This window comes from Oreochromis aureus, linkage group 4, assembly GCF_013358895.1.
Source record: "Oreochromis aureus strain Israel breed Guangdong linkage group 4, ZZ_aureus, whole genome shotgun sequence".
NCBI lineage: Eukaryota > Metazoa > Chordata > Actinopteri > Cichliformes > Cichlidae > Oreochromis > Oreochromis aureus.
The window spans coordinates 17913232-17983462 of NC_052945.1; the positions used below are offsets into that span (position 1 = coordinate 17913232).

Here is a 70231-nt window from a genome sequence, read left to right on the forward strand (position 1 = left end):
TGCTGTGTGGTACGCATCACATTTTCTTTTAACAAGACCACGAGAAACTACGATGACCAGCTGCTGCAGTTTTTTGTTTCATAGTTTGCCAAATGTATTTTCCGTAGGTGACAGGTCTCAAAACTGCAGGCAAGCCACATTAGCAACCAGACTACTTTACTATGCTGTTAATATATCTAGGATGTAATTCCTGCTGAAATAATCAAGGCCTGCTATGAAAAACACATTTATCAAGAGATCGCAGCATCTCTTGCTCCAAATCCAGATGCACTAATGTACCACAACACCATCAGAGATGCTAACTTTTAAACTATGCGCTGGTAAGCATCAAAATCCAGGATTTCCAAAAAGACTGCTTTGAGGTTTTGAACCATAAAAAAAATCTAAAACCTAAAATTAGCTTTTGCTTAGAGAAGGCAATTAGAAGCGTGCTAGACTTTTACCTTGCATTGTGGATGCAGTGACAACTTTATTCACCGACTGTGGTTTCAGTGTTCCCGTTCAGGGATTTCTTTTATGGAATTGTGTACATTTTTAATGTAGCGCTGCCTGAAGGACTGGAGATCACGGCTCTACATTCAGTCTTGCGTCTTCCACACAAAAAATAGGCTGAGAAATTAGCGTCTCCCAGTCTTTCCAAGTGAAAGACTGATGCTCTTTTTCTATCCAGTAACGTTACTGTATGGGAGATGTTTGACCAGGCGAGATGTTTCACTAGTCTTTTGTTGTCCTTTTTTTGGGAAATGCAGCTGCAGAAAACATCAGCACAGCTAAAACGAGCAAAGAAGTCTATGCTTTAAATACTTTAACATCACAATCTATGGATGTTTGCACTTCCGTTCTTAATCCTCTGTCTGACAGTGAAGCTTTCATCTCCCCCTTAGATCTACCAGCCTTTGAAAATCAGCAGCTTCACACCTGCTCATCCTAGACACTTAAACAGCATGAGAGCTGTTGAATATACACCCACATGTTCACTTTGTTTAAAATTCCACCACTCCACCAGCCAAGAACTGCTGCTTACTGAGATATTTAGAAAACTTTACCAAGTGGAAAAAAAGCCAACACACAACCCCCTAACGTCTGTAACAGAGTATTACTGCTCAGCGCCCCATGACTGCAGGATCTAGATCGGGAAACAAGCTGCTGGCTTGAAAGGGAGACAGCACGGTGCAGTGGAGACATGATGTCCAGATATACACAGCACTCTCAATCAGTGGATCTTAGAAACAAACTCACCTAAATTCCATTAGAAAAAAAATCAGGCCTTATTTGTGTAGAAGCGTCTTACTTTTTACTACAATTACTTAAAGTGAATGAACAACATCTGTGAAAAGTTGCTGATAAGTTCAGCATTGCTTTGTTGTTGCTGGCTACAGAGAATGAGGATAATTTGAGTGCAGAGAGCTGATAGAGAGTTTCTTCTCTATTTACTCCAGTCATTCAGTTCACACTAACCAAGGTCATGCACTCACTGGACACTTTATTAGGTACATCAGTTCAACCTCTTGTTAAAGCAAATATCTCACCAGCCAATCGGTTTAGGCATGTAGACGTGGTGAAGAGGATCTGTTAAAGTTCAAACTGAGCTTCAGAATGAGGAAGAAAGGTAATTTAAGAGATTTTGAATGTGGTATGGTGGTTGGTGCCAGACAGACTTGAGTATTTCAGAAACTGCTGATCTACTGGGATTTTCCCACACACGTAGAAAAAATGTCAATCGAGCAGCAGGTCTCTGGGTGAAAATGCCTTGTTAATGTCAGACAGTACAGAAGCATGGTCAGACTGCTTGAAGCTGATAACAGTTGCAGGCAACAGTGAGTCAGATAAGTGGCGATTACAACCAAGGTATGCAGAAAAGCATCTCCGAATATGCAACATCTTAAATTTCTACTCAGATGGGCTACAGCAGCAGAAGACCACACAGAGCCCCACTCCTGTCAGCTAAGAATAGGAAACTGAGGCTTTCAACAAAACTCCACAACAGAAGACGGGAAAAACGTCGCCTGGTCTGATCAGTCTCAACATTTAGTCAGAATTTAATGTAAACAACATGAAAGCATTGATCCATCCCTTCTTGTGTCGCCGCTTCAGGCTTGTGATGGGGTGTAACAGGATGGGGTATATTTTCTTGGCACACTTTGGGACCTTTAGTACCAAATGAGCATCTTTCAAACTCCAGTTACCCAACTATCGTTGCTGACTATGTCCATCCCTTTATGACCACAGTGGAACAACCTTCTATTGGTTGCTTCCAGCAGGATAACAAACAATGCCACAAAGCTCAAATCATCATCCCAAACTGTTTATTTGAATAGGACACTTTACACAGATGACCTCCACAGTCAGCTGATCTCAGTCCAATAGACTATCATTGGGATCTGGTGGAACAGGATTCTCATAAATGATGTGCAGCTGAGAAATCTGCTAAGAACAGGAAAGTAAGGCTACAGTTCCCACAGACTCATCAAAATTGGACAATAGAAGGCTGAAAAAAATTAGCATGAAAGCACAAATCCATTCTTCTCTGTACCAACAGTTCACGCTGTGACATGACAGTGAGTTCACTGTACTCAAATGGCCTCTGCAGTCAGCTGATCTCAGTCCAATAGAGCATCTTTGGGATCTGGCGGACAGGATTCTCATCATGGATGTGCAGCCAACAATTCTGGAGCAATCGTGTGATCCTATCATGTCAAAATGGACTAAAATCTCTGAGGAACATTACCAGCACTTTATTAAGAGAGTTCTGAAGATCCTACACAGTATTAGCACTGTTTACCTAAGAAAGTAGCCAATAAATATATATTGAACTGATGTACAATGTGATACCTTCATACAACCATAAGGTAAATTAACAATTAATATGACTTCAAATCAGTATCAATGCTCCAAGCTAGATTGGGGCAGTGTTTTAGGTACTTGGCAGGTACTATGGTATTACATGTAGGGCTCACTCCTTGAGCGCAGTGTGAATGAAGATAGTTCCTTATGATTCTGACTGTATGATTCCAGTCATGAAACTCTGAGAGCTTTAGAAGTTGGGACCAATCAAACCAAAAGTTTTTGGGGGTTTTTTGTATTTTTTTACAGATAACAAAGACAGAGTAGCATCATAGGGTGTCTAATAATGCAGAAAAACAAAGATTATTTAGGCTATATAGCACCATCAGCTGGTGGAATCACAAATTAGACTTTGGTACACAGTCATCAACACTTTTTCCCAGACGTGGGTTAATTTAAACTGAGACTGTAGCTGATAAACATTTGACACTCTTTGCCCAGGGGAGAAGTTAAGCAAAAAAGTGTAAAGTTCAAACAATGCATCTGAATTTGAGCTATTTTTTGTGTTGTATGCTCACAGTTGAACGATCTGTTTAGACCAGTCCTTTCCTCCTAGTATCCACTTTCTCATCAGTGCCCAGGAGATCCATTAAACCTTATCCTGAGTACTTCATTTGCTGTGAACACATCAGCAGGAGGGAAAATTCTTGTCTTTCACTGCTCACTTTTCTGTCCATCAGCATTTTCTGTTTAGAGAGAAGAAGAAACAACAGCTGGTTGCAGGTGGACAGCGGGGGTGTAACGTATGAAACCAGCTTTGCAATGTAGGAAACCCTTGATAGTCACCTTTAGGGATAAACATAAGTGAGCTGCTGAAGATTCAGAAGCGCGACAGCCCTTCTCTTGGTCCGTCATACAAGAACTCATGACCCAGTCCATTGCCACACTTCCCACAACAGACCTAAGTATTTTAATCCAGATGGTGCAGGCCAAACCTTATACCTGATTGGTTACAGTGTTAAATCACATCTAGCCCAGCTTATTATATGAAGCTTCCTAACAAATGTTGTTTACTACCTTTATTGGTCCCCAAGCTTCAGGGTGTTTTGAGACACTGTCGTCACGGATAGTCTGTGAAAACGCCGGCCACGGAGAAGAGTGCTCGAACTTCGACATGCTTGAAAATAACTCGTGGCCACATTCGGAGCACACATATATACCTGAGAACGAGGAAAGAGGCAGTCGTCCATATTTTCACAGCAGAGTGTCTTGTTACACAGTCACAAGCAGCCTCGCACTTTCTTTCACTCACCAGGCTGGAAGTGATTTTTATATTCTTCACCACCAGAAAAAGAGCAGTAAGACATTTTATCCACTTCAGTCAAAAGTCAAAGTCGTCAGAGCCAAAGCAGTTTATCTCTACAGTCGCCCAGCTTAGGCCTGAAAAACCTTCGCGCACAGATCAAGTGTCAGCAGCTCCGTGACTCTTGTGTAATGCCCGATCCTTCTCTCATTGCTTCCACCTAGTGGCAATTTTCTGAAAAACTAAAATGCATACCTACTTACCTTCGATCACAAATACTGGAACAAAAAATTAATCCACCAAATGAATATAAAAATATAATCATTAACATATAGTCTATTTATAATTTTAAATATATTTTTTATTGCTGTGTATTCAAGTTATTGTGACCTATTACATAAAGACTCTCTAGAGAGAGTGGTATATTGCATTAGAATCATTTCATTCAATGAAAAAAGTTTGTGTAGCCCCTGATTTTCAACACCAAGCACCTTAAACAAAAGAGTTTAAGGCAAATAGGTTTTTTTTAAAAAAAATGAGTAATCTTTGGAAAAGATTCATGGGACGACTGTGATGTGTACTGCACTGTTAATCAAAATAAAACCAAGGAGACATTGAGGGTGTGATCAATAAGTTGCAAAGTCTGTGATGATTGCATAGCAGATGTGTTGAGAGCTGTCCTCTGTTCTTGCTTTCTAGTGAGGCCACCATCCATCAGAGCTCTGGTGCTCCCACGCTGGGCTTTGTCCAAGAGCACTTCATTGACTGTCCACACCTTTACCAATGCAAAGAGACATCCATCCAGCAGCACTTACTCCTGAAATCTCACCTTACAGTCCATCAACTTTATCTGTGGACAAGGGACGAAGAAAAGGAGATGAAATATGTAAATCTTGATGAGCACAGTTAACTGTGAAACTCCTCTGAAGAAATGTTTAAACTGTGGTTTGATTTTAACTAGTACCTTTGAGGACTGTATCACAGCAGTAACACATCCTTAGGCTCCTCTACACTACACACATGAACGAGGCCATAACATTCTGGTTTTAAACCACATTTAAAGATGAAAAAATAACATGGGAGCTGGTTAACAACACTAGAACTTTGAGCTCACTGCAAATCGCGATTCCTAGGCTCATAATACAAATTATAACTTGACAGGTACACTAGTCTCAACCTCGTGTGGTGAAATAGCCTGACTGTTCGTACCTTTAGGGATGAACTTCAGTGAGCTGCTGAATATTCAGAAGCGAGAGACTCCTTTGGACGGCCCATCATTCACAAACTCATGACCAAGTCCATTCTTACACTTCCCACACCGCACCTTGAACAAGACAAAAGTGACAGATAGAAGTGAAAAAAGCGATAGAAATTAATCTTGCCAGCATTTAGAGCAGCCAAGAAAGTCCCTCACAGGAGTCCTCTGACTTGCAGCCAGCTAGTGCTTGACAGTAGGTTCAAGGTTCAAGGTGCTTTATTCGTCCCATGCATAGTTATACAAGTATAACACACAGTGAAATGTAACCTGACACGCTCCTCGACTTGTGCAAAAAGGGGGGGCAGAGAGGAAGAACATTATATATAATATATACATTAGGTGAATGTGCAGTAGTAGCATGTATGCAGCAAGCAGGTGAATTCTGTACATTAGGTGATATAAATCCTATTCAAACTGGTTCAAACTGATCATACACATGTGAAACTGCGCATGGGCAGTTGAAGAAGAACCTAGTCAATTAACAACTTAAAACTACTTTAATTATGGTACCTTGTATGCCCCAGGCCTCTCCTCATATTTGGACACACTGTTTTCATGGATGGTCTCTGTGAAAGCTGGCCAGGGTGAAGAGTGTTCGTACTTGGAGCGGCTGGAGAACAGCTGGTTATCACACTTGGTGCACACATAAATCCCTGAGGAATAAAAGACAGGAGACTGATATGCAACATGAAGCGATAGAGTGTCTCTACTGCAGTTTTAAAATAATATATACATTTATATATGTATACATTTAATACACACACACACACACACATACATACATACATACATACATACATACATAAAGATTTTTTTTTTACATCGTTTGAAACACTAATCTTTGAGGATATTGTTACCTTTTTAGATTTAGTTAAGGATATGTAAAAAAAATAAAATAAAATAATGACATCCTTGTATGTGAAGCTTAATCTAGTTTGGTAACCTGGTTGTTATGTAACTTGAACATGGTTACACAACAGGTTGAACGTTTTTCGCTATTTACATCACAATCACTAGCGACCATGGATATAAAAACAGTACTTCCTAAAAGGTTTTATAGCCTGAAACGGACAATGAGGACGAGTTAAACGAGCTAACCAGCAGTTTGAAAAGTTATTTGTGCTTTATTGCAAGCCAGTCTCCAAACCACCTAAGTTACATAGAAACATTGAATAAAATACAGTAAGTTTAAACAAAAAAAGCGGTACCTGGCTTAAAATGGTCTTTGAAGACCTCTCCACCAAAGAAAGAGCAAAAAGACATTGCTTCTTCTTTCCGTATGTTCAGTGTGAACCTACAATGAAGTTTGCAGCAGAACACCGGCTGCAAACAAAACAACTTCCGGTCCAATTTTTTGACCTTCAAACTAAAAGCATCCTGATACTTTTTTCTTCTTTTTTTTTCCTTTGTTTTTTTTTTTTTGGTAATGATCAATGACTGTATGGCACATTTCACCGTCATCCAGTGATTCCTTTTGTGAACATGCAAATATGAAAATACAGCAAAGCTTTTTTTTTTAAATTATTTCTAAATATGAACCATCAATGTTCCGCATATTGAAAGGCTTCATCAATGTGAAACCTAGAGTATTTAGAGCACGAATTAAGTTCAGCTTTTATATTAGATTTGTTTCTGGATTGTTTTAGCCTCGATGTAGTTTGTATTTTGCTGTTGTAACTCCCAAAAATGTGACTTCTACTTGCACATTCCGTGTACGCCCAAATTTTGAAAGGCCCAAATCGGAGGTAACATAGTGGCTTCTTAACTGTCCATAAGCTGTTGGGTTGATGCTCTCAATACGTCGGAGTTTGTCTTTTTTCTTTTCTTTTTGGTAATCGTTGCTGTTTTTGTTTCTTATCTCCCACCTGAGGCACGGACGCCACGATGTTTCAGCTCAGGTTGTTTGTTCACCAGCGCCTGTACGCTGCAGCTGAAGAGATCCTCGGGCAGATGGAGAAAACCATCACGTTAGTTTTGCACGAGGCAGACGTTCGAGCTAAAGAGGAGGCGGAAAGTCTGCGACACCAGCTGAAATCAGGTTTAGGACGATTCTTTAGATTTATTTATCATGTTTTTTGTAGTCGTAGCTTTAATAACAGCTTTGTGGCTATGAATGATGTTCACGCATGCGCAAATAGTCCACGCACGGAATACCAGAAAGCTGTGCTCCTGGATAATGAGAGATAGTTCAATACAATGCTAACAAATAGTAAGGTAGCACTTAATCATCACAGAATAAGATAAAGGTAGTTACTCCAAGGATATCAATTTGTTCAGTTGTGAAGTACAAACCATCGTAAATGCATTTCATCTGCTTTGGTGAATGAAAGTGACAAAAGTTGCACTGGTGAGGGAACGACAAGAAAACCCCCATAAAAGAAATGGATGGACTACCTGTGCAACCTGGCTGCAAGTATTGTTTCATGCTGACAGAAGTGACAAGGACACTAGCAAGAAACACAGCTGAAGAAAGATGGTCGGAAAGTATAAGGAGAGAGCAATCATCTGCAGCCACCACCTGCAAAACCAATACCGTTTTGTCTTATTGTTCTCCAGTGTACCTGCCATCACTTTCGTTTGTAACAAAAGAGCTGAATTTAATTTGCAATGGTTCCTGCTTCCTAACTGGGCAGATTGATATCCCTTAGGTCTGACTTTGTGGTATACTCTGATAATCAAGTGTTCCCTAGCTCCAGGTGCTCCAGGTAATAACTGATAATCACAAGTATGCTCAGTTACATAGTTATATAAATTATTTATATGTTAGATAAAGCATTTCTTGGCAAAAATGCAATGTGAACGTTGAAAATGTGAAAATTTTGCCTCAAATATTTAAAAAAAAAAAAAGATTTTTTTAAGACGCTCCACATGTTTACTCTCACGAGTGAGTTGTGCATGGTTATTACCTAACACTATTTAAAAATATATGCACACACACATTGATACACACCTGCCTTTGTGTTTCTCTTCCAATCAAGCAGTCTGAGTCAATGACTGTCTTTAATACAGTCATTGATCTGAATGTGCTGAATTTGTGTCCACCAATCAGGAGCAGCTTGTGTCTTTTTCCTTATTTTTCCTGCTGAAACACAGAAGAAATCAGTGCTGAGATAGCCAGAAACAAACGGTTGCCACACGAAAACCTTAGGTCCCACTGACCAACTTTTGATATTATAGTTTGTGATATTATTCATTACCCTTACCTAAATTTACTGATCTCGTATTAAAGACATTGGCCTTCACTCTTTGCATATGACTGGGTAACAATAGCAATTTATAGCTCGCAGCCTGTCTTATTTATGTTTTGTTTTTTAAAAAATACCATTTTCAAGCAAATATATTACTTTTTATTTTACTTTGATTAGAGTGAAGATTTAAGGTTGGGTGAACTCCATTGGATTTTTGGTTTTTGAGGGGGCCGCATTACTCTTGACTTTAAGGCTTGGCTGCCTTAATCCAGTCCAATCCAATTTTATTTATAAAGCACTTTAAAATACCCAGCACAGGACCAAAGTGCTGTACAGAAAACAAGTTAAAAACAATAGAATAACAGAAAACAGCAAAAATAAATAAATAAACCACATAATACATAAAAAATTAAAACAGCCCTATATTAAAAAACAAGATAAACAGCATAGAATCAACTAAAATAAAACTAAAAATAAAACCAACATCTCACATGTTGGTCTCTCTTAACTCTATTTAGAGGTGTGAAGAGCACTTTTCCAGAAACTCTCAGGACAGCATTTTCTAGCACTTACATTTATTTCCATTTAAAAGCAAAGAGGAAACCCTACAGGTGATTGGGTAACATTTGTGGATATTTTCCTTTGTAGCTGAAGAACTTCCAATGACCAACAGTGCCGTCCAACATGGAGATGAATGTGACTCCCCGCTGCTGCAGGAGTGCGAGGGACCCACAAACACAGAAGAGTCTGACTTCACACCGAGCCCTGAGAATCCAGGAACCCCAGAGCCCACTGCAGATCTAAGCAGTTACAGTGGGAAGTACTGCCTGGTGGAGAGTCCTGAGGTGAAGATGGAGCAGGAGGAGCATAGGAATGAGAGTTTTTTCTCTCCTCCAGGAACTGTGAAAAGTGAGGAAGAACAGTCGGACACGCAAATATATGAAACGCAGATGCTTTCTTCATACTTGTCTGCAGCTGTTAGTGAGGAGACGGAGAGAGGAGAACAGGCCATAACGGTGAAACAGAAAGCAAAGATGATGCAAGGAAAACGCATCAGTGACGGCAAGAAAGCCCAAGCAGCTTTGTCTTATAAGAACTGCTCGGTTAAAAGGAAAAAAGGTCGCAAGTTTTGCCATTTGTGCGGGAAGCGTTTTCACTACACCGCCTCTTTAATGAAGCACATAAAAACCCACGAGAATTGTACCAGTTGCGTTATTTGTGGGACGAAATACGGGTGTCCCAAAGAACTTGTTTTTCATTTGAAAAAGAAACACAGAGATGCATATTTTTGTGATGTTTGCGGTAAAACTTTTTTCAAAGTCCGCAGCCTCCAGACTCACGAAAGAAAACACACACTGACGAAAGAGTTTGTGTGTCAGGAATGTGGCAAAACTTACCGGTATAAACACTGTTTGATTACGCACATGAGTAGCCATTCTGGGGAGTAACCATACCCTTGCGATATTTGTGGTATGCGCTTTAGTCAAAATTCAAACATGAACAGACACAAGACCACCCATATGGGAGAGAAGCCTTAGCCCTGCTATATGTGTTGTTTGCACCTAATCTCAAGTCACATTTGCAAACACGTGAAACAAGCAGGGTGATGAGTGATCCCTTTTTTTCCCATCTAGTTGAAACTGGATAGCTTTTAATATCGTCCACTTAACACGACTGTGCCTGATGTGGTGTCAGATAACTGCAATTCGTAATGTTTGGTTTGCTTTAAAGACCATTGCATCATTTCTACAGCTATATGCTGCTGTTGGTTAACATGATTTTGCTGTTTTCTTTTGGGTTTTTTAAAATAAGCCTAGGGGGCTTTTATGAGTGTAGAGCAACACATCTGCAGCTCTTGTTGCCCTCTGTGATGTTGCGGTGTTGTGAGACTAATTTCCACGGTTGACACTAAGGTTTAACATCCTACTGTATAACATTACAGTGGTCTGCTTGTCTCTGGCTGCAGCCATGGCGTGCATACATTTATATGGTAAATGGTTTTAAATGTAATATTGGTATGTGTATTGTCTCAGATCTGTGGCTAATGTAGATACTGTATGTGGGTTTTTTTCAACATGTTATTACTTGATAAAACTTTGCATTTTGATGGATTAGAGTCTGGGAGTCTTTTGAATGAAGGGAAAGAAGCTTTTGATATATATATTTTTTTAACGATGTCTTTATGATGCCACAAAATTAGGAAGTTCAGTACATTTCATAGGGGCTTATTTGTTTCTTTGTGTTTCAATTTTCAACAGTTTTCCTGTTATTTTGAATTCCAGTAAAATTTCCGAGAAAATGCCTAAATCAGGATAAAGAAACTTCATTTGTTTTTTTGTATTTATCAACTACAATACTTCTTTGACTCAAAGTCATGATGTAATCACAATATTTGGTGAGATTTCGTAATGAAAAGGCCTTTGTAAATATATTTTTTTTAAAGTGTTATGAAGAAGACAACAATCAGAGACTCAGAAAGCCAACACACATGCAGTAAATTAATTAAACTCCTGCCATTGTGGCAAAATACCATTGAAAGTCATTCCGATTATTGCTGTTTCTTTTTTGGTGTGTTGGGAACTAGATCACCACCCTCCAAATGAGATTGTGCATGTGGTCTATCCTCATAATAAATAACTTTTCTTTACATTTTTATCTACTTTAGCAAATTTAATTTTGTGCTATTTTGCAACTGGCAGCATGCTGACATGCTAAAGTGAGATTGTGATGTCCTTACGTTTAAATGCTTGAATGTTTACTTTGCAGGATGAGAGATCAAAATAATAAGGAGCAGTTATGTGAGGCTGTGGATAGCATCAAGGAGAGCGCTCTCAGTGGTGCTTAATGGACTAGTTTTGAGGGAATTGCTGTTTAAAACTGGCCCCTGGGCTCAGAAGATTACACATGAAAGAGAGGGTCATTTTGATAATAGTTTTTTCAAAGCACTTCTTAACTGCAACAAGATCAAAAAAGCATGAACACTTTATAAGTGTAGAAGAGCTACTAAAAGCACACAACAGTCTAAACACATTCACAGTGTTAACTGAGTGTTGTATTTTGCCCTGGCTCATGTTTCTTATTAACTGCACCCACCTGGTTAAAACCCTGTTTGCCTTTAGAGCTGCTCAAAGTCACTTAAATCACCTTTCTTCATCTTCCTGATGCTCATTTAGAAACTCATGTTGCAGTTTGAACTGGATTAAATACCCTGATTATTAATTTTCAGTTGGATGAATGAAACACAGAACTTTGGCCCTGCAATCTCTCTCCATTTGGTCATCTCCAGTGAAGGTGAAAGATCAGAAGGGTTATGACGAAATAAACCTGACCTCTCAACTGGAGCAGCTTCTGACAGTGCACGGACTATGCTGTCTTTGCACCTTTGTTAAATGTAGCATTTAGATTACTTCTGAATCACTGAATGTTGTTTTTATATTACACCGTGGGTCTGTTCTCGTATGACAGGGGTAGGGAACTCCATGCGTCGAAAGCGGGTGTCCTACAGGTTTTAGATGTGTCCTTGATCCAACACAGCTGGTTTAAATGGCTTAATTACCTCCTCAACATGTCTTGAAGTTCTCCAAAGGCCTGGTAATGAACTAATCATTTGATTCAGGTGTGCTGACCCAGGGTGAGATCTAAAACCTGCAGGACACCTGCTCTCGAGGCCTGGAGTTCCCTACCCCTGTCCTATGAGCTCACAGGAGGGGCCGTAGGGCTTTGGTGCTTAGTGGATTGGGTGGCAGTCAGAGGCAGAGGTCTTGGCGCTCCAATCTCTGGCCTCCAAAATTGGCTTGTGGTGCATGGAATGTCACCTCACTGGTGGGGAAGGAGCCCAAGCCTGGTGTGTGAGGTTGGGAGTTAGCAACTATATATAGTCTGGCTCATCTCAATGCATAGCTCAGGCTCTGGAACCAGTGTTCAGGAGAGGGGTTAGACTCTGTTCCACTCTGGAATTCACTGGCTGTACATTGGGACACACATGCACACACAGTCGACGTACGTAGTACCAGAAAGCTACACCGCTGCTGTAACGAAGCAAATAAAAACATACAAGTAAAATATTCACAAAGCATTTTTGCGACGTTTGTGGTAAGACTTTTTGCAATATGCATGGACTCCAGACTCATAAAAAACACACACACACATTAGTGTGCCAGGAATGTGGCAAAACACTTCACCGCAGAGATAATCTCATTGTGCATGTGAGGACCCAATCTGGGGAGAAACCGTACCACTGTGGAGAGTGTGGCATACTTTTTTCCGCAAGCAGTCGCCTCAAAATATATATAAGGTACCATTCAGGAAAACAAATGGACCCCATTTTGTTGTTCATTTAAACATTCCCTTGCCAAAAATATATATCACTGTGAAGTACATCCCTACAAATACATATGCAGTAAGGCCAGCCAGCATGCTGCGTCCATGCTTTTCAGACCCAGAGCTGATGCTGCACCTCGTTACTAAATCCAATAATAGCCTTTTAATGATAAAAGAGGCTTTTTCTGCCTCGTGGACACACTGTATTTAGATTTCCCCTCAGACCCTGCAGGGGAGGTCTGCATACAAGATGCATGCAGACAATCATTTAGCTCTGTACCACCACAAATCATCATGTACTTTGTTTTCCTTCTTCTGTCAGACGTGCAAAATACAGTATCGAAATATCTGTCAGATGTCTGTCCAGTACTCTGAGCTGTCAGATATAGCTATAACTTTGACATGAAAAGCATAAGAATTCATAAGTTAAGGTGAGAGTGCATGCAACTATCCCTTAAGGGGGAAAAAGGAATAAGAGAGAGCTGATGAAGATTCTGTTTAGTTTTATTTATATAACCCCAAATCACAGCAACAGTCGTCCTCAAGGTGCTTTATATTGTAAAGACTCTATGGCCCTCTGTGAGCAAGTGCTTGGTGACAGTGGGAAGGACAAACACGCTTTTTGTGGAAAGAAAACTCCAGCAGAACCAGGCACAGGGAGGGTCAGCCATTTACTGAGACTGGTTCGAGGGTTTGATGAGGAAGGACAAAACACACAACGTGGAAGAGAGCCAGAAAAATTATAATAACTAATGATTAAATGCAGAATGGTGTATAAACATCAACTCAGAGAAAGTGAGTGAAGAAGAAATGATAAGTGCATCACTGGAAGCTCCCAGAGGCCTAGGCCTATTGCAGCACAACTGAGGGAAGATTCAAGGTCACCTAATCCAGCCATAACTATAAGCTTTATAAAAATGGAAAGTTTTAATCCTAATCTTTAAAGTAGAGAGTGCATCTGTCTCCCAAATACGAACTGGGAGTTGCTTCATAGAAGAGGAACCTGAAAGCTGAAGGCTCTGCCTCCCATTTTACTTGTGAATATCCTATAGAACCAGATGACTTTATGTTCCTAAAGTTAATCTGACATTTGATCATACTTGCTCAGTTGTAGCTGAATAACTTAAAGTTGACACTTCGGTGAAACGCCCTTGGAAACATATTACAACTCAAAGGATCCAAGAATCTGATCACAGATCTTTCACTCATTACATGAATGTGTAAATTATTAAAATGTGAAGACACATCTTGTAATTATGAACACAAAAGTTAAAGTGATAGGAGACTAAGAAAACAGTAAATGAGTTAAACTTTGCATTTTGACTTGACTGCCTGCTGCCAGCAAACAACAAGTTTTTAAATTTGCTGAAGTCAGGATAAGGTTCACTCAGGACCAGAACCTTACACTTCATTTAAAGACACAGATGAGTGACCCTATAAAGGCGTGGAATTTTCTTAGACACGATGTTCATTCAACAACGCTGCTTTAACCTCCTAGGACCTGGCGTCCACATATGTGGACATCACATTTTGGGTTATCCAGAGCAAAATACTAAATTTTGCTCTACAGGGGCCTGATATCCACACATGAGGACATTGTACTGCCACTGTCCTATCGAAATTTAAAGCAAATGTCCTCATATGTAAAAAATCAGGTAAAAGAAAAAAAAAATCACGTAATTCTTTGTTTTGACATTCATCAGGTCCTAATCAGCCCAAATAGAAATTAAAAATGCATGCCATTTAGGTGTTAGGAGGTTAAATACAGAGCAAATAATGAGTTCTGCTGTTTTCCCAACAGGTGGCAGCAGACACTAAATTTAGGACTGATGCACCATGTCGCAACACTGTTGTCTTTATAGGCGGTCTGTGCCTCAATACTCCAAGCCTTTAAGACCCCAGTTACTTATAGTTAATGATTGTCAGTGGATTACCCGAAAAGCTATATTAAGCTAGCATCCACCCTTGGTTTGTTTGCATGTTTCCGTACAGGACCCCAAAGTAACTGATATCTGAAGCACAAAAAATAATAATAATAAAAAAAAATAATACAACCGTCGAGCACAACTACAGCTGGCAGCCTAAAAGCAGTCGCAGGAAATCAGGTTATTGCCTCCCGGCTGCTCTCGGTTAAAATGAGCAGGAGTTTAATCCTAAACGGAAAGCTTCTCTTTCTAAATGTATATTCCTTTAAATCACACAAGCACAAACCCAATGATGCAAATCATTAATATGGAGCTTTAAAAAAATGTTAATGATGTGATCGACTCCGTAATTTAAGTCCATTAAGTAATTAGTAAATTAATTAGAAGGGAGTCATGAAAAGTTTCCTGTTTGCACGCACAGATGAGAGCGGGGCTTCAATATTAGCTGGATTGCCATAAAAACAGTCTTTTGAACATTAATCCCGGCGTGAGTTTTCCAGGTCGCGCAATTACATAAGTCTGCGTACAGCGGGGACTGCGGTGTGGAGCGGAGAGGAGGGTTGAGCTCAGGCTCTGTTTTGACGCTGTGGGGAAGAGCAGAGAGGAGGAGTCACTCCGCCAACTGTTGGCCTCTCAGATCTAATCTGGATTACAGTTTGCTCCACTCTGCAGCCAGGACACCAATAATCACATTATTCTGTTTCGGCCTGACGCCTCCCGAAGCGGGCGGAAGTGGCGATGTCAAGTCGTGGCACCGCCGCTGGCGCGCTTGTCTCTCAAAGCTGAACTGCGCGTTTAAACACCAGTCATTTGTTCTCGGGAGTTTGGATGGTTTCCCCAGCGAAGGTGATGTGAGTGAAGTTGGGTGAGCGTTCCTGCGGTAGGTGGTTGGCTGGGTGGCGTGCATCCCCGTGTGCAGAGCACGCATTCTGCAGCACATCCAGACCGATCACTGCAGCCTGAGCTGGAAGCGCAATAAATTACTCTGGACCTCACCCAACCTCTGCCACTGATATATTAGAGGGGCAGATGGTCAGTCATGGCACGTTTAGGTAAGTACTAACGCATTGCTGTTTTTCTTTTGTTTAGGAAAAAATCTCTCTGTCGGTGCAATAGAATAGATTCTTTTGCTACCAAAAAATCAGAGTTGTAGGATTTTGTCTTGAGACACTGATTTTCTCATCCTCATCATGCACTGGTGAATTTGCTGTCTTTTGAAATAGCTCTACTTATCAGGGGGGAACGGTTTAAAAGCTAAAAAACAAAAAAGTTTTGAGGGAGGATGTGCTGAACAGACTCTTTAAGCTCCTGAGGTATTATCTTAATAACCTGCTTCAGTTCAAGTCCACTGATACTTACCGTGTGATACCCAAACAAACACCACCCAGTGCCAAATGTGTCACCGTGGTCAACTGGTTGTTTGAGGGCAAGATTAAGAAGCACAGCGATGGCATGGAAATAAAGGTGTGTGATGCCAGCCTCTAGGGCCAGTCCTCAAATGATCCCAGGTAACAGTTCAATCTATTTTATTTTAATGAATTAAATCCTTCTCAGAAAAAAATAACATTTGAAATATTATTTTGTCTCCTCTTTATCCTATTCCCCCCACTTAATCCAGGATAAAAAGGCCAAGAGGAGGACAGAGCAGGGGAGACATGACACTTTGGCAGAATTCAAAACCGTTTTGACGTCAGGGATAAAAGTGGGACTCTCTGCTGGTGCCATCATTATTCCCTCTCCGCATTAATCCATTCTGACTCATATGTTGCTGTCTGCTGATTGGAAGAATATGCTGGAAGAATCTATCACATGCACAGCATTTGATATCGCTTTTAGTGTCAAACGTGAACTTTGTCATCTCAGCTGTATGCAAGTGTTCAGAGAGATGGAACTGCAAATCTCGGAGACCCCAGTGCATACACATAGTGCAAATAAAACAAAACATTTTGCTTCAACATGAAGAATAGTGCAAATACTAAATACACACAAGTAGACAATATGCCCCTAAATTTAAACTAAATGATGTGGTTAATATTTACAGAGAATATAGGACGATGGTTGCATTGACCAAACATGTTCTGAGTGTACGGGCAGGTCTAAATGACGTGTGCAATACAGAAGAAACAGAAGCTTAACCTGAAGATAGAGTCTGAACTTACAAACCTATGAAATACGACATGTGCATTCTTAGAGTTCAGTGTGTGACTTTTTTCCATCAGTGTCCTTGTGCACGAGTATAAGATCTTTTAGCTTGTGACATTTTTAAAAAACACATTTATAGAAAGTTTTCAGGTCTGATAGTTTGTCATGGTTTAGCCTTTATGCTGAAAGGCCGGGAGTCGCCCAGCTGTTGACAGCTTTTTAAAGAACTGCATTTTCAGTTATCAGTTCTCTATTATTTTCTTAACCAGCTACTAAACTGTTATAACAAAGGATTTATTGCTGTCTCAGTTTCTTTGCATTTTACTTTCTCTTACAAAATGAGCTTGTTTCCTTTGAACCGTGTTTTTAGTTCTTTTTTTCTGCTCATTATTTCTTTCCTGTGACAGAAAAAATTTTGGTGTGTAGAATCTAATTTTAGCTTCTAATCCTTCATATTTCTTTCCAGAGGAATATCTGCTCCACTTTCCACTCCCAAACGACAAACCAAGAACACGAGGTCTAGGCTTGCCCATACCTTTGTCTCCAGTCCTCTGAGGGTTACGCCTCCTCACTCTTACTTGTGCAAAATTTCATCCACAGTCCTGCCTGGAAAGCTGCCAACTCCCTGCTGACTCTATATTCCACTGAGCAGCGGAGGTTTTCCTCCTCCTGTCAGCACGAACTGATCCAAATTGACTTGCAAGTGGAAATTGATTAGGGTAATGCAGTACTGTCTAGGGCAGCTTAAGCACTCACAGAGCAGCACTTTTGGTTAATTAGATTTGACAAACAGCCCGGGAGCTTGGTGCTAAAATTAATATCTCGCCTTATGAGCGTCGTGCAGAAACACGGAAAGATTTGGTGGCACCCAAAGCAAGTTAACCGGTTTCTTTTTCAGGCCCTGAAAATTGGTTTCATCAAGATCATTTATAACACACAGGACCAATTACTATTCACGTTGTTCAAATATTGCTTCTTATTTTGCTTGCATGAGTGTATTTGCTCACTAATAGCCACATTTCTTAGTTTATTATGATGCAGATGAGCAGGATCACATTACATTGCTCATAAAGCTTGACTGATACTGCAGATCACACTGTGTTGTGTGTGTAAGCTAGTTTATTGATGCATTTGAAACTGACTGATTCATCAAATGCAACTTGTGCCCTGAGTGATTTAGTTCCCTGTTACAAAAGCTTCTTTAATCAGGAAGATTACAGCCGCTTGATGTGTTGACTCTCAGTGAATTAGACTGTACAGTCTGCCTGGCAATGATATATGCTCGTGATTGATTTAAAGGGTTTTTAAAGATTGTTGAGCATTTAAAGCTCTAGCTTATGGAAGGAGTGTTTTATTGTTGTGCTTTTAAGGCAAACTGGGCAGTGGTTGGAAAAAAATAGCTGTATTGTAGAAGACTGTTATTGCGTTGGGTATCTTTCAGAGCATCTTAAAAGCAGGACTGATGTCTCAGAGTGGAACACTGCATCTAATTTGGGATTAGCTGACACTCTGTGCTGATAACTCCTTTCCAGAAACGAACCGCTCGTCCACCCTCTCCACATTACTAGACTCAGACATTATGTGAACTGACAGCACAAAGTGAAGCCGAGTTCCCTTTATGCCCGCAGAGGAGTAGTTAAAGACGAAGGAGAAGGTGCAGAAAGGACTGAGAGAAAAAACAAGTGACAAGAGAAAGGGGACCTTTTAAAGGTTTTGAAGAGTGGAACAGAGAGAAAAGAAATAAAGGGCAGGTCAGAGCAGCAGATTTAAAAGTATATTTTCACTATTTTTTTCAGGTTCCAACACAATGAACTGCACCCACCCTGAGAAGGATTTTCCAGTTGTCCATGCAGTTACAGTCTCCAATGCATTCGTGTCTCGGAGGGCTACAACTCCATCTGTTTGACCACATCCTCATCTTCGCTCCTCATTAATAGCCATCATGGAGGACAGCAAGCTGATCTTCAGTCTGGACCGCCATGAGGAGGGTCCTTCTGTGACCTTTTCCAAAGACAAACCAGAAACCAGGGAGAGCCAGCCTGAACCCAGTTTGTGGATCAATCTGGACCTTAGCCAAGGGCAACGCTCCCAGCCTCTCTTCCTGCCTCACTCCCCCTCTTCCCCAGGCTCGTTAGCTGATCTATCAGAGTCATCAGCAGGCCTGCCTGTCACCACCAACCTAGTGAAATCTTCCTCCACGGATCTGGAGCCAAGGGAGAGCAGCTCTTTAAGAAGCAAGCCCCTCCTCAGTCTGGTCAAGTCTCTGAGCACAGAGATCTCCCGCCGTGTAGAGCCAGAGGTCAATCTCTCCAAGTCTGACTCCAAGCTACATTTGCATCCTTTTAAGCAGCTTACATATCCAAAGATCCTGGAGGCCAGACCTGAAACAGGAGGAATGGATGAGAACGACGCCTGGGTTTCACCTCCCTCCATGGGCAGCATGTCTCCCACGGAGCCACGGGGCAGTTCGCTTATCGCTGAGCTGGAGGACACACGGCGGAAGTTCTCGGAGGCCATGCAGGACCAACTGAGCATGCTGAGTAAGATTATGGGGGATGAAAGCTCTGGAAGCCCCAAGCAGGGGAGGACTTCTGGTGCAGGAGAATCACCAGCCTCCCACAGCACTGGTGGAAGAGATGGAAGCAGCGACGAAGGAGGCCTTAGGTGTCGGAGGAGAACTGACGGTGAGCACAAAGGGGTATGTGACACTGCCGTCAGACGACTCCAAAAGGATTCATTAATGAAATCCTCCATCTCCCCAGAACGGCACACCCACAGCAGAGACAAACATTTGGAAATCTGCACCTATGGGGATATGATTCAGGTGGTGGAGCGCCAGAACAGCTCCAGAGAGACACATCCTAGAACTTACCCTCAGTGTCAAGTGACAGTGCCGGGTTCATCTTTGCCTCTTCACTGGCTCTTTCCTGTGGGCCTTCTAGCTTATGGTTTCTTTGTCCTGCCTCTTCCTCCCTACGTGACAGGTCTGTCCGTGGGGATTGCGTGTGGCTTTATGCTGGGCTTGGTACTGGTGTTCATGTTTGCCCCTCAACGCTCAGTCGCCAAAAGGAACTGGGTCTTACATAGCAAACTCAGTGCCATGAGCGACAATCCACTGGACGGAGAGCTCGCAAATCTACACAACCTACAGGTAATAAATGAGTTTTAAAAATTACTCTATACATAAGCTTGGAAGTAGACTAATCTAAATGTTACCTCTAAATCCTTATGCAGTCTAACTGTGGCAGATCAAGACGACAGGTACCCAGGAGGACTGTTGTTTTCCCTCTAAAGGAAATTGTGCAAAGTTTGTATCGTCACAATCAAGCTGTTTTAATAGCTTTCCACCTGCTTTTGCTGTGCTTTGTGTTCATTTGCAACCATTAATATGATAAAGATTAATACAGCATTTCCATCACAAACATGTTGCAGTTTAAGAAGCCATTGTTGTGATTACGCACACTCCGATCTGGCTCTGTATGCAAAATAATCTCTGCAGCCACTCCTTTTCTGTTTTCCCTTTTGCTAATTTGGCTACATGGAAATGCTCAAATGTTTGTTTTGCAGGATGAGAGATCAAAATATCAAAGATCAGCAGGCATGTGAGGCATTAGATAGCATCAAAGAAAGATAGTGCTTTGAATGGTGCTTAATGGAATCGTTTTTAGGTAATTGCTGTTTTAAAAGTAGCCCCTGGGCACCGATTATTATCCATGAAAGAGAGGTGCAGTCTGATAATAGCTTTCTCAAAGTACTTAAGTGTCAGTCTGACTAGAACAGTGATACTTAAAAAGATTTAAAAAAGACAAATTTTATCAGGATAGAGGACCTACTAACAGCACACAATAGTCTAGACTCATCCGCGGTGTTAAGTGAGAGTTGTATTGTGCCCTGGCTCGTGTTTCCTCTCCTGCTGAGCTGTTTGTCACAGTTTGCACCACTTGCTGTGGATCTAATTTGCCACAGTACAATCTTTGCCTCGCTTGCCGTATTTAACGCTTAAATGTTAACTCTTAGTTAAATGCAGCCTCAATACAAATACAAATATAGATGTACTTTAGTTTTACCAAGAAAACATAAAGTGGTTTGTGGCTGCAGAGGTTTCTGCTTGAATTCTGTCCTTTTGGATTATATATTCTTATTACTCACTTTCAGGGCTGGATGAATGAGACACACAGCTATGACCCTGAGACTTTCCACCCCTCCATCACACACTCTGTCTATGTTACACTGGAAGGCAGCCGGCTGCAACTAGCATACCCACGTGCCAACATCGCCCGGTGGGCTTCTTTCGACGAGACACCCCACAAAGCCGTGTTTCTGCATTCACGCACTTACCAGCTGGCTAACTGTAAGGTCAGTTCATTTGTGAGAAAGCAGGCCTGCCTTTCAGAGGGAAATTAAAACCACCTGAACCCCTTGCTCTTATTTCTCTGCAACCACTGAAACAGTTATGACTAAAACGAATAAACCTGACCTCACCTGCCCACTGAGGCAAGCTAAAGTAGCTCTCCCTGTATGGTAACAGAGTAAAGTTAACACACATTCACTGGCAGTGCTTTCACTGCTGCCAGTATCTCTTTTGAGCATGTTGTATAAATGCAGATGGAACAGAAATGAAATGAATAGTTTGTCCTTCTGTTGAAAATTTTTACTTCAGGTGTCTCTGGTGCCTCCTGGTTTGGCTCGTAAGAGGGTATGGAACAGGAAGTACCCAATCTGCATCACTCTGGCTGAGGGGGAGGAAGGGGAGGAAAGCGTGGTTGAAGGGCAGGAAACCGAAGAAGAAAGGGCAGAGAAAAACACAGATCCCCACCAGCAGTTTCCCGTCACCCTCTACCTGTTTGGGCGCACTGGAAGAGAGAAGGAGGAGTGGTTCCAGCATTTTGTGTCAGCCTCCAGAGCCGGAGCCCAGACCAGTGTGAGCGATGAAGGAAACACAGGTAAGAAGACGTCTTGTTTGAGTGATATGGAGAAATTCACCTGGTTGCGATACTATTTGTAGCCCGGAAATGTCACCTCTTTCATTTAAAATACATGTACTACAAGTTACTCAATGCCAAATTTGCCTTTTTCTATCATTCTTTCAGCAGTATTTTTAGATTCACCAACTCTTTACTTTCAAATGTGTCACACAGAAACACTAAGCAGTGGAGAGACCATTAAAGAAAGCACAGAGGAGCTGCCTGATTTCCCAGGAGCAATGAAAGCAAGAACCCTATTGGACTACAGCTCCTACATGATTCAGCTAATGGGCTCAGAAAGTTGCAATCCCACCCCCAGCCCCTGCCACAGTGACAAGGGAAGCCCCACGACTTGCAAGAAGGTCAGTGAAAAAGCTTTAGATCGACTATCATGCATCTCTCCAAGTGATGTAAACTGTAAACTTCCCATCACTGTTTTTCAGGTTCCATTTAAATTGGGGTTTTTTTCCATCGGGGGGAGATATAGCAGTGTTTCTTAGCCCTGTTTAACTCATGTCACAATAACCCCCACTGATCAGAGCTGCTTTATGTCCACTTTTCTTTTATAATGTTCTCTGTGCTCACATGAGATTTGTCCAGAATGCTGGCTCAGCTAAATACATCCCTGCTGACTGGACCAAATTTTTCTATTCAGCAATATCAGATATCACCTGGCTGGAAAACTATAAATAGTAACTCATTGTGACTGGAACATACTTGTCTGTGCTTCTAATGCTGGCTTAGGCGGTTTGGGATTGGAACCCCCACAGAGGGACAGTCTGTTCAGATGTTTAGAGGAGGTGGCACAGAAAGTGAAAGTGGGGTTTATTTTAGAAGACAGTGGGAATGTGTATTTCGTTTCTCAGTCCTATTTGGTCATTTTACTCCTGAACAATGTTTGTGCCAACATATATGTCTCATTTTTAAAAAAATATTTCCTGCAGATTGACGCCAAAGAGCATGGTTCTGGAGGTCAGGGTGGAGTTGAGGCTGGTGCAGGTAGTGGGCCGGGGGAATTCTCTGCAGAGAGTGAGCCCACCTGGGTTAACTGTCTGGTGGGAAGAATCTTCTGGGACTTTCTCCGGGAGAAATACTGGGCCGATCAGGTGGCGCACAAAATCCAGAAGAAACTCAGCAAGATCAAGGTGAGGGTGTATGAGAATGTGTGTAAGTTAGGTGTTTTTTAGCAAACTAAAGGAAAGAGAAACATAAAAAATCAAATGTTTGGCCCCTGCATGCTACCAGAACTGCTGTGATGCATCACGCCTGTGGTTTACTGCTCTATAAGGGCATGTGCACCCCAATCATACTAGCAAACAGAGGTAACAGATACACTAACCATAGAGGTTGGGTGTTGCTCATTCTGTGCTGCCTTTCATGGATCACAAAAAGTTAGCAGTTGGCACGGGGGAGCTGAAAATGTTATTTATTTTTTCAAGCTTAGTCAGATACCACAGCATCAGCAGTGTCACTGTGACTAATGATGTGGCTACTTAAAGAGATGGAAACTAAATAAACTGTAGGACAGCCTGAACATCAGGTCAGAGGTCAAAATACATGACATAAAGTGCACAAACGCTGCATTTCTCTTTTTCTGTGTGTGTGTGTGTGAGAGAGAGAGAGAGAGAGTGAGTCTGCTGATAATGCACTCCCTCTGGCTCCCAGGGCAATGGGTGGAGAGTGCTTAGAGGAGCACTGATGGTCCTGCAGCATCCCATTGCTCATTGCATGCACTCCTCTGTGACCCAGACCTTCTGGGTTTTTTCTCTCTTGCACAGACACACACATATTCACACAGTGTAGTTTCCCCTACTCGCTCATTTCTTGGAGGTAATTAGCGCGCCTTGTAATACTTCTGCTGTGCTTTTGCCTGACTATATTTTAAGAGGTTTCTGTTACTGACGTGAATGCACTAATAAACTAATAAAAGACTCCCTTTGTCTCATTATAGCTGCCGTACTTCATGAATGAGCTGACTCTGGCTGATCTGGACATGGGCACCTGCCTACCTCATATCCTTAGCACATCCAAACCTACGCTGGACTCCAGAGGTACACCATGGTTGTGTTCATATCCTTCATTTGTCAAGTACTTTCTAATGCACTAATTTTAACTGCACGCGAGGAGTAGCCAGACACAGGGGTTACTTAACAGCGTATACCCAGATCTCTTTCTCAGTCGCATTCCTGCTGTGAGCACAGGCCAAGATCTCATTTGTTTCATTACTGAGTTTGGTTTGTCATGGCCGTCCTAAAAGCTTTCCATTGTCTCCCGCTGAAGCGATTAGCAATCCTCTTAGCCCGAGCTATCGTCGACCAACAATAACCAGCCGAAGCTATCATCCACCAGTCTAATGTCCCTTCTGCACAACACTGTGCCAAACCGGATTAAGAAGAGAGACCAAACCAAACTCAGGGTTTTGAACTAATTAAGAATTCAGCTGCTGTAAGCTTTAAGCCCTTCCTTTTTTTCTCCACACCTTTATCCCCAAGGTCTGTGGCTACAGCTAGAGTTGGTGTACACCGGCTGCCTTCAGATGACCCTGGAGACCAAGATGAACCTGTGTAAGCTGGGTAAAGAGGGAGAGGATGAGGCTCACAGTGTACCAGAGACCCAGAAAGTGGGGTGAGACCCACTTTAGCATTTCAGTGTTTGCGAAGAAATGTGTTTTTAACCTATGCAGGTTGATATGATGACTAGAACTGTTATGTTTTTTCAGCTCTAAGATGAAGCTGTGTATACTGGCCGATAGTGATGAAGAGTCATCCAGCGCAGGGTCATCTGATGAAGAGGAGGTGCCTCCGTCTGAGCTACAGGGATGCGTGGGAGACAAGAGTCCTGTAATGGCAGCCGACGGGTAACTTAAAAACTTATTTAGAATTTTTCCACTTAGAAATATCAAGGCATGGTGATGACAGTTCATCACTACAAGGCAGTCCCTATTGATTTGTGGTTCTTGGTCTTTATCCCTTACAGGCACACAGGTGGCAGGACAAGCAGGAAAATCTTGAGATTCGTGGACAAGATAGCAAAGTCCAAATACTTCCAGAAAGCCACAGAGAATGAGTACATAAGAAAGAAGATATCTGAGGTCTCCAACATGCCCCTGATGCTAAGCGTTGAGGTCCTGGAGCTTTCTGGGACGCTGGCCATCAACATCCCTCCTCCTCCTACTGACAGGATATGGTGCTGATTCTCTTTGCTCTCTTGGCACTTAATTAAATTTAATTACCATCGAGAAATTCAATGCAAACTGCAGGTTTTGTTTCTTTATCCATTATACACCATGCTGATAGCCGCTCTCTTTCAGGTACAGTTTCCGGTTGCCTCCCAGGTTGGACCTTCACGTGCGTCCCATGCTGGGGGAGAGGGAGGTCACCTTCACTCATGTCACTGAGTGGATTGAGAAAAAACTGCAGTGTGAGTTCCAGGTCAGTCCATCAGTGTTTCCGTTTGCTCACAGGGATGATTCTGATTAATAATTCATGCATTTATGTTCTGACAGATTGATATCAGCGTGAGCAGAAATTTCCTGTGTCTTTGACAATAACGTCTAATGATTGCATTAATAATTAAATATGGTTGTGTTGTCCTTTGTCTCTCAACAGAAAGTGTTTGTCATGCCCAACATGGATGATCTTTATCTGCCCCTCATGACATCTGGACTGGACAACCCACCCGCATCCCACCATTCCTCAATCCATTCCTCATCCCAGCAGTCGTCCATGGAGTCTCAGGAGTACCTGTCAGAGTAGGCGCGGCTGATGCCTCAGATGTTGAGGCAAAATTGCTGATGTTCAGCTATTATCCTGAATCTCTAATGGATTCAGAGGCTGCTGCAGCTGGGTCCCAGCTTGAGTGGGTTCTCTGTTACCAGTGCAGGACAAATGTCTCCTGAAGCCTCGCTGAGCTCAGCAGTGACCTCGTGACTGTGAGAATGATGCTGCAGTGCCCCCTACTGTGAAGTTCATTACTGACAAGAGAAGTGTTTTTTAAAATGCTGACAACCGCTAACTGCACAAAATTAAAGGGTTATTGATGTATTTTTAAAAGGGAATGCTGTTTGAGCCAACTATCATCCATCCATCCATCCAGGAAAGAATAAAATTTGATGAAAACTTCCATATGTGTTCCTTATTGATTAGAAGCAGAAATGCAGTTAAAACACAAAATTCAAGTATAATTTACATATTTTATTATTTTGTGGAGTTCATAATCCACACTTTCAGGCCTCCTCTGGCAGAGGACCTGGCATTGTTTTTTGGGTGTCTTTCTTCAGAGGCCCCTGCAGGTAAACAAGAGGTCAGGAGTTAAAATACAGCAGAATAATTACAGATTTTATTATGTCATCAGTGGATAGTTTGAAAATTTGAATCGTATTGTGCAGTTATTTTGCCTCACTCGTCCAAAATCTTTGCTTCCTGGTATTCAGTTGGGTTTTTTTCTTTGTTTGTTTTTTCTTTTCGGTTGTTTTTTCACACTCACCATAAATGCTCTCTTCTCCTGGGCAGTCTGGAAGCGCCCATGGCCAAATTTGGAAGTGGTGTCAATGAACTTGAGCTCGATGCCTTCCTTGTACTTGCGCGATGTTTGCGTGAGTAAAGACTGTGAGGAAGAGCAGCCAAAAATGTTAAATAGTACGCTTACATGAGTGATACCTGTAAGAGCTGAAGACTTTTTAAATTCCTCACCCTACCTTTCGAAGGGTGAGGACACGTTTTTTAGCCCCAATAACGCAGCCTTTCACCATGACAAAGTCATTATTCACTTCACCATAGCGAGGAAAGCCTCCCTATGACATAAATGTAGTAATAAAGGTTAAAATATCTCACCTGATGCAAACACTTTGTTTTACATTACTGCTGATACATTATAAATATCGACTTTGGATACAAGAAAACTTTCATGCACAGTATGACATTGTAACACAAAGGTGGGAGTACCATGGGGGTAATGGTTTTCTGGCTGATGTCATAGTTTGTAGACGCATTGTTCCGGATCACTTTTCCATCCTGGATGTGAAGACCCCTACCAATACGGTAGATCTGAGAAAACAAAAGAGGACATCAAGATTTCAATTATGGAAAACCCCTCATACTAACCATAATAATTCATAATACTCCTTATTTAAAGAGATGTTTAGGCAGCTGACAAACATTTTTAGAAATGTGACTAGGTGTGCACAAATAAGTTCTTAAAGCTATAAACCTTTTTGTTGATCTCAGTGCGGTGATGATAGCCTTTCTGACCAGCACGAGCTTCAGTGAAGCCCACACGCGCAGGATGCCAGGCTCCAATACAAGCCACCTTCCTCAGACCCTTGTGAGTCTTCCGTGGGAGTTTCTTTGTGTGCCAGCGGCTTGTTACGCCTATCAGCCCAAAGATGTAAAAGTCATGGTTGGACCTTAGGGTTTATTTCTGATTAAACTTTTCAACGGCTGGGGCTACCACAGCACATTTCCTACCTTTGAAGCCGTGACCTTTCGTGACACCGATGACATCAATCATCTCATCCTGGTAGAAGACGGCAGACACGGGCACAGCCTGCTCCAGGTGCTCCTTCGCCCAGTCCACCTTGTCCGAGATGGTACCCCCATTTAGCTGCACCTCCATGACGTGAGCTTTTTTCTGTCTTAAGGGCAACAGTCGCATCTGGAGGCAGATGAAAACTAATTAGGGAAGCCTGCAAGCTGCAAACAGAAGCAGCTCCCAAATCTAAAACAACTGTGTTGTTAAGTGCAGAGCTTGCGAAGCATACTGAAAAGCATCTTGCTTTCAAGTTACTATAATTAGATTTATTATTCAGCATGTGGCCATGTTTGAACTCTCAGATGTAACACCAGTCACTCGGAACAACTCTGATATTTAAATGTGCATGTTAATGTTTTTCTTCATGAGCTGAGGAGGCTTGATCTTAGCAGGATTTTAAGAACTGAAATCTTGGCTGATCTTTGGCTTCATGCTGCCAACATAAAGGCAAAGACTCTGTGAGTGGTCTTCATCCCCCGTGAAAATTATTTATAAACTGCTATTTGAAACTGCCCTCCAGTGCTCCCCACAGGGTGATCGCTGTAGTCAGAGCCATCCAGCTACCGGCAGCCAAGAGCTTTGGGATTTGGAGGCTTTTGTCTCTGTTGCATGTGGGCAGTTGGATAACTCTGACACCTCTGCCCCCTCCAAGAGAGAGATTTAACAGAAGTAGATCAAGTAAATAACTGTCAGTGATTATACTAGCCGATGAAATCAGATGGAAAACTAAAAACTGAGCTAATGTGATGCAGGACGGTGATTTTAGAACCTACCTGTGAGTGAACAATAACCCTGATAACTGAACAGTACTTCTTCATGGCATTGAAGTCTTTGTCAAGCTGCTTCTTGCCTGTCTCGTCCTGCCACTTCTTAGCATACTTAGTGAAGGCTTTCTTCTTGCTCTTATACCTGAAACACAGAAAAGCTCAGCACATATTGAAGGAACAACAGTGTGACAAGAGCGTATGTGCGGGTCAATTACTTCTATGCACAGGAGAGCTTTAAATGATCACACATACCAGTTTTTATAAAATCTGCGCTTGCACTCGTCACTCAGGTGCTCAGCAAAGATGGTTTTCAGGGCGCGCAAACCACGGATCGTTTTGATGTATCCCACAACACCCACCACAATGACAGGCGGAGTCTCGATGATGGTCACCGCCTCAACTTCTTCTCGCTTTGATTGCTCTGTGGGAGACAGAAGGAGGCAGATCCTGCTAGGAAAACTGCCAGATTCAAGTCAGTGAAGCATGCAGCAGGTAAACAGAGGGTGACAAAAAGGTAAAAATATGCAAAACAAAAGAGACGTGAAGGAATGCATTTTAAGTTTAACCTCAGCACAAAATCAAAGCAGGCTTTCAGTTTTTAACACTAACAGCTTGAAAGCAGCCTGAGCAACGCTCAGTTTATTCTTTCTGTGTCATTTGATTTTATTTAACTTTCTATTTCTATTTACATCTCTAAAATAATGCATGCTATATACTAAATAGACAGCAGATTTTTCTAAAGTCTTGTATTCATCAATGTTTACATACTGAGGCCAGTGCGGTGCACCTCTCTCAGCGTGTGGGTCATGCCTGCCTTATATCCCAGGAAGGCAGTGAGGTGGACGGGATGGCTGGGGTTATCTTTGGGCCATGAACGCACCCTCCCCCTGTGCTTCTTGCTTCGCTTGCAAGGCAGGAACCCCATGTGCCCGTGGCGAGGAGCATGGAATTTGCGATGAGACTGAAAAGCCACAATGGAGTTGGTGCAAGCCCAATTTGATGACATTTAGATAACCCATGGGTGTTTAGTGTTACTTTCATTTTTAGTTACCATATCCTTTGGATTTTTGGCAGGTCATAAACACACTGCCAGTGTACAACATAAGCTGATGTCCACACGTGTCCAGATGTGTACATTTGAATATACACATCAGTGGTGGGAGACACCCACATCACTCTATACTAAAAATGTAGGACACATTTACATACCAAAACAAATTATTCCTTATAGTTACTTATTAAATGGTGACATCAGTCATGTTTTTGAGCAACTGTTTGCAATCATTTCCTCATTTTCTTTAAATTCCTCCAAATCTTTAACAGTGTTAAGTTAGCGGAACACAAAAAGAGTCATCTTCCATGATCTTCCAATCTGTTGCCTTTGTATTCAGGCCATGTGCTTCTGCTTCACTCTGTTTCTGTTTCATATCTCATGTAATTCAGAAATCCAAATAAAATAATTAAGAAAACTTGAAACGATGGTGTCTTGTTATAGAAAAAAAAGGTCACCAGCGCAGTGTTCCACGTGCTCTCCTAAGCGTAGCCATTACTAGATTTCAGTGTGCTTCATACACTCTTATAAATTCAAAAGGTCAAAGAAAGTGATAAATCATCAAAAAACACACACACACACATGTAGGAGGCAAAGACATGCCAAAAGTGCAGCTTTAACTATCATTTAAAAAAGAAAATGACCAAAACACAAGGAGCACTGACCATGTCTGCGGATTGTCCCAGTGACAGATAGAAAGAGACAGAAACCAGTGCAGATGCTAGGGTCATACATAAGATGATACACAGGGCTCTAATTTGGTGTTTGGCCCAGATGAGGGGACGTATTCGCTTTCAAACAAGACGATCTCTGCCAAGTCCTGACCAGATAGGAGGAGGGAAGATGGTAATGTCAGAGGTCTGAGGTGGTGGGGAGGCCTAGTGGACAGGAACCGTACAACCAAGAAAGGAGAGGAGGAGGAAGAAAGTCTTCGCTGTCATGTGATCATGTGACCAATGATGACCTGATTTAGTTTTTTCAGGCCAGGACCACACCACACCGATGATTTCAGAAAGTCATGTCCTTAAGAAACAGAGGGGGCAAGGGGATCCAGTAAAGAGCTGACACAGGACCTGAAAGATGCATCTGGCCCTTCAGCTGACCCATCTACTGTTTGCTGAAATGGTCTCAGTGGAAGGGGTGACTGTCAAGAGGCTATTTTTAGTTAAGGTAAAAAAAAGGTTGAGGTATGCCAAAATACACGAGAACTGCACTAAAAATCTGTGGCAACAGGTCTGGAATAGCATAGAATCCAAATCTGAAATTCTTGTTCAAGTCAGGTTCAAATCTTGGTTCATCAGAATAGACTGGATAGAAAGCTTACCTAAGAAAGTTCAGACTATGTTAAAGAATAAAAGTTGTCATGCCAAGTACTGACGAGTACAAGTACTTTCAAGCACAATTTCCAGTTTTCCTAGCAAAATATTAAGAAAAGAAGGGTGGTTCAAGACTTTTGCACCCCACCTTAAGTTATCATAGTCGGCTCTCTGCCGCCCCCTACTGTAGCTAACTAGTACAACAGTCCAACCTGCGACCTTTACCCTTCGACCTTCATATTTTAAGAAAACTGAAGTGAGCTCGTTCCAAGTTTTCCTTTAAGTTTTTTTTATTTGTAATAATTCTAATTCAATAATAAAGACTGGCATAAAGACGTTCAAACACTTTTATTTGCTGACCTCTAATTCGCCATGATGTTGCTTTTCCTGCGCATGCGCTCCGTCTAAAGGAGACCTGTCGAGGTCGAATTGTAGGGTTTTTTCAGTTTTGCTCAAAACAGGGCACAAAAATGCCTGCAGACTACGATAAAGGGGCATACCCAGAGCCTCCTCGGCAGACTCCGGTTGTGGACAAACAAACAGCACTGCCAAACCCAGCTCTGATTTTGTCTAAGCTTTTCTATTACTCCGTGGACCTGCCTGTCACCACATTTAGAGGTAACTGGAAGCTAACTAGGCTAACAGGGTAGCTCAACAACATAGCATAAGAACTGAGGACGCTGTATACGCATGCTGGTTCATTTAAAGTGGTGCTTTTTCTTCCACTGAATTATTTAAATCTAGATAAGTTACAAGCTTTGTTTTGTGCTAGTAGATGTCAGGTTTTGCGGTAGAAGTCCGCGGTTAGTGAGATGTTTATGCTAGCAATGGTACAACCTACTCTCCATGGACTCAGTTTATATGAGCTTTGAACCCTTTCCTTCCTTCGCCCAGATGCTGTTGACAGTATTCGGGCTAAAAACAAGATCGTGTACTACCACCAGAAGTTCCGTCGTGTTCCTGACCTGACGGAGTGCAAAGAGGGAGATTACCCCTGCTACTACGAGGCAGAGATGCAGTGGAGGAGAGACTAGTAAGTAACATACGAGTGAGATTCAGAGGGATGAAAACTTTTCACATGAATGCATTTTTTGTCCACCAGTCTGCACTTTGTAATGTTAATGACAAAGGAAAACATAGTTTTAGAGTTGTTTTGTAAACTAATTAAATTTAAGCAACTGAAATGCGTTTTACAAATATATACAGACATCATTTATTGTGCATTAAAAGTCCTAAATATATTTCAACTTGACTGGAGGCATAAGTGTAACACACACACTGTTAATGAATCACACACACATATTACATTATGCCTGGATAATCTCAACATATAAGTGGTAAAATCGTCTACAAAAACGCAAAATACTCACATCACAACTTCATCTTTTGGGCTTCACCTTTGTCAAAAGGTTTGTGAGCGTTTTGAATAAATAACATGGTGCAGGTCAGGAAGTACAGGTTTTTATTAGCATGCCCATCTGCCATCAAAAAACGTTCATTCACTGTTTTTGTTTGTTTTTTTAATCAGTGGGGTGGAAAGTGACTGAGTAAATGTTTACTCTAATTCATTTTATAAAGGAAATGTATACTGCATTAAATAAATAAAAAATAAGGTTAGACTTTGGTTCATAAGCTAGATGAATGAATATATAATGAAATTGCATGCAATGTCCTCTCAATACAAAGCTCTGGGGGACAAGAGGCTTACAATATGTCTATTTAAAAAAAACTGTATAAAGCCTATAATATATGTACAAGCCTGTAAAAGTAAACATAGAATTTCTAAAATTTCTAAGTAAAACATACATCATGCCAAAACAGGACATGTCATGTTCTGCAGCCATTTATTGCACCATTTTTTTTTTTTTTTTTTCACTTTACAAAATATCTTTTGGTTAAATTTTTTTTTTCTCACTGTTTCTACTGTTCTGAAAAGTTAAAACAGTGTCTGGGGTTGGGTGGATCTTTCACGAGGCTCTGGGCTTTTTTCTTTATGTGACAGGATACTGACAGACTTCTTTGAGTTTGTGTTGATGCTTCTAAATTACTCAGAGAGCATGAAGCAAAAGATGTAACTGGCCAGAAGTCCCAGCATTCTGGCAGAGCAATACCTACAGCTCATCACCTAGCCAACACACCTTCTGCAAAAAGCATGGTGGTGACAGGATCAAGCACACGTCCCCAAGCATGCTTTGGAGATGTGTTTTTAGGTTGTTTTCTCTTTGGGGGTTTTTTTTTTTTTTTTTTTTTGCAGGGATTGCATGAGTGTAGCCAAATATAGGAGGACCTTAAAGAAACTGTGTTCACCAGAGTCCAGTAACATGAATAAGGGGTAGCAGTTCACCTTGTAGCACAATGACACAAAGCAAACTGCCAGTATGGTGCTTGCTGGCTTCAGAAACGGTCTCAAACTGCATTAGAGCATTCCAGTCAGCCAGACTGAAATGCACGTAACAATTTCGGAGAGATCAGAAGATGGCAGTTCTGTTTAAAAAGTCTGTCTGACAGACTTTGACAGAAAATGAAAATCCCCTTGTGTCGCTGTCTTGTCCCTCAGCAAAGTGGATCAGGAGATCGTGAAGGTGATCCAGGAGCGTTTGAGGGCCTGCCAGCAGAGAGAAGGACACAGCTACCAGCAGAACTGTTCTAAGGAAATTCAGCAGTTCAATGAGGTGACAAAGAACTTCCAGTCACGCTGTAAGTACTGAGCTGTTCCAGAGCTTTGATGTGTGCAGTTTATAAGCAATAAGTGTTCAGTAATGGCACACAACATTTATCCTTAAGTGTCATTGTCTCCAGCTTTTGAGTTTGTGAGTTTGCTTTTCTTTTCCTATGTAAAGGAGATTTGGGTTTTTGCATATTGTGATTTCCTGATTTTTGGAGAGCTTTTTCTGTTTTGCTGCACAGCCGCTTCATGTATTAAATTGTCATCTTTCCTCTTTGTAGATGGAGACCTGGGAGCTTATGCCAGTGCAAGGAAATGTCTAATGAAGCAAAAAGAGCGAATGATGGCAGCTCAGGCCCAGAATGCTTAAGAATCTCTCTCTCTCTCCTATGTAATAACTGTAAAATAAAGTTTATGTAAAATCACAACTTTCTACTTTGCATTTTGTTACACGAATTAACTAAAGTGAATGTCCTGCTGCAGGAAATTTAATTAATGTAACTAAAAGGGATGGAGTTTTAGTATTGATCTGCTTGGGTGGCATTAAACCATACTTTGCCTTTAAGATGTTCTCTTTAATGCAGGTTGAAAGCCAGAGAGCAAAAGTAAGTGAGAGATGTTAACCGAGCAACTATACTGTCAGTAAAGGTGCAAAAACTAGTCTGAAGCCAGAAATTTGTACCATCAACTAGTCAGACGTTCCCATTTGAGTATCAGAGTTGGCAAAAGTACAGACATTCTGTAGTTAAGTAAAAGTTCAAAAACTACTGTTAAAAAATACTCCACTAAAAGTTGAAGTACTGACTCGACTTCTTTACTGAAGTAAAAGTAAAAAAGTAGCTGAAGGATGTTTCTCGAGGTTACTCTATTACGCAACTTATCTGTTTGTGGGCTACTCAGAAATAATAGCCATGGGCCTTTCAAAGAAATCCAGAAAAGGTGACCACGGTTTATTAAAAAAAAATTTTGACCCACAAATGTATATCTAATTTTTTCTAAATCCATACAGAACATATCTTTTATTCATTGCGCATGCGATGGGGGAGAAGAGTCTTTCCAGTTAAGTAAAATAGCTGGTCTGGCCAGCAGTAATGAAACGTTTAATGCTCTGTGTCTGAAGTTGGGCAACTTCAGATTCTGGTAAGCATCAAACATAGCACAGAGTACCTCTGGTTCAATGTGATGCTGCAGGACTTCAGGCATTGTATGAAAAACAGAGTTCCAAAAGTTGGCCAATGAAGGTGTTAGGGAATAAATATATATATATATATATATTCTTATTGTTTATTTTCTGATTATATTGTTTTAAAGGCCTGTATAAAGCAAGGCCAGCTTCGACTCACAAACCAAGTGCTCAGCCAGACTGAAAAACAGGAAGTCTAGTGCAGAGCTGCAGAGGCATATTAATAAGAACAGGAATATGCAGACAGAAAAAAGCGGAACTAAGCCACACACACACACATCATGTCAGGCCAGAAGAAGTTGTTTTGTTTGAAACTATGTGTAACACCTATATGATACACATTTTTGGCTTCTAAGGCTAGAGCTCTGCAAATGGCTTTGAGCTGTGCACGTCTCTCTCTTCTGGAAGATGAATAAATAAATAATTATAAATACTTTGACCAACTGAGTCGTGTTCTCTCTGTCCAGTAAAAGAATAAAAGAACAAGATTTAATAAAGGACAGGACCAGTACATATGAAGTACTGTCAGGAGAGGATATTGTACAATGTGATCAGCTATATGAAATGTATCTTTTATTTTATCATTAAGCACATGTCTATGTGACTTTTCACCTAGTAACTTGTGTGATGAACCTATGCAGCTATTAACCGCTTCCTGTCTTACAAGAACATGCAAATGTAGAGAAGGGGAAAAACCCGCTGCTCTGAATGACGTTGTTACCTTTGTACGCACACACAGACACACACGCACACACACACACACAGAAATATCTTGTATAAATAAAGGACGCAGACAGTCAATAGCCGCAGATCCTGCGTTAATGGCTGCCCTCGCGAGCGAAAGAACTGCAGTTGTTTGTGTTTTCTAACTCAGGTGTCTCAGCTGAACAAAGAACGGCAGGGTGATTTAAATAAATCCCCTGTCATTTAAATTGGTCCTTCGAGCCTAGCGATGGAAACAACAGACACGTTTCTATGACTCCAATAAGGTCTGACTTCTGCATCCTGACGTCGTGGGTAAACCAGCACCGAAGTCTGTCGACAGCCCTCTCCAGGTAGAGGTGAGAGTCCTGGACGTAAATTCGCATCCAGGCCAGTCCTGGTCCACGGCGCTGGGATCCAGATGACCTGAACAACCAGCAAAAGACGACTGAGGGTGAGAAAACACTTTTTTGGTTTTAAACCGCCGGAAGGGTTTAGAAGAATGCGCAAAATAGGTTAGAAGTAGCCGGAATTACTTTGGAATACGCGTAAAATAGGTTAGAAGTAGCCGGAATTACTTCGAAAAAACATGTGAAATAGGTTGAGTTCGCCGGAAGGAACTAAGTTTAGGTTGGTTTTAGAAGTAGCCGTCAAATACTTCGTGACAAATAAGGTTTAAGTTCGCCACAAGGAACTGTGTTTAGAGTGGTTTTAGAAGTGACCGTGAATTACTTCGTGACAAATTAGCGCGCAAATGTCTATCTGTGTGTATGTATATGTGTTTTGGGAGTAAGTTGATTTTACAGCACAATACGTTGCTGAACTACTTCCATTGTTTTCTGTTTTTTTATTGTTTTCTTTGCTGAGGCTCACGTACTGGCGACAAAAGGGGAAAGGTTGAGGTTTGTCTCATAAAACTGACACCGCTCCGGGAATAGCCCAGAGTAGAAGGGCGTGTCAGCCACCACCCTGAAGTCTAGCGCGCCAGTGACGGCCCAGCAAAATCTTTGAGAATGGAGAATAAACAAGCAAAATTAACACCTGATGAGAAATGTTTAGAAAAACAACAAACCAGAGTAGGACTAATCCAAAAGAAAGACAGAGGAATGCTTAGTGGAACAGCAAGAGGTAGAGGTAGACCTATACACACACCAAAAAGTGGCTTTAGCACTGCATGCTGGAGGTGTGGAAAAGAGGGACATTTTGTACGTGACTGTAAGAAACAAAGAAGCAGTTCAGACTAGGAAGAACATAATAATCCCTCATCAAGTAAAAGATTAGAGATCAAAGTTTAAAAAGGGCTGGATACAGACCCAACTGAATACACATAAATACAAGAGGAATGCATAGTGGAATAAACAAAACGTTAAATTAAATTAGAGCTTATCTCTACTATATTCAAACTAATAATAGGAAGGATAACAACCTGTAAATTGGTACTAACAAATGAAACAAAATTGGGTAGATAACCATGCCCAGAATGAATAGAATGAATGAAAGCAGATAATTCACACAAAACATATTAAATAAAATAGAGAAATGCATAAGGTATATTAAGGCTGTGTCATTGTTCAGCCAGGGAAAGAGTGTGAAAAAGCAAATGTCTCCAGCTTGGGAAGGTGTGAAACTACAGGTCACACAGGCACAAGATGGATACATAATAAAATATAAAATAATAAACTATTGTATATTAGTAGTATAGTAGTATATTGTAATATACTAATAAATATTGTGATATACTACTGCTGTTATAAAAACAAAACAAAACAATAATAATATTAATAATGACATACTATTAATAAGAAGAGGCACCTCAGTCAGTTATGATGTGAGGTGGATAATTGTTAAAAGTAGTCTGATTCAAGCTTAAGGTTTGCTCAAACTCAGTACAATGATATATGAGATGAAGAAAATAAGGAAAATACCTAATCTAATCAAGTGCATAGAGACACTTGACCTGGTTGTAAACCTGTCATCCTAGATGAGACATTGTTGAAATGAAGAGCAATCCTATACTAACGACTAATAAGCCAAACCCTGTATACAACAGCTAAAGCTACAGGTTTGAGAAGCTGAATTAAATATGTGGACATTACCAAGCTGATGAGCAAGTTACACATTTTTTTTTTTTATTTGTTTTTTAGAGCAGAAGCTGCATATTAAAGCTCACACATGCAGCTGTCTGTGAGCTCAGTTTTTTTCTTTCACACTTCCGCTTTGTTTCTGGCAGCAGCTTTTTCTTTTTCTTTTTGTGTCCTGACTTATGTGTGTAAAGCCTTGATGCCATAGGCAATTTGTTTTTGTTTGTTTGTTTTGTTGGTTTGAAAAACAAATTTGTGATCATACTTGTGGATCACAGTGACATATAATGATTAGGCATATGATTTATTAATGCCTAGTTTTAGAGCTGTGAGCTACGAGCTGTAAGCAATGCAAAGTTTTTTCCTAACTTAAAAGTTTGAAATATGTAAGATGTGTGAGTTCTTTGAAAAAATAGAAATGACCTATAATGCCTTAAGTCAAAATGTAGTGTTGCATCTACTGGAAAGCCAGTACAACATGGAAATCTTCTGAAAACACTATTAGAAGTGATTACATTGCCAAAACAGTTAGCATTGTGTAAATGTGCTGCACATCAGGCAAGATGGCGGATACCGAGACCAAGGAGGAAGCACCTACGCTTGGTTGTTCCGTGGGTGAGGGTGGCAAGTGCGTTTTGGGCCCCCGTGGAGTAAGCCTCTATCTGATCAACTTTAGGGCAGCCAGGTGTAGGTGTGATGGACCTATGTGCAACAATGTGAAGGGGAATCCTCCTGGTTACCTTGACTACAAAAGCTCACCCTTACAGGATCCCAGCTGATGCCAACAGCAGCCGAGCCACGAGGCAGACAGAGAAGATGGACGTACGACAACTTACACCTAATGGACATGACACAAGATCACATCCATCCTTGGATGAAAAATGCCTGATACAGATATGTGTTTAACAATACCACAGAGAAAGACTGTTATGTCTGCTCGCACATGCCGAGCATATTAACACAACCATGTACGGGAAACACCCTGGAATAAGTGCACTAATTTTGATCTCCGACCACATCTTCAGAATGACTTTTGTAAAGTGCACAACATCATCATTGTCAACCAGGAAGAAACGCTCAACTTCAACACTCAGACCACATGACTCAATTTGGGAAACCGACATACCGGAAGAATTCAAACTCTGGACAACTGGACAAAAGGTACTCAACCCACCTTTCCTGTGGGCAGGAGTTGGAAAACGTGCTCTCAGAAGTGAGATACTGGACTATAGATTCGGCTTGTTTCTCAAAGCATCCTGCAAGGTCAACGAGGGACAAAGCCAAGAAACAGACGCTCTCAGAATTGCTGTAATGCAACATCGTGTAGCACTGCACATGATCCTGGCTGAGAAAGGAGGATTGTGTGTCTTATTCAATACCAAATGCTGCACTTACATACCAGATAATGTACATTCTTCAGACATGACTTCAGATTTTAAAGAGACTGTTGATTGTCGTTGGATTTTTCCTGATTATATTTTTTATTCTTCTTTATTTGAGTTATAATTTCACAGATGATAAGGTTATCATTCACAGCATACGCAGATGTACTGAAATCAATGAAGATCATGAAGACTTCTTTTCCTATTTGATAGATGAAGATGAAGTGTAACTAATGATGCAGTAACTGAGAATGTGAAAGACAAGTAGTTACTCACTGATGAATTGTACATTTCATTTCGTGATCAACAGGAGGGAATGTCAGGAGAGGATATTGTACAATGTGATCAGCTATATGAAATGTATCTTTTATTTTATCATTAAGCACATGTCTATGTGACTTTTCACCTAGTAACTTGTGTGATGAACCTATGCAGCTATTAACCGCTTCCTGTCTTACAAGAACATGCAAATGTAGAGAAGGGGAAAACCCCGCTGCTCTGAATGACGTTATTACCTTTGTACGCACACACAGACACACACGCACACACATACACACACGCACACACACACAGAAATATTTTGTATAAATAAAGGACGCAGACAGTCAATAGCCGCAGATCCTGCGTTAATGGCTGCCCTCGCGAGCGAAAGAACTGCAGTTGTTTGTGTTTTCTAACTCAGGTGTCTCAGCTGAACAAAGAACGGCAGGGTGATTTAAAGAAATCCCCTGTCAAGTACATACTGATATATTGTGAACTTGGCCAAGGATAGAGTCCCACAGTTCATCCATGATATGAAAGTTAAGGTCCTGTTCCCATTTAGATTTGATGGCAGCTACTGAAGGACATTGTAAGTTGGAAATTAAATTGGCTGATATTATGCCCCTGGAGGTTGGATTGATGATTAAAAAAATCATCTACTGGATTATCTAGAGGTTTTAGGGGGAATTGTGCTGATATAGTCTGCACGTAGTGTCTGACCTGCAAAAAATGAAAAAACTGAGCTGCAGCACTGCCAAATTTGGTAGATAATTGAGAAAAACTTGCAAATTGTCCTTCTACATGTAAGTCTGCAAAAGATTTTAGACCCTTTCTGTGCCAGATGTTGAAAACACTATCTGTCATTGAAGGAACAAATAGGTGGTTTGCTGCAATTGGGCTTTGAAGTGAGAAAGCCACTTCAGAGTTAAATAAAACACTAAGTAAACTAAGACTAAACACTTCACACCGGCAGATAAAAAGAATGTGGTTTCTGAGTAAATAAATACTGCACGAATATAAAGAGTTATATTCATGTATTTTTTGTATGGAGTCTCCCAGCCCATGCATGCAATGTTGCTAAACTGCAGAGCTCCTTCACTGATAGACTGCTGCATCCTAAATGCCCGAAGGAGTGTTTCCACAGGTCCTTCCTCCCTGCAGCTGTCAGAATTAAAATCAAAACTGCTCCGTACAAACATAGATGTTTACATCAGTGCTATAATTTGCACTATTCAACCAAACAACTACAACTGTTATAACTTGCATACTATTTTTCTCAATTAATATATATATATAAAGACCTGTACTTTAATCTTAATAACTGTACAGTACTCTGTTTACGTAACTATTGTCCATGATGTAAGTGTTTTCTTCAAAAATGTTTCAGTGCTGTTTGTATATGTGCTTTTCCTCTGCTGCTGTTACAACCAAATTTCCCCTTGTGGGACAAGTAAAGGATTATTCTGTTCTATTCATATATATTTATATAGAGAAATAGCATAGTTTCATTTAGCCAGAGTGTCAGACTTCTTTTTTTTCTACACTTAAAGACAAGAAACTAATTTTTAATTTAATTTTAATTTTTCTGCCTTAACACCTAAAACAAAGCAGACCACAAAGCTCTCAGCTGGCTCTGAAATTATCATCATTAAGTTTGCATGATGAGAACCAGCTCACAAGTAACAATTATTCTCACTCAGACAACTTATCAAAGAAAGAGTTAGACAAAATGCATAAAAACTCAGCACATGACACAGAGGACAACGGCCACCAAAATAACCCAGGAAGGAAGACACAACTCAAGGTGCTGTTCTTCTTTGTTCTCTTTGCACTTTAGAATAAACTTGTGCTTCATCTGCATTAGTAAATCATACGCCTAATTACTATGTGCTACTGTGATCCACAGGTATGATCACAAATTTATTTATTTATTTATCTACTTTTCAACCCAAGAAAACAAACAAACAAACAAAACATATTGCTGTTGTTGAACGCTACCTCAAGAGACAACACAGGTGTAATAGATGACATAGTCATAGCTCAATATATATAGAAAATACTTTTATGAAGCGGTTTCTGTATAGAATCAGCAGTAAATTGATTTAATTTTCTATCTTGACCATTACTGGAAATCATTAATCTGGTTTATTGCCCTATTCTTTTGAGGTATTCAGACAGTGTTAACTTGCATACACTGTTTTGTAGATCACTTTTATTATTATGCTACAAACATAAAGCATTTCACCTTCAGACTGAGTGCTAAAAATAAATATAGGTTATCAAAGATAATTGTAAGTAACTCATGATTTATTTTGTCATGCAAAAGGAAAAAAATCAGCTGGTCAACATCACATATCAGCTTGGTGAGTGAACCCAGGTTTACCTTAACTACCTTAACTGTTCACCTGAAAGTGTTGGCAATGGTAACAGCTGATTCACAGTCACATTGATCAGTGCACCAGAAACTGACTGGATGATTTTGCATATGGACAGTAAACTATAATACCACAAAGTTATGAATGTTTTACATGCATGAGTCAGGATGCAAATAAAGCTGCTGCTACAGACAAATCAGTGAGAGAGAGAAAAAAACTGTACTGTAGTTTAGTGTTAAAAAATGCTCACAGACAGCTGCATGCTTGAGCTAAATAGGCTATAGTAGCTCTGTTTCCCTTCCTCTGATGTGTTCTCATGCAGTTCCTGCTCTGAAAATTAAAAACGTCCATGTCTCTGTGTAACTGCTTAGAAGTGATGATAGATTTAATTCAACTTCGACATTTTCCATCCAGTTACTTTAGCTGTTGTACACAGGGTTTAGCATATTAGTTGTTTGTATAGGTTTACTCTATATTTCAACAATGTCTCATCTAGAACAGCAGGTTTTCAAGCAGGTCAAGTGCCTCTATGCACTTAATTAGTTTAGATATTTTACTTATTTGCTTCATCTCATATGTCATTTTACCTAATTTGAGCTACCATAAGCTTGATGCAGACTACTTTTAACAATTATCCACCTTACGTCATAACCGACTAAGGTGCCTCTTCATATTATTATCATTTCGTTATTAAACTGCACAACAAAACAAGACAAGACAGAGCTCTTTGTCTTTGTGGCTTGCGAGGGAAGTCAGCCCAGGCCTTCACCTGTCCTTAGCCAACTTCGACTGATTCCTTCGCTACAGCCCTTTTTATTGTCACATACATGAATATGCAATTACAAATACATGTGACATTCTTAAGCAGGCATATCTGAACAACATCAGTGTCTGTATTCTGTGTGTGTGTGTGTGTGTCCAACCATACTATACATAGACATACAACCTGTCAATGAACGTAAACTGTGTGTATGCAGAAAAGCAGAAGTAAGCGAGAGTATGTATGCCGTATCCGAGAGAGGGTTCGATCTACCCCCGCATGGGCAGCAGCCTCATGGATCTTCCGCCACACCTCATGGCACCTGGAACTAGGACACACAACTTGATAACGAATCTCCTGGGTATATTCGTCCAACACTTTACGGCACAGTATTTCGTCTTTAATAAAAAGTCTTTTTTGTTGCTGCAGGAGTCATCGCACACCATGTGACAATGTCTGACGTTCTAACTTTGTGGGCGCGACCTGGGTTTCCAGAAGTTGTTTTACCACTTGAATATCCGGATCACGAGCTTGTGCTTCTGCCCAGTCACTCCTTTCTACCTCACAGGTCAGTTCAATGGCTGCTGAAGTGACTCCACGCTCTGATCCAGTCCCCTCCAGGTGTTCTGCTGGGACAGTGGGGAATCGGGAAAGGGCATCAGCATTAATATTGCTCTTACCCGAACGATACTAGATCTCATAGTCGAAAGAGGCCAGCTGGGCAACCCAACGTTGTTCTACTGCGCCCAAGCGAGCAGTCTGTAAATGGGCCACAGGGTTATTATCAGTATACACAGTGAATCGTGCACCAGTCAGATAGTCTTTAAACTTTTCGGTGACTGCCCACTTTAGGGCTAACAGCTCCAACTTGAAAGAGCTATAGTTGGCGTCATTCTGTTCCGTGTGGTGTAAGCTTCTGCTGGCGTACGCTATTACCCTTTCTTGGCCCTCTTGAACCTGGGCCAGAACGGCTCCTAGCCCACGACCACTGGCATCAGTATACACAATAAATGGAAGAGAGTAATCGGCGTATGCTAAAACAGGTCCTTGCGTTAAAGCTGCTTTGAGGATCCTCAAAGGCCGTTTGACATTCTGGGGACCACTGCACCTTGCGACGGTCTGTTTTCTTGTTCACAGGGACCCCTGTCAGTAATGCAGTTAAAGGACGTGCGATTTTAGCAAAACCGGACACAAAACGTCTGTAGTAGCCAGCCAGGCCCAGAAAAGATCTTACTTGTCTGATGGTATCAGGGACCGGCCAATCCATAACTGCAGAAATTTTATCAGGGTCTGGTCTTACACCACACTTATCCACTACATGCCCCAGAAATTTCACCTTCTGTTGCAGGAACTTGCACTTGTTCGGCTGTAGCTTCAACCCATGGCGCCACAGCCTCTGAAACACTTCATCTAGATGCTGTAAATGAGACGAAAAGTCAGGTGAATAAATGATAATGTCATCTAAGTACACCAACAAATACTCTGCAATCTGTCCACTCAAACAGTGCTGCATCAGCCGTTGGAACGTAGCGGGTGCATTGCACAAACCAAACGGCATCCGCTCAAACTCAAACAACCCGACTAGGGTAGTAAAAGCAGTCTTTTCCCTGTCTGTCGGGTCCATTTGGACCTGCCAGTATCCACTGGCTAAGTCCAGCATGGAAAACCACTGCGCTCGGGTGAGGCTTGTCAACGTCTCTTCTATTCGTGGCAGAGGGAAAGCATCCTTATGTGTCACCGCATTCAATTTTCTGTAATCCACACAGAACCTCCAGGTGCCATCTTTTTTTTTTCACCAAAACAATGGGTGCAGCCCACGGGCTACAGCTTTCCCGGATAACTCCCTTTTCCATCATATCTGCCAAGAGGCTCCTCATTTCTTTATACATTGCAGGGGGCAAAGGACGATACCTCTCTCTAATGGGAGCTGCATCACCTGTGGGGATACAATGATGCACCAGGTCAGTCCTCCCAAAATCTTCGTCATCTTTAGAGAACACCTTCTCCCATTTAAGCAATAAAGCACGCAGCTCGCCCTGTTGCAGTTCAGACAGATCAGGTCTTTCAATCAGTTTACTCATCTCCTCAGGTAATCTCTCCTCCTCCGTGGGGGCGCCACTGTCGACCAGAGCCACCTCCACCACACCATCCGTCCCAAGGGACAGGCTCAGGTCCTGTGAGCCATGTACATCAGCTTCATCCACGCAGGATAGCTTTCCCAGTTTCTGGTAGGGACCTATAAAAAGAGGATAGGGATGTGGGTTACAAATCCTCACTGGCACTCTCCCGGCCTTTACCATGACGAGGGTTCTCGCCACCCCCACATCAGGGGTTTCAGGCAGTGCCTCCACCAGGGCACAATAATCCGTTCCTTGCGGACCCGTCTGGGCTCGGCCCCACACCATTATTTCACTCCTTGGGGGAATTTTAATTTTGCATCGGCCAGCTAGTCGTACATACCCCACCATTCCGTCCTCCACTGTACTTGCTTCTATCAGTCTGCAGGTTGCGAAGGCACTCCTCCAGGCCTGTTGATTCGCTAATTGCTGTGGGACAGGAGCAGTCTTTTCCGGCCACTTAAATACATTCCAACAGGCAGTCACAACATTCATACCAACAATCAGTGGGTGCGTGCAATGGTCATCTTTTACCACCACAACTCCGCGTCCAGGAACCTTAACACCTTCTATTTCCATGTCCAGGACAGCATAGGTGGTATAGGGAATTTCCAGACCATTGGCGGCTCTCAGCTTAAAGGCAGTTTGAGTTTTCTCAAGCTTAGCCTGGGAAAAATGCTCATTAAACAAACTCTCTTGTATCAAAGTCACTTGTGATCCTGTATCTAACAAGCCTTGAAGCTCCACCCCCTCGATCACCATCTTCACTGTTGGACACTGCCCAGTGAATGTTTCTGTGGCCCTTAATTCCTTAGGTGAACCAAAAGCCCCCGCCCCTCGGACCTCAGCAGCAGGGTCATCTAGTTTAAACTAGGCTGAGAAGACATGGAGGTCTGGCAAAACCTAGCTATATGTCCTGCTTGTTTACACCTCCGACAAATGGGCCGACCTTGGGCATCCCAGCTAACATTTGGTCGTCGTGGTCCTCTCCTAAACTGAGGCGCAGGCGGTGGAGTAGCTACAACTGGCTGAGTGAGGCCTCTAATTTCCTTTACTAGCTCTTGTGCCAGTCCCTTCATTTGTAACTTGACATCCTCCAGTATCTCCTGCTTTAACACCTGTTTCCAATCTTCTCGCTGTTCAACCTTAAGAGGAACATGCGACTTGTTGATAGACAGGCAAGTTACTTCAGACTGGGGCTGTACATGTTTTGAATCTAACAGCAGTGCCTCCTGGCGTATGGCAGCGAAATCTTGATTGGGTTACGTCGCACATAGGCCTTCAATGCCTGACTTAGGGCCCTCCTGCAATCCTAGCAACAATTGATCTCGCAGGGCTGCATCAGAGGGGACATTATATCATGTTTTCGCAACCTACAGTATAATTCTCTCAACCGCAAAATAAATGAAGATACAGTTTCACTTGGGTTCTGAGTGCAACTAAAAAACTGTGATCTAAGAACTGGGGTGGGGACAAGATCACCATATAAAGAGTCTAAAAAAGAAAAGATTTTTTGTACTTGGTCTCTTTCACTGGTTTCAAGGACACTGACCTGACGTTTAGCCTCACCTGCTAGCGCTCCCAACACAATAGCAACTTTCTTCACTTCAGGCAAATCCTGTGATCCCAGTAGCCCCCGCATCTGCTCCTTCCAATCCTGATATTGAACATCCTGATCAGGCCCTTTAAATTTCGGCAGCCACGGGGCTCCGGGATATACAGGCATCATCATCTTTGCTATTCCCCTGACTAACCCAAGTGCTCTTAACTCCGTATCCTATGTCGACAACGCCGTTCAGTTCAGTGAGAGACTGAGATTACCAAAAAGCACCACTGACCGACACAGGAAATCATTCCTGCTCGTGGCCATCTCCCTGTACAACTCCTCCATGTAACACACTGTAAACACTGCAATAGTTACAGCCTTTTTACACACGCTCTTTTCTACTCTGGAATATTCTTGTCAATTTTCTTGATATTTATAATCCCCTCTGTTAATCCTTGATATTTATAATTGAGTGATCTGTATATATTAGTGATATTAATTAAATGTGTAAAATCTGCAACATAATGTATTGTTTGGAGTTTAGTCTGTTACTGTTATTTTTACCATTTCTTCTTGGAGCAACTGTAACCCACATAATTTTCTTAGGGATTAATAAAGTATTCTGAATATGATTCTGATTGTTTCAGGACACATGACCTGCCATTATCCAATGACACATCTGCTTACCTGTATTTTTTCTTCATTTCTTCTCCTTTTATCTTTTTTTTTTCTAAACTGATGGCTTTGAACTTTTCTTGTCCATCTTCCATTGGTGTTTATTTTGCACACCCATCCCCCAACAAGAGAATCACCACAACATAACCTAACAGACCTACAACTTACTGCACACATAGGGTTTTGTCTTCTTTTGGGATTTCGGACAACCCAGGAAAAATCACACAGGATGTGTGTGTGTGTGTGTGTCTTTAGGACAGGTTGTGTGTGAGACTTCAACACAGCAGCAAGCAGGCGCACCGAGGACCCTCGCGCTGACTTTTGCGTATATGTGTATGATAGAATTTAGAAAACACATCGGTGCAAATTATAAGCCTGTGTCATAATGTCTTCTGTTTTTGTGTTTTTTGGTTTGTTTTTATTTAGTTGTTTTTTTTGCGAGCTGGTTATCAGATGGCTCCAGAAGCCAGATAATCCCCCGCCCTTCTCTGTTGGTCTCCACCCTGTGCAGCAAGCAGTAGGCGCACCTCGCAAATGGAGGGCGCGCTTACTCCCCGCAAATGGGCAATAGAAAACCGATGCCTATGCAATCCCCAAAATGCTCTATAACTCTTGTAATGGCTACAGATCCTAAAGTGTGAAACTAAGTTATTTACTTAAATGTATTCATCTGAAAAATACTGACAGGATGTGTTCAGATTTGCCTCACCGGTTCAACTGAAGGACTAAAAGGTTCCGCAGAGGTTTCATGCACCAGAAAACTTAAAAGGACAGGGCCAGAGCAAACTATGATAACAAAATAAGGATTTTCTGCGACAACGAGGTTCTCAGGTAGGAAGTATTCACTTTTTTTGATTAAGTCAGGAAAAGTTCAAAATGACTATCATCAAGATCAAGAACAAGAACTTTATTAACATAAATACTGTGAAACAGTGGTTACGCCGAGCAAGCATGTCATGATTTGCACCACTTTGGAGTATAACTAATTTACATTACACATTGTTTTTACCTTACAGAATGTTTCATTTCTTAATTTTTTTAAAAATGCGTTTAACTTTCAAGTAATGCAAATTCCTGTTATCTTACTGTACATGTTGCCTAAATCTATTTTTAATGTTTTTAAACTATTTTTAAAAATTAAAGTTTTATGTTGGCTCTTGTTCTAAACTCCAGATTTTTACATTTTCCCAAGTTTAAGATGTTAAACTGAAAGTCATACTAAAAGAAAAAACACATAACATGGAAGAAAAAAAAATGTGGATTAAAATGAATCCACTGAGTTTTACGATGTTAAACGACAGAGATTTCCAAACATATAGTGTTGCTTGGCATTTGAGTCCAACATCTGATTATTTTGTTCTAAAGTTCCAAAAAGAAGTAGCGTTTCACATGAAAAAAAAAAAAGTGTGTCTGTGTATGTTTTCCTTACTCACATCATCTCTTGGTTCCAGGTGCAGTAATGGATGGACTGATTTGCATACCTTCATGAAAGGAACAAACATTAATCATTTTTATTTTGTTGTTTCACAGGTGTCTGACAGACATTTTTAGCAGCTCTCACAAGCTTTACTATTATTGTATTTGAGATTTTCTACTTACTATAAATAATGCGATATTTAAAACGAGGCTGCTGGCTACAATTATTCAAGTTCAGTGCTGTACTGGGATCACTATGGATACTTTTCCTACTTAGTCAACTAAAAACAGGCAAAAGTCCTGCCTACATCCTCAAGTATCAATGGCTAGTTTATACCGATGAAGATGAGAGCCCAGAGAAAGTTTGCAACTGCTCAGCAATCCTGCAGGGAGAGAAGGAGGCATTGCTGCAAGCCAAATTACTGACCATCACCAAAGACTTCCAGAAGGTTATTCAGATCCCTGATGAGTATTATATTAATGCAACCCAAGACTGCAGGTTTGTTGCTCTAAATGGGAGCCTTCAGTAACTCTTTAACTCTTAGTCATGATTTTAATATATGGACTTTTAAAAACAACATTATTTCTTCAAAACTGTGAATTTACAGGAAATTCCAAAAAAGTAGGAAATACATAACATTCCCGTTAAACAAGGAAGAAGAGGACTTTCCTCTGGCTTACTCTATGGTTGTCCATCACAAGGTATGTATTTTGTATAATCAAATTTTACTGCAAATCTTAGCAGTAGATCTAAATAGTGCTTACATTTGGAATGTTTACATTTTAAATTTCAAAATTTTCTACACACAGACACACACACACACACACACACACATGCATATATATAGATATATATATGATGGCATGCAAAAGATTTCCTATTTTGTGTGGTTATCACACGTAAATGTTTCAGATCCATCTTCCGCTTATCCTTATCAGGCTCACAGCGGGGCTGGAGCTAATCCCAGCTACCATAGGGCAAGACCATCAAACAAATTTAAATATTCGTCAAAAATAACACAAGTAAAAAAAAAAATGCTGTTTCTAAATTAAGGTGTTTATTATGAAGGGGAAATACAGTCCAAACCTACATGGCTCTGTGTGAAAAATTGATTGCTCCACCTCCCTGTATTACCATTAATTAACGTGGTGTATCACATCTTAGGAAAGCTGGTTTCAGCTTAAATTTACTCTTTACAAAATACACCAAGCGCAGTGATGACTCATCCAGGAGGTCACAAAAGACCCCAGAACAACATCCAAAGAACTGCAGGCCTCACTTGCCTGAGCTAAGGTCAGTGTTCATGACTCCACCATAAGGAAAAGACTGGGTAAAAATGGCCTGCATGGCAGAGTTTCAAGACGAAAATGACTGCTGAGCCAAAGGAACATAAAGGTTCATTTCAGTGTTGCCAGAAAACATATATATATATATATATATATGTATATATGTGTATGTATCAATCATTCTTCTCCACTAAGTCATTAGTACAGTACAGTTCCAGCAAAAACATTTTACAAAGAGAACTACATTATTTTTATCCATAGGTGCAGAACTTTGAGCGACTACTGCGAGCTATTTACACACCTCAAAATATTTATTGTGGACATGTGGACAAAAAAGCACAGGCCTCAGTCTTTGCTGCCATCAAAGCCATTACTTCCTGTTTCTCAAATGTGTTCATGGTCAGCAAAGCTATGAATGTGGTCTACGCTGGCTGGACACGTGTCCAGGCTGACCTTAACTGCATGGCTGATCTCTATAATACCAGTACAACATGGAAATACTTCATCAACCTCTGTGGTCAAGATTTCCCTCTAAAAACTAACTTGGAAATTGTGCAAGCTTTGCGTGCACTAAAAGGAGGTAACAGTTTGGAGTCAGAGGAAATGCCTGAAGGAAAGAAGGGAAGAGTGTCTAATGCTCACCAAGTAGTTGATGGAAAAGTCCAGGTACTTCATTTGGAGATTTTTTACATTGTATCATGTAGGTATTAATCAATTCACCTTGCTATTGTAAAAAGCTTCAATTCCACTTACTCACCATCATATTAACTTTTCAATTGTCCCAGCCAATAGGAAAAACAAAGGATCCAGCTCCCTTCAATCTGCCCATACTATCAGGAAATGCCTATATTGTGGTCAACCGAGGTTACGTTCGCAGTGTGTTCGCAGACAAGCGAATACAGGCCCTCATTGAGTGGGCCAAAGACACCTACAGTCCTGATGAGTTTCTGTGGGCAACAATACAACGAATACCTGGTGTTCCCGGCTCAACATGGCCCAACCGTAAATTCGACATGACAGACATGAATGCAATTGCCCGGATGGTCAAGTGGCAGTGGCACGAGGGGTCGGAGGGTTCCCTGCAAGCAGTATACCCAGAATGTAAAGGCCACCATGTCAAATCAGTATGTGTGTATGGTGCTGGAGACCTGCAGTGGTTGATTGAACAGCATCACCTTTTTGCGAATAAGTTTGATGCAGACAGAGATCCCATTGCTATCTACTGCTTGGAGAAATATCTGAGACACAAGGCACTGACTGATTTAGTTTAGGTGGAGTCATCATCTATTACTAAAGATAATTCCAATAGACACTTAACTATAAACACATTCTTTCAATGTTTATTTTAAATTAAATTGCTATCATCATAATTAATAATATTAATAATATTAAAATGATTTAGGTTTTGGCTGTAATTATGTAGAGGACAAAATACACAGGGAACTTGCAGGGAAGTTGATTGCAGTCTATGTAGAAAGAAAAATCTGGGTAAATGATCTAATTTCCAGAAGAACTTCAACTCTAAACCTAAAGCCAAACCTACATCAGTATATCAATATGACCAAAAATACTCTGAACTATGTGCCCCTGTAGCTTGCATAGATATAAACATAAAATATATGCAGTTTTGAGGCGTTCTCTTAAATTAAATTAAATTTTATTTACATGGCCCTTAAATCACCACAACAGTTACCAATATTAGAGACACAACTCCAACAACTAGGCGACCCCCTATTAGCAAGCACTTGGCAGCACTGGGAAGGAAAAATAGCAGGAAGAAATAGAAACAGGCTCAGGGAGTGTCTGTCTGCACTTCCTCCCATTGTACAAAAATAAAGCCAAAATCTCTTCTTTGTGGGAGCTGCTATGTTGCACTTTTGGAACCAGAGCCTGCGCAAGAGTAACTTGAGGGGGAGTGGCTGTGTCACGCTCATTCCCTGGACATCATTGGTGTGTCACAGTAATTTCAAACTAAAAACATGAAACTTCTGCTACAGTTCAACTCTGCTACTTTATTCTCACAGGGACAGAAAGTGTGACAGCCTTGTAAAAACTTGATATAAAGACTTACTGGGGTGCTAAATGAGATGAGAAACCTTGCTGTAAAAAACTATTTCAAAACCAGGTTGGCTGTTCTGTTTTACGTCTGTGTGGGCAAAGTTTTTTGTGTATGTGAACAGCAGACAGGATTTAATACATGTTGAAGCAGTAATGGAAATAACATGCTGAATTCATGTTTTCTACTATTTTAGGACTACACGTATAAAGATAAATACTTGATGTATGCTGTCTGTTGTTTACCTACTGTGTCATAATTTGATTTGGAAATACTTCAATAAATGTTTTTAACCTAGATTACATCTCCTGTGGGGTTGCTGTGGCGTCCTGGCTGTCTTACAAAAGTGTATGGAAATAAACACTGTCTAGAACATTCACATTCATTCCTCTAATTTGTTTTTGATTAAAGTATGGATAATGGTAATAGAAGTCTATCAATATAAAACAAACAAACAACAAAAACAAAACAAACAAAAACACTTGTCAGTATTATTTTAGTAAGTGATTAAACAAATCCAATGAGATATGAGATGTTTATTTTAAAACTGTTGCAATGTTTTCATAATAGCAGATTGAGGGAACAGTTGAGTTGGAGCCAGGCCTGGGGAGGGTGCCTCAGGGCTACAATATTGTGTGATCAGGGGTGGTACCTCTGGATTGGCAGACCGGGGTGGTGGTTCCCATCTTTAAGAAGGCACACCCCACTTTTCAGTTATTTATTTGTAAAAAATGTTTGGAATCATGTATGATTTTCGTTCCACTTCTCACGTGTACACCACTTTGTATTGGTCTTTCACGTGGAATTCCAATAAAATTGATTCATGTTTGTGGCTGTAATGTGACAAAATGTGGAAAAGTTCAAGGGGGCCGAATACTTTTGCAAGCCACTGTATATTAACGTGTCCTGGAGAAACTCCACCCCCTCCTGATCACTAATTGCACACACCTGGGAGTTCACAGAGGCCAATAAGAGGGCCTGGCAGGACAGAGAGCAAGAGAGATGGCAAAGTAGCTGGCGGCAAGCGGCAGCGACAGACAGGTCGGAGGACATTCTCAGTGGAGCTCAACTGGCGGCGACAACAGGCTTGGAGGCGCTGGCGAGTGGGCTGCAGAGAGGCAACTGGGAATATTCTGCAGCGGTGGACTTTTTATAGTAACATTTTGTATTGCTCTTTTATTCTATTTTAATAATTGTTGTCCCTGGCCAGGGTATTTTATTGTGTTTTATATGCGAGATAAATTATTTATTTATTTTTAAACGTAATTTTAAAATTTCCTATTGTTTCTGGCTCCGCTACTGCTCTTCCTGTTTAAGAAGGGTTCCCCTTTTTAAAGTAGAGCCTGTGCTAAACCATGCTTTTTAACAATTACAGATGGTTTATTCCAAGATCGCCAACAGGATCGCTCATTGTTGTCATCGTGAGAACTAATTAAAATAAAGGCAATTACATTTAGAAACATCGCTGTATCTTAAACATAAAAATATAATGCTACTTTAGCTTGTCTCACATATTCAGTGAAATGAAATAACTTAAACCATCATGTGACATGGTCTGCAATAGCACTGTTATCAAAATAAACCCAGCAAATAAAAGTGTAGAAACATAAATATCTGTTTATCGGGTTTCATGGAAACTCAAATTAACAGAGACACATTAAATTCACCTGATTACCTGCTGTAGCCAAACGGGAGAAAGGACTTTCTTTGTGATGAAGCTGCACTTCATCACAAAGGCAAGTTAATGAATTGGATTTAACTTAACCACAATACTTTGGCATGGGTTCTTTACAAACTTGAGTCCAGGTGGCAAGATGCAGCAAAACCCGTGATGCAGCCCTGCTTTACTTGCTTTGTGTCACTAAAGAAAACAGGCGGTGCTGAGCATTACTTGCGCTAGTTTCAAAACAAAGTCGCGCAATTAAAGGAAAATGACAAATGTTTCTAACAAATACAATAAAGAACATTAAAATAATTCACTGTCAGGTACAGTCGGTATGGTTTTGACAACAGAGATGCCACTGTGAAACCTGACAGCGGGTCATTTGCATACTAACATCTATCTTATCTTAATGACCTTGTAGTACCATATCACCCTATTAGAGCACTTCGCTCTCGCACTGCAGGCTTACTTGTTGTTCCTAGAGTATTTAAAAGTAGAATGGGAGGGAGAGCCTTCAGTTTTCAGGCCCCTTTTCTGTGGAATCAGCTTCCCGTTTGGATTCAGGAGACAGACACTATCTCTACTTTCAAGATTAGGCTTAAAACTTTCCTTTTTGCCAAAGCATATAGTTAGGGCTGGACCAGGTGACCCTGAATCCTCCCTTAGTTATGCTGCAATAGACGTAGGCTGCCAGGGGATTCCATGATGCATTGAGTTTTTTCCTCTTTAGTCACTTTTCTCACTCGACATGTGTTAATAGACCCCTCTGCTGAATCACACTTGTTATTAATCTCTGGCTCTCATCCACAGCATGTCTTTCATCCTGTCTTCCTTCTCTCACCCCAAATGGTCGCAGCAGATGGCCGCCCCTCACTGACCTTGGTTCTGCCGGAGGTTTCTTCCTGTTAAAAGGGAGTTTTTCCTTCCCACTGTCGCCAAAGTGCTTGCTCATAGGGGGCCATATGATTGTTGGGTTTTTCTCTGTATCTATTATTGTAGGGTCTACCTTACAATATAAAGCGCCTCGAGGTGACAGTTGTTGTGATTTGGCGCTGTATAAATAAGATTGAATTGAATACAGATGCCTGTCAAGTACTATTATCCTCATTTTAGGTTTAACAGCATTTCTAGTAGATAATGGCAGATGGCTTGAGATTGAATTGAGGCTGTGGTTTGAGGAAGGCCTCAGAGGAGACTGGAAGCAGGTCCCAGGCTGTGCAGATACTAATGAGAAGTGAAAGACTTGGAAAGGGGAGATGGGTGTGGCATGGAAACAATAATGAACAGGTTATAGTGCCGGCAGGTGGGGGGGTCATATATAGACAGAGGAGTGGAAGTGGCGTGTATGGAGGTGTGGTCCCACTCCTGAAATTCACATCAATTATAACTGCAGTGTTCAGTCTGGGTCATTATTATGTATAAAGTCTGAAGTCACATATAAATGCTGGATCTGGTAACATTTTAACAGGAAACCACAATTCCAGTTTCTACCAGCACACTTTATCAGCAAAGTGACATTAACCACTGATTTCTGGACTTTACAGGTTTTTCAAACCTCAACCTTGACATTTTGTTTTGTTAACATTTAAAGACTAACCACCCCTGCATTTTTAAAACATGCTGACAGTTATATTATACTTGGCTTCTAGTCTACTTCCTTAAGCAACATCTGCCTTTAGATGAACTTGTTCTGCTTCTCTGCCTTTCCAATCATATATTTTGTGTTCTGGTGGTGGATGTTCATGTGAAACATGGTTTAACATTCTTAGTTTTACATTTTTAATAATAATGCTAGTGTATGTAAGCTAAAAGCTCAGGCTTCAGACTGCTCAAAACACTCAATTTTGCACTTTTTTTTTCTTGGACTTTAATGATGTCATACAGAGCAGATGTGAACAAAGAAGCCCCATAACCTACTTGTGACACAAAGACCTAGAGACCTGTAGGAAACCATCTAACCACCAACCATTCCCAACCTGTTGTAAGTCCTTGGTGATTAGCTGCTATTGCCCAGTCATGCTGGCCTAGAGACCGGTCATTAACCCCTCGGTTAGGGGTGGGCGATATAAACGATATACGATAGAAACGATATAGATTTGGCCAACGATAGAGATTTTGACTATATCGCTCTATCGCGATAGCGCATGTTGATGATGTCATCAAGCTGCGCCTGTTTTGGTCGAAAGTATCGCAGCGGCTACAACCATTATCATCTGTAAATTATGTTCTCCTGACTGAAGTTTGGCCCGTGTATAGCATCCTGCTCTGCGATTGCATTTGTCCCAAACCACCAGAATCACTCATGTTAACATTTAACGAGTGGAAAAAAAGTTGCCGTTCATCCACCAGCTTCACTGTGCTAATGTTATGCTAACATAGCTGTGTCGCTAGCAATCACGTTGCACAACATTATATACCAGGTAGTCTAACTTCGGTAACCCTGCAAACGCCACTGCTGTTTAGTTTTCTGTCTTCATTTATGTTGGAAATGATACCAGAGCTGTACGTTTGAATTAGTTTAAAAAATCTCTCAATCAGAACATGGTATGAAGTGTTTAGGTATAAACTAGCGAGCTAACTTCCTGTTAACTTCTAACTCCGTTAAATTTAATAAATTCTGTTTTCATGGATGCATGGATGTTAAACTTAATTGTTACACCCGATAAAGCAGCAACGCTGATGATTTAATTAAAGATGGAAGAAGTTAGACTGTTTTTAGCTCTGTGTTCGTATGACGTTTTGGACCCAGATTACTCCTTACTACGGCAGCCGTAATGCTCTGACAATCCATCAAGCAGTCCATCGGCAGGCTTACCAAAGTTGTACTAAAACATTTTTAACAGATTTCTGCACGCCAAAATCGGTTCAAGGTCAGTGAACACAACCAGAATTCATACATAAGGCACACTCTCGATTTTTGAGAAAATTAAAGGATTTTAAGTGTGCCTTATTGTGTGGAAAATACGTTATACAGAAGAAAAGAATATATCGTGATATATATCATTACCGCATGTGCTTCAAATTATATTGCGATATGAATTTTAGGCCATATTGCCCAGCCCTACCCTCGGTAACCGCCCATTGCTATGCCAACGTGTAGATTTTGCAAACAGCTGATGAATGGTTTCTGGAGAGTACTGGTAGCTGTCAGTATAATATGTTTCAATATTTTTAAAATCACCATCACATATGTTATTGTTTTTGTGTTATCAAACTGTATCAATGCAGTATACTGTGGAAAAAAAAAAAAAAAAAAAAAAAAAACGTGTTAAGATAACTGATCCAGTCTCTTTGGAAAAGCATCACAAAGTCTTAACATGAGTATTTCTAATATTTATTCATTCAAGGAGAAAGAACCATCACTGCTTTGAATTTGTTCGTGTCTGCCGTTCCTCCACACAAATCCAGACATTTTTATTTTTTAAATTCTTTTTCTTTTGGTTTTCGTTTGAGTCTATCAGCATCGAGGCTTCTCGCCCTCTGTGCCGGTATTGCTGACAAAGAGGCATTTGAGGAAGAGTAGCCGCAGGTACCCAGAGGTGATGATGAGGAGGCTGAGGGCCATCGACCACCAGGTGACGTACTTTGAGTTGGACTGCAGCAGGAAGTAGTCGACGCTCTTTCTCATCCAGCTGAAGCCGTAGTGCCGGAACATATGAAAGACGTAGGTCTCCACTTTGTGGGTCGTAGCCTGACACAGCAGAACAGACGCAGGTATAAAAATCTGTTTATTCACTTTTGATGTGTCAAACTCCAACAATCCCGCCTCTGCTACCAGTTACTGTTTTTAATTCATTATGTGAACCACTGAAACGGAGTTTGTCCTTAATGTTTCCATAGGAATTAAAATCAGTTGTATTTGATGGGTGTATCCAACAGCAGGTGTGAGAACCTTTGCAAATGCAGACGTTTTTGCAGTTTGCTGGTCTGCAGCATTCAGTTGTGTGTTAACACAATGCTACAATCATCTCAGGAGTGGATGTTCCAGCAAATTCAACCTAAGACCATCCAAACGCTCAGAAAAGCTGCAAAAACCCAAGAATTCTCATTCTCAGACTCTACAGGCCTCATGTTAAATGTTAAAGTTCATGAGAGTACAAATAGAAACAGACTGAGAAGTGTGACTTGTTTGGAAGGGTTACCAGGAGGAAGCCTCTTCTCTTTAAATGAACATTGCAGCAGGGCTCAGGTTCCTTTGGACAGAAAAAAAACCAAAGTGGGCATGTTTGTCCATAAAGGAGAAAACGAAACACATCACACCAGCTGTCAGCACGGTGGTGGAGGGATGATGATCTGGGCTCCGTGCAGTGACTCAGTAAACCATGAATTCCTCTGTATACAAATGTATTCTAGAGTCAGATGTGAGGCCATCAGCCCCACAGCTAAAGCTCAGGCCAAACTCAGTCATACACATGACAGTGATACCAAGAACAGTGCCAAATCTCTAAAAGAATGGCTGAAAAAGAAAAGAATCAAAGTGGTGCAATGCTCCAGTCAGTCCAGACCTCAGCCTGACTGAGAAGCTGTGGTGGGACCTTCAGAGAACAGTGCTGAAACTGACTGAAGAGTTGAGACTGAGGAAATTCCTTCATAATGATGAAACTAATAACATCTACAGGGTGCATGCACGAGGCATTGACGATGACATGACCATCAGCAGAGACAAACAAATAATGAGACGATGAGAAACGGGTGAAAACACGGCTGGAACAAATCTAACTAATGAAACAGGAAGTAAACTCAACATAACGAGCACAGGACAAAAGACTATCATAATAAAACAGGAAACAGACACAGGTAAACTAAACACCGACAAAATGTCCAAACTTAAAACACTGGGTCAACCACCCAGACACCATTACAGAAAAACATGATGAAAATTAGAAGATTTTATTAAATATTTCTGTAAAAATCCTGCAGGGTGAGATGCAATTGGACGACATGTATCATGAGAATAAAAGAGGACTGAAAATTGAACCTCGCTGTTCTCAATGGAAATCTCAAATGCTAATCTACCTGCTAACTCTAACAAGCTGTTTTTGTGTTGTTTTTATAATGTTTTAATAATTATTTGGCTGCTCACCTTTAAAACATGTATCTCTCTGACGAGAGTTTGTGTTGTATCAACATTTAATGTTAAAGTGAATTACTAGTCATAATTTCCTACAATCTGTTCATCGCATTCAGCTGAAGTGAAATAACAGCGTGGAAGAGCTATCCATCAGACAGACAGCTACCTGATTCTGCAGCCTCAAAGTTGATCTGGCCTTTTGCATCAGTGGACAACAGTGGACAGCAACAGATCACTCGGAGTGCTGACGGTGACAGACAGGTGTCTGTCATGGCCAACTCCCATCACCCACTGGACCTACAAAACCAATACAGAGTTAAAAACCAGACAGGACATCCACACACTGCAGGAATCGTGAGCAGCTCTGTCAGTGTGAAATATCCTGTTTGATGTTCCCACTGTGAGCTCTTTTCAACAGATGGTACCGATGCTGGTGTCCATGCTAATCTGACATTTGTGGAAAAACAGACTACATGTCAGGTGGCTTCACTTAGCTTGACACAGTGTTTTCTTCTTACCATGAAGTTCAAGTAAAATCTCTCTCCACGGTGAGCAAAGTGCCAGAAAAACTCCAACCCAGCAGCAGGAAGCACTATAGCAAAGTCGTACTGGTCAGAACCCCAGAACAGCTCCTGGTCTGTGACGTTGGGGCTGGCGTTTGCCTGGGAACCCCATGAGCTGAGCCCCAAAATAGTAGATGCTGTGTTGCAGTGTGAATAGATCAAAAATGATTAACCAACCCTGAAATGTCTCCTCCTCTGGTGGGAAAACTGGATGGGCTGCACAGATGGAAGCACTGCTGATAGAGAGGAAACCCCTGCAGGAGAAAGGAGGGAAACTCTCCAGGTGATCCAAAACAAATGATCCTTGAAACTATTCCACAGACAGATCCTGACTGCTTAAAGGCATCCTGTGGAGATTTGGACCACCAGTTCAGTAATATTTGACCATGTGGTGGATGTACATTTAGATTATTCTCATGGCCATGAGTCATATTTCAACATTTACATGAATCCATTGATCCACTGGTGAACAGGAAACAGCAGAAATATGCCAACAGGAGAGTGGGTGTATAGTGCTGGGAAGAAGGTTTTTTCTTATTGTTTGAGTATTTGTCTGTTTGATACATGTTTTAGATTATAAAACTTGTTTGCATTTTAGACAAAGATAATAAAGATAATACAAAAAGTATTGTTTAAATGATGGTTTCATTTATAAAGGGAAAAACACTCTCCAAACCTGCCCTGTGTGCAAAAGTTACTGCCCCCTAAACCTAATAACTGGTTGTTCCACCCTCTGCAGCAGGAACTGCAATCACGTGTTTGTGATCCTTCACTGAGTCTTTCACATCACTGTGGAGGAACCTTGGTCCATTCTTATTTGGAGGATTGTTTGAATTTAGACACATTGCAGGTTTTCCACCATGAACGCCTATTTAAGGTCACGCTGACGCACCTCAGTCTGATTTAAGTCCAGGCTTTGACTCGGCCACTCCAAATACTTCATTTGTTTTTGGACTCATTGGGAAGTGGACTTGCTGCTGATCATGGCCCTGCTGCATAACTAGAGTGCTTTTGAACGTCAGGGCACAAACTGATACTCAGACATTCAGGACTGTCTGGTAGAGAGTAGAATTCAAAAGGGCCAGAGCCTCTTTTTAAGAACTGTCACTTGACATCTGCAGCACTCAGTCTGCTGTGGCAAGTGTGCTGCTGCAGTCTGGTGGGGGGGCATCATCAGAAACAAGGATGCAAGGAGAGGAGACAAACTAGTGAGGAATGCTGGCTCTATAATTGGAGCTGCCACACACACACACACACACGCACACACACACACTAAGGACAGACTCTGTGTGAAGCCCGTCTATATTACATTTTCTGATCTATCACACAGGTTAAACTTATTCCTGGTTATATTCTGATCAGTGCTGAGCAGTTAAACATAATTAACTATCAATAAAATCATATATGAATTATGATTCTGTGATTAACAATGAATACACTTAATATCACTTCTCATTTTCAAAATCATGTCATTTAGCTTTGAAATGTCTGCATTTGTGAATAAAACATTTTCTTAGTAACAACATTTGTTAAGATCCAACCATGCAAAATATGATTTTGCCATTTTCAAGTGGTCTTAAACCTTTTAATCAGGACTGTATCTTATATCACTTCCATTTAATGTGAAAAAGCTGCATCAGTGTTTTGCGGGATGTGTCTGCTCCTCTGGCTTTCCTTTTAGCAGTGAGTGCAACTATGTCATTGAGGTTTTAGTGCAGCATAAACTCCAGCAGATATTTTTGTCACTCTGGAACACATTTTAGGAAAATAACAAGAAGTAAATGAAGGAAACCGACAGAAGCAGACAGGATAAGACGAGTGTCATATCTGAGACAATAACTAAGGCCGGACCGTTTCTGACACCTGCATCATTTTTACTGTGCAAAAACATGGCAGCAGAGGATGATTTGATTTGTCTTGGGAATAAATCACTACTGGAAATCACAGGACTCAGATCAACGCACGATCTGCTCTCCAGAACCAGAACAACGTGCTGAGATCACGGTGGGCGACAAATGTTCATCCGCAGAACGATGAGACAGAAACACAGAAGAGCCGTTTGTAAAGGCAAGAGGTACAGTGTTAACAGGCTGCAAGAAATATAAATACAGAGTCACGTCTGTCTTTATCAGTAATTATCATACAAAAGACACGACCCATGTGTACAAAGAAGTGTCCAGGCAACAAAAAAATGTGGTAAATAAACTAGGCTCTGCCTGTGAATCACTCTTTGCCTCTCTTCCTCCTCCCATCTCCTCATCTCATCTATCACTCTCCACTTGCTGTCCATCTGAGAACAAGGCGCAATTTGCTATTGCAATAAACTATTATTTAATTATCCACACTTAACTACTCTTGCACTTAATCTATAATAAAATGATGACAGAAAATATAATGAAATATATTTGAAATAAAAACTTTATTTTGATTTGCTGCTAACTGCAAGGTTTTTATCTGTAGTCTTTGTAGTAGGAAGCACTGCAAAACTACAATAAAAAAGTGAAGTTAACAAATGTAGTGCTCTCCACTATGTAAAACCCTCACCTGAATTTTTAGGTTTTCAGTTCAAGACAATTAAATGAAACCCAAAAATTCAACCCCAACAATCAAATGATCCCCTATGAGCAAGCACTCTGGCAACGGTGGAGAGGAAAAACTCCCTTTGAACAGGAAGAAACCTCTGGCAGAACCAGGCTCAGGGGGGCGGTCTTCTGCCATGACTGGTTGGGGGTTGGGGGGTGAGGGGCAAAATAAAATCAAACATAAAGGAGAGCACAGCATATTTATGACAGGCTGGTGGGCTGTGGCTCGAGTCCAAAAGATGCTCGAGTCCCACCTGAGGTGGTATGGACACGAGAACTCTGTAGCAAAAACGGCTATGAGGATCGACCCAGAAGGACGCCGGCCTCAAGGCAGACCGAAGAAACGGTGGATGGACAAAATCAAGGAAGACATTAAGACTGTCAACGCATCACCTGAGGGGACGCCTTGGACAGAACCAAATGGAGAAACCTTCGCAAAGAGCGGACCCTGCACCAGCGGGAACAACGCCAGGATGTGGCTGGAAAACATCATTACTGTTTTTAAAGGGTAACTGGTCCACATCCACAATTACAGCCCTACTGTAATTGTGGATGTGTAGCGATCCCCGCTCTTTGGAATCATGATCCCACAGAGCGGGACATTCACTTCAGCCAAAAAGCTTTGAGATGGCCCAGCAAGCTGCAGGAACAACAATGGCCGCTGTGGCAAGACCTACTTTAAGTAGGTGTTTGGCACCATGACACCACGAACCATGGGTCTCAGCCTCCTCAGGTTCAGGAGCATTTCTATTTATTATACACTGCGCTTCTTCCACTAGGTGCTGATGGTTTTCCACAGTTTTCCTGAGTTCTGTGATTTCTTTTGTAATATTTTCGTACCCTCTTCTGAGTTCTGCGTTTTCTTCCCTGAGTTCTGTGTTTTCTTTTGTAATATTTTCGCACCCTCTTCTGAGTTCTGCGTTTTCTTCCCCGAGTTCTGTGTTTTTTTTGATAATATTTTCGTACCCTGTTGTGAGTTCTGCCTTATTTTTCAAAATTCTTTCGATCTCTTCCGTGTGAGCTCTCTCACTGTTTTCATACTTTTCTTTGATTTGATCTCTGTCCCTTCTAACGTCAGACAGCTGAGTAGTGAGTTGATCTCTGTCCCTTGTAACGTCAGACAGCTGAGTAGTGATTTGATCTCTGTCCCTTGTAACGTCAGACAGCTGAGTAGTGATTTGATCTCTGTCCCTTGTAACGTCAGACAGCTGAGTAGTGATTTGATCTCTGTCCCTTGTAACGTCAGGCAGCTGAGTAGTAATTGTACTGTTGGGCTCAGAAATTTGCCTTACGAGTTCTTGAACGTGAGACAGTGTGATCTCAACAGCGTGAAGCCGCAGCCTGAATGATTCCAATCTATTATTGCTTCCAAAAGGTAAGATGTTTAATGAGTCCTGTGACATTTTTTTAAAGGTTTAAAGCACGGTGTCACAGGTTAAATACGTATTAGCTTTGTCTAAAACAACTAGCTGTTTCTGAAAATGCTCCAATGTTAACTGTTAAAGGAGCTCCCCTATTTAAGGACTCGGTTTAGCAGAGAACGTGACGTCGCCCGCGGCGTCATAATGGTCCTTTGAGAAGATCAAAGAGCGCTGTGGATGGAGGAGGAGCCAAGATGGCGACCTGTGTGGACGCTTCTCTGTAAGCTCGTGAATCTCTGTTGAGTACCAAACGTTTTAAATGATCTAAACTGACTCAGATAATTCCTTTATTAGAAGTGACTCATTGCACTTGTGTTTTGCGCTCGTACAGGACATCTTTATAACATAAAATCAGGCGAAACTGAGTTTCTTTTCTTTTTTTTCCTGCCGAATTCCGACACGGTGAAGTGTTAGCTTGTATAGAAACATTTAGCTAATAGCCACGGGATAAGCTTGCAAAATGGCCAAAAAAGAGGCGAGAAGAAAGGAAGGACTGATAATGGACTTGGAGCCAGATAAAACCTTTGCAGGCTTATGCAAACCTCTCCCTCAGACCCCTCTTAGTGCAACGTCTACGGTGTCTGTAGACCATTACGTCTTTTCATTGGCCCGGAATCTACGGTGAGCGTAGACACTGTAGACTCGGGCCAATAGGAGCGCCGAAACCCACTGTAGACGACCAATCGTCTGGTCGACGGAAGTTGCGTCACCAAAACAACAACAACACACAGCGAAGAAGCCGGAAAGTCCGCTATTTTTTTGAAATGGAAACTGGCATTTCTTCTATGTTTACGTGAAGTTACAGACTCTGGATTTAGCGGAAATTACACGACGCTGAATAGCGCATTTAAGGCTTTTTCTTTGTGGTAAATGTTAGCCGCGCGCTAGCCGACATCTAATGTATTACGCCCATTTCTAGTCTTTTCAGTGGCTACAACTGATGATCGCGACATTAGCAATTCATGTTGTAAATCCAGATGCCCATGCACCTCGTCAGCAGGCCTGGTGAGAACTGTGGTCTTCACCAAACCTGCACACAGCAGCTGCTCAGCCGAGCCGCTGCCTTCACTCACGCACGGAGGGTATCCACGCGCCTTCAAGTCAACATGATGCCTTCCGTGGCTCGTTACAAACCATCTGAGATATATTAAGTAGTAAGTGTATTTAATATCATACTAGGCAGATTTACCGCACTGCCATTTACTACACATTTACCCGTGTTTGGCTATTGTCAGTACATCTCGCTCGTTGTAAACTTTCTTTAAGTACGTGTAACATTCACAGATATTGTTGATGGTAACGTGTATGATTCCAGCCTACCTGATAGGCACTTTTGACTTTTGTAGTTCAGTTCACTGATTGACTACCCTGCAGTGCTGTTTTCCTGTATTCCTGTTTCGTCCACTTTAATAAAGTGTCCTGTGTTACAGTAACAGTGAGTTGTGGATTTACTTAATGAATGTCTAAGTTGGGCTTTAATCTGCCTTAGGCATGTAGACACAACTATGTAGAAACACATAACAGACCTGAACCAAAGAAGCAATGTGTACAAGCAGGCAAAGACAAGTTTTGGAAGTATTTGTACAACACATGCCTCCACAACAACTTCAGTGTATCCTGGAATTGTTTAGTAAACACTAACAGAGCTATTATCTATATGTTATGTGTCAAATTTCCCCAGAATAGTCTTGGTTGACGTCAGGTGACTGTGAAAGCCATGGTGTATGATCACGCCTTTTTCATAATCAACTACTCAGTCTATTTGTCACGGGACAAACATAATCTGTCATAGCAAGTTTGTAATGATTTTACAACTCTTTTACCTTTGACAAGTGAACCCTAACATGGCAGCAAAGTGCAACAATGTCTCTCTGTGTAGGGGTCAAGAGTTCAGGGCATGCCTTTAATTTCTTGCCTGTCTGTAAATGACAGTGTCATGGCATGAATAATCCTTCAGATTTTACCAGTAGAAAAGTAAAACAATTACATTGTCTCATCAGGAGAACCTAAAAGACTCCTCTTATGGCTAGTCTTTGCACATAATAATCACAGAAGAAAAGAAAGGAATTGATTTTCAATTGCGCTTAGTTTCAGGAGACTTTCCAACCTGTTGGTTCAAAAGAGCCAAAAGAAAATCCTCATCGATGTTGGAGTAAAAACTCGATGCTTTTATTGGAATATACACTGATAATGCTTACTGTCCTGTCATTGTAAACCAGTCAAAATACACAAATAACACATTGTGATCATGCTGAAGACCACAGACGGCATTCCAGGCGTCAGGTGAGATAAAGGAGCTGGAAACATCACCTGACAAAGAAAAAACAGACAACAGACTGAATGAATGAAAGAAGGCTTCTTCATTGAACATTTTCCACCAATCACAAGCCTCTTCTTTCACTCTAGACTTTTGACCAATCACCGATCAGGATGAATTGCACTACTGTACTGTGCATCCCCCAACCCAAAGAAGAGCCGCATCGAAGTGCATGAGGTGAGAGAGGAAGCTGTATCCAATGCCGACATCTTGAAAGCTATTAATGGGCTGAATGACAGATTCTCCAAATCCGAACAAAAACACGGCGGAGATTATTGCCGTGCGGGATCACGTGAAAGGTCTTGAAATACAGAGCAAAGAGACAGAGGTTACTGTGAAGAAGCTGAAAGATCGCATTGCTGCACTTCAGGAGAAACAAGAGGAGACGAGAGATATAGTCGGCGGTGGAACCTGCGTTTGCTGAATCTCCCAGAGCATAGTAACAAAGATATAAGAAAAGAGGTGATGGATATAATCGCCCTGATCATCCCAGAGGAAAAAAACAAATTCGAGTTCATGATAGATACTGTTCATAGAGTTGGTCGAACAAGAGATGAAAACCGCTCACGCCCCATCATCATACAGTTCACCATGCGCACCTTCCGACACAAAGTGTGGAGAGCTTCCCTCAACTCTGATGTGATGAAGAAGAAGAATCTCAGGTTGGCTGAAGATCTCACCTACATGGAGAGACAGTGCAGAAATAAACTGTGGCCAACTGTCAAACAAGCCCGTGACGAGGGAAAGAAGACCAAATGGATTGGTCCTGTGGCCATCATTGATGGTGTAAGACACACTGCATAAATAAGAGGTTATTAAAAGATCAGCAAGATGACTGAAATACTTTAAGTTCACTCTGTACGTTACCTAACATTAACAACAGGTATTTCAACTACCTCAGGCTCCCAATGTTACTGTTCAATATTTAATCATTTTGAGGCACTTGTATATTGTTTTGTTTTTGTTTTGCTTGAAATACCTCAGGTTCATTAGGTAATATGTTTACAACCAATAATATCCTCTTTAAATTTTCTATAAAACTTTTATACCTCCAAGTTAGTTGTACCAATATCTGGCAAACATTATTATGGTTATGTTTGAACTTGCTTATGTTTTACAGTGTGAGTAGTTAAATATCCTACTTTTATTGGTGTATAAATGTTAATTTGCTTAAGCATTTGGGTCACTGCATCGGGGGGGAAAAACCAAAGAGTCTGAAGAATTTTACTTAGGTACTCAACACTTAGTGTTCCCTTTTGAGAGTATCTTCTTTAGGTGTTTATACCTTAGCACCTTATAAGTTTCTAGTTAGTTTAACAGACATCCAGTTCACTTTATTCATTCCCTTCTTTTCTTATGACAGACTTACATTTCAGTTCCTTAAAAATACTATCCCTTAATGTTCGAGGTATTCGTGACAGTACCAAAAGAAAGTCAATTTTCATTTTCTGTAGACGGAAAAATGCTGATTTGATTTTTCTACAAGAAACTCATTCGAGTGATAATGATGTAAAATTCTGGAAAGCACAGTGGGGTGATCAGTGTTATTTTTGCCACGCCTCTCAACATTCGGCAGGCGTAGCCATTCTCCTTAACAACTTTAAAGGTAATATTATTGAATCATTGTCTTCAGATGAAGGCAGATGGATTATTCTGGTTTTCAAATTGGACAACGCCTTCTTTATAGTCTGTAATTTATACAGTCATAACAACACAACTCAGGCGGAATCTACAGGGAGTGCAGAATTATTAGGCAAGTTGTATTTTTGAGGAATAATTTTATTATTGAACAACAACCATGTTCTCAATGAACCCAAAAAACTCATTCATATCAAAGCTGAATGTTTTTGGAAGTAGTTTTTAGTTTTAGCTATTTTAGGGGATATCTGTGTGTGCAGGTGACTATTACTGTGCATAATTATTAGGCAACTTAACAAAAACAAATATATACCCATTTCAATTATTTATTTTTACCAGTGAAACCAATATAACATCTCCACATTCACAAATATACATTTCTGACATTCAAAAACAAATCAAAAACAAATCAGCGACCAATATAGCCACCTTTCTTTGCAAGGACACTCAAAAGCCTGCCATCCATGGATTCTGTCAGTGTTTTGATCTGTTCACCATCAACATTGCGTGCAGCAGCAACCACAGCCTCCCAGACACTGTTCAGAGAGGTGTACTGTTTTCCCTCCTTGTAAATCTCACATTTGATGATGGACCACAGGTTCTCAATGGGGTTCAGATCAGGTGAACAAGGAGGCCATGTCATTAGTTTTTCTTCTTTTATACCCTTTCTTGCCAGCCACGCTGTGGAGTACTTGGACGCGTGTGATGGAGCATTGTCCTGCATGAAAATCATGTTTTTCTTGAAGGATGCAGACTTCTTCCTGTACCACTGCTTGAAGAAGGTGTCTTCCAGAAACTGGCAGTAGGACTGGGAGTTGAGCTTGACTCCATCCTCAACCCGAAAAGGCCCCACAAGCTCATCTTTGATGATACCAGCCCAAACCAGTACTCCACCTCCACCTTGCTGGCGTCTGAGTCGGACTGGAGCTCTCTGCCCTTTACCAATCCAGCCACGGGCCCATCCATCTGGCCCATCAAGACTCACTCTCATTTCATCAGTCCATAAAACCTTAGAAAAATCAGTCTTGAGATATTTCTTGGCCCAGTCTTGACGTTTCAGCTTGTGTGTCTTGTTCAGTGGTGGTCGTCTTTCAGCCTTTCTTACCTTGGCCATGTCTCTGAGTATTGCACACCTTGTGCTTTTGGGCACTCCAGTGATGTTGCAGCTCTGAAATATGGCCAAACTGGTGGCAAGTGGCATCTTGGCAGCTGCACGCTTGACTTTTCTCAGTTCATGGGCAGTTATTTTGCGCCTTGGTTTTCCACACGCTTCTTGCGACCCTGTTGACTATTTTGAATGAAACGCTTGATTGTTCGATGATCACGCTTCAGAAGCTTTGCAATTTTAAGACTGCTGCATCCCTCTGCAAGATATCTCACTATTTTTGACTTTTCTGAGCCTGTCAAGTCCTTCTTTTGACCCATTTTGCCAAAGGAAAGGAAGTTGCCTAATAATTATGCACACCTGATATAGGGTGTTGATGTCATTAGACCACACCCTTCTCATTACAGAGATGCACATCACCTAATATGCTTAATTGGTAGTAGGCTTTCCAGCCTATACAGCTTGGAGTAAGACAACATGCATGAAGAGGATGATGTGGACAAAATACTCATTTGCCTAATAATTCTGCACTCCCTGTATATAGTCGACCTTATCTTACAGAGAATGTGATGATTTTATGCGTAATTAAAGTCAGTCATATATCCACAAACACAACAAGCTGAGAGTCAGTGATGCTGCTCGGTTTGCAGTCCTGAATATCACGGCACAAGCAGGATTCACTGCACTGTTAATGTTAGCCATGTTATATTGCTGCCTCTGTTCGGTGGTGTCGAGCCAAACGGACTTTAACGTGTGTTTGAACGAGCTGACGGTTCACTCGTTAAGCTGAAAGAAAGATGCTTTAATCACAGCAGTCACACATGTGTCCACTGTACCATCTGGGAACTCTTCTTGTTTAGCACTCGTAATAACACAAACACTAAATCCTCCTTCTCTTGTGCTGTTTTGTAGCAGTGTATACACCTGAGACTGTCACCTGTCTGTCTGTCCTGCACTCTCTCTCTCTTTTTTTCTCTCTGATTGTGTAATAAAAGTATGAACATGTATTTATAAGTTACACTTGTGTTTGAATCCTGCAGCTTATCACACATTTGATTTCCATGTGTGACAACTGCAAGTGTCCAGAGTGAGGACAGACTGAGGGACCCACTGCTGCACATCATCTGTGAGGCTTTGCACCCCTGATGATCCACCAGGACAAACTCAGCAGTGTGTGAGGAAGAGGAGGAGGAAGAGCCAGCAGCAGCTGACAGATGGAGAGAATAGACAGACTGTTCCCTGTTTGTGAAGGACTGCTAGAAAAGTTTAAAAGAACTAATTGTCTGTCCTGAATCAGTCTTATTAGGTAATGTTCAAATAATTTGATCATTCCAGTGTTTTCAGTGTGGGAGAAAGTACTCAGGGCTAGGGGTGGGCGATATAAACGATATACGATAGAAACGATATAGATTTGGCCAACGATAGAGATTTTGACTATATCGCTCTATCGCGATAGCGCATGTTGATGATGTCATCAAGCTGCGCCTGTTTTGGTCGAAAGTATCGCAGCGGCTACAACCATTATCATCTGTAAATTATGTTCTCCTGACTGAAGTTTTGCCCGTGTATAGCATCCTGCTCTGCGATTGCATTTGTCCCAAACCACCAGAATCCCTCATGTTAACATTTAACGAGTGGAAAAAAAGTTGCCGTTCATCCACCAGCTTCACTGTGCTAATGTTATGCTAACATAGCTGTGTCGCTAGCAATCACGTTGCACAACATTATATACCAGGTAGTCTAACTTCGGTAACCCTGCAAACGCCACTGCTGTTTAGTTTTCTGTCTTCATTTATGTTGGAAATGATAGCAGAGCTGTACGTTTGAATTAGTTTAAAAAATCTCTCAATCAGAACATGGTATGAAATGTTTAGGTATAAACTAGCGAGCTAACTTCCTGTTAACTTCTAACTCCGTTAAATTTAATAAATTCTGTTTTCATGGATGCATGGATGTTAAACTTAATTGTTACACCCGATAAAGCAGCAACGCTGATGATTTAATTAAAGATGGAAGAAGTTAGACTGTTTTTAGCTCTCAGTGTTCGTATGACGTTTTGGACCCAGATTACTCCTTACTACGGCAGCCGTAATGCTCTGACAATCCATCAAGCAGTCCATCGGCAGGCTTACCAAAGTTGTACTAAAACATTTTTAACAGATTTCTGCACGCCAAAATCGGTTCAAGGTCAGTGAACACAACCAGAATTCATACATAAGGCACACTCTCGATTTTTGAGAAAATTAAAGGATTTTAAGTGTGCCTTATTGTGTGGAAAATACGTTATACAGAAGAAAAGAATATATCGTGATATATATCGTTACCACATGTGCTTCAAATTATATCGCGATATGAATTTTAGGCCATATCGCCCAGCCCTACCCTCGGTAACCGCCCATTGCTATGCCAATGTGTAGATTTTGCAAACAGCTGATGAATGGTTTCTGGAGAGTACTGGTAGCTGTCAGTATATTTCAATATACTGTCAGTATGTTTCAATATTTTTAAAATCACCATCACATATGTTATTGTTTTTATGTGTTATCAAACTGTATCAATGCAGTATACTGTGGAAAAAAAAACGTGTTAAGATAACTGATCGAATCTGTTTGGAAAAGCATCACAAAGTCTTAACATGATTATTTCTAATATTTATTCATTCAAGGAGAAAGAACCATCACTGCTTTGAATTCGTTCGTGTCTGCCGTTCCTCCACACAAATCCAGACATTTTTATTTTTTAAATTCTTTTTCTTTTGGTTTTCGTTTGAGTCTATCAGCACCGAGGCTTCTCGCCCTCTGTGCCGGTATTGCTGACA

General features: G+C 41.1%; 6 protein-coding genes and 1 pseudogene across 11 annotated transcripts; 4 read left to right on the plus strand and 3 right to left on the minus strand.

Annotated features, from left to right (window-relative positions):
• Positions 1-2370: 2370 nt before the first annotated feature.
• On the minus strand, positions 2371-4250 carry LOC116313080 (annotated as a pseudogene).
• Positions 4251-4426: 176 nt separating this feature from the next.
• LOC116313072 (methionine-R-sulfoxide reductase B1-A-like) lies at positions 4427-6674 on the minus strand. The gene is made up of 4 exons (XM_031730644.2): positions 6554-6674; positions 5856-5998; positions 5297-5411; positions 4427-4937 (listed from the first exon to the last, which is right to left on the minus strand). The coding sequence occupies exons 1-4, from the start codon at positions 6606-6608 to the stop codon at positions 4918-4920; spliced, it is 333 nt and encodes a 110-aa protein (XP_031586504.1). The 5' UTR covers positions 6609-6674; the 3' UTR covers positions 4427-4917.
• A 309-nt stretch (positions 6675-6983) lies between these two features.
• LOC116313079 (zinc finger protein 184-like) lies at positions 6984-11137 on the plus strand. Its single transcript, XM_031730650.2, has 2 exons — positions 6984-7383; positions 9182-11137. Exons 1-2 carry the CDS (start codon positions 7230-7232, stop codon positions 9979-9981), a joined length of 954 nt encoding a protein of 317 aa, XP_031586510.1. The 5' UTR covers positions 6984-7229; the 3' UTR covers positions 9982-11137.
• Positions 11138-15457: 4320 nt separating this feature from the next.
• On the plus strand, positions 15458-25978 carry LOC116313062 (testis-expressed protein 2-like). 2 transcript variants are annotated; one of them, XM_039610650.1, is made up of 13 exons: positions 15458-15830; positions 18717-19604; positions 19683-20071; positions 21076-21276; positions 21581-21863; positions 22059-22246; positions 22829-23029; positions 23836-23935; positions 24377-24509; positions 24604-24741; positions 24861-25070; positions 25195-25315; positions 25493-25978. In XM_039610650.1, the coding sequence occupies exons 2-13, from the start codon at positions 18863-18865 to the stop codon at positions 25637-25639; spliced, it is 2853 nt and encodes a 950-aa protein (XP_039466584.1). In that variant the 5' UTR covers positions 15458-15830; positions 18717-18862; the 3' UTR covers positions 25640-25978. The 2 variants fall into 2 exon arrangements, with proteins under 2 accessions (XP_039466584.1, XP_039466583.1); XM_039610649.1 differs by having other exon boundaries at positions 18717-20071.
• A 78-nt stretch (positions 25979-26056) lies between these two features.
• LOC116313071 (60S ribosomal protein L3) lies at positions 26057-30576 on the minus strand. Of its 3 annotated transcripts, none has more exons than XM_039611711.1 (10): positions 30556-30576; positions 28949-29141; positions 28433-28601; positions 28187-28322; positions 27350-27536; positions 27093-27253; positions 26828-26929; positions 26581-26676; positions 26370-26489; positions 26057-26169 (listed from the first exon to the last, which is right to left on the minus strand). In XM_039611711.1, exons 2-10 carry the CDS (start codon positions 29103-29105, stop codon positions 26110-26112), a joined length of 1188 nt encoding a protein of 395 aa, XP_039467645.1. In that variant the 5' UTR covers positions 29106-29141; positions 30556-30576; the 3' UTR covers positions 26057-26109. The 3 variants fall into 3 exon arrangements, with proteins under 3 accessions (XP_039467645.1, XP_031586503.1, XP_039467646.1); XM_031730643.2 differs by lacking the exon at positions 30556-30576 and adding an exon at positions 29897-29996; XM_039611712.1 differs by lacking the exons at positions 28949-29141; positions 30556-30576 and adding an exon at positions 29897-30018.
• Positions 30577-30932: 356 nt separating this feature from the next.
• ndufb10 (NADH:ubiquinone oxidoreductase subunit B10) lies at positions 30933-33640 on the plus strand. The gene is made up of 4 exons (XM_031730642.2): positions 30933-31165; positions 31442-31580; positions 33105-33244; positions 33494-33640. Exons 1-4 carry the CDS (start codon positions 31018-31020, stop codon positions 33580-33582), a joined length of 516 nt encoding a protein of 171 aa, XP_031586502.1. The 5' UTR covers positions 30933-31017; the 3' UTR covers positions 33583-33640.
• Positions 33641-46810: 13170 nt separating this feature from the next.
• LOC116313061 (beta-1,3-galactosyl-O-glycosyl-glycoprotein beta-1,6-N-acetylglucosaminyltransferase-like) lies at positions 46811-51352 on the plus strand. 3 transcript variants are annotated; one of them, XM_039610606.1, is made up of 5 exons: positions 46811-47125; positions 47746-48209; positions 48319-48412; positions 49259-49663; positions 49783-51352. In XM_039610606.1, exons 2-5 carry the CDS (start codon positions 47902-47904, stop codon positions 50266-50268), a joined length of 1293 nt encoding a protein of 430 aa, XP_039466540.1. In that variant the 5' UTR covers positions 46811-47125; positions 47746-47901; the 3' UTR covers positions 50269-51352. The 3 variants fall into 3 exon arrangements, with proteins under 3 accessions (XP_039466540.1, XP_039466541.1, XP_039466542.1); XM_039610607.1 differs by having other exon boundaries at positions 47825-48209; XM_039610608.1 differs by lacking the exon at positions 49259-49663 and having other exon boundaries at positions 46811-48209.
• Positions 51353-70231: the final 18879 nt, after the last annotated feature.

Coding starts and splice junctions, on each gene's coding strand:
- LOC116313062 (XM_039610649.1), top strand. CDS start 18,863: ATGGAGGACAGCAAGCTGATCTTCAGTCTGGACCGCCATGAGGAGGGT. Junction 22,247..22,828: donor GCCCCACGACTTGCAAGAAG/GTCAGTGAAAAA, acceptor TATTTCCTGCAG/ATTGACGCCAAAGAGCATGG. Junction 23,030..23,835: donor AGAAACTCAGCAAGATCAAG/GTGAGGGTGTAT, acceptor GTCTCATTATAG/CTGCCGTACTTCATGAATGA.
- LOC116313079 (XM_031730650.2), top strand. CDS start 7,230: ATGTTTCAGCTCAGGTTGTTTGTTCACCAGCGCCTGTACGCTGCAGCT. Junction 7,384..9,181: donor GCGACACCAGCTGAAATCAG/GTTTAGGACGAT, acceptor TTTCCTTTGTAG/CTGAAGAACTTCCAATGACC.
- LOC116313071 (XM_031730643.2), bottom strand. CDS start 29,962: ATGACCCTAGCATCTGCACTGGTTTCTGTCTCTTTCTATCTGTCACTG. Junction 27,254..27,349: donor GAAAGGTCACGGCTTCAAAG/GTAGGAAATGTG, acceptor TTGGGCTGATAG/GCGTAACAAGCCGCTGGCAC. Junction 26,677..26,827: donor AGAAAACCATTACCCCCATG/GTACTCCCACCT, acceptor TTTATGTCATAG/GGAGGCTTTCCTCGCTATGG.
- LOC116313061 (XM_039610606.1), top strand. CDS start 47,902: ATGCGATATTTAAAACGAGGCTGCTGGCTACAATTATTCAAGTTCAGT. Junction 48,210..48,318: donor AATGCAACCCAAGACTGCAG/GTTTGTTGCTCT, acceptor GTGAATTTACAG/GAAATTCCAAAAAAGTAGGA. Junction 49,664..49,782: donor TAGTTGATGGAAAAGTCCAG/GTACTTCATTTG, acceptor CAATTGTCCCAG/CCAATAGGAAAAACAAAGGA.
- ndufb10 (XM_031730642.2), top strand. CDS start 31,018: ATGCCTGCAGACTACGATAAAGGGGCATACCCAGAGCCTCCTCGGCAG. Junction 31,166..31,441: donor GCCTGTCACCACATTTAGAG/GTAACTGGAAGC, acceptor TCCTTCGCCCAG/ATGCTGTTGACAGTATTCGG. Junction 31,581..33,104: donor ATGCAGTGGAGGAGAGACTA/GTAAGTAACATA, acceptor CTTGTCCCTCAG/CAAAGTGGATCAGGAGATCG.